Source organism: Capsicum annuum, chromosome 1 (assembly GCF_002878395.1).
Source record: "Capsicum annuum cultivar UCD-10X-F1 chromosome 1, UCD10Xv1.1, whole genome shotgun sequence".
NCBI lineage: Eukaryota > Viridiplantae > Streptophyta > Magnoliopsida > Solanales > Solanaceae > Capsicum > Capsicum annuum.
This window is the reverse complement of record NC_061111.1, coordinates 209,569,654-209,641,742: the sequence shown is the minus strand read 5'-3', so window position 1 is coordinate 209,641,742 and position 72,089 is coordinate 209,569,654.

The window sequence follows — 72,089 nt, the reverse complement described above, 5'->3', positions numbered from 1 at the left end:
TCTTTCATGATCTATCATACATTCATTGTCTCTATCTGCTTCTAACTAGTGCTTTCACATGAAAAGAAATGTTTCCTTGTCGAGCTAATATGCACAAAAATGATAACCAGCCACCTTAGCTCGTAGATCCTTATACTGAGAATGTGTCACATGCAGAGTTTTGGGTTGCCTTTCAGGTGCTAGCCCAAGCTGTGATAGCTAATGTTTAGGGCAACCAGCAGGATACAGTCCCACCTCAGCAGGATGGGGACATAGCTGCAGCCAGAATTTGAGATTTTATGAGAATGAATCTGCTAGAATCCTTTGGGTCAAAGACGGGTGAAGAACCACAGTTGTATCTAGTGAGGTACAGAAAATCACCCAAGTTATGCATTTTTTTGAAGAAGAGAGTGTGGAATTGACATCTTATAGGCCGAATGATGTTGTAAATGATTAGGTGGTGATGTGGAAGAAGAGTAGAGGGGAGAATGCAGCTCCTATGATTTGGTAGGTGTTTTAGGATGCATTCTTAGACAAGTTCTTTCCACGTGAGATGAGGGAAGCTAATATAGAATAGTTTATGAACCTGAGGCAACGCTCAATGACTATAAAGGAGTATTACCTCAAGTTCAACCAGTTGTCTAAGTATGCCCCTGAACATATGGCTAACCCTAGGTCAAGCATGAGTAAGTTTGTGACTGGTGTGTTCGGGTTAGTAGTTAAGGAGTATAGGACTGCTATGCTTATTGGAGATATGGATCTTCCTAGATTGATGATGCAAGATCAACAGATAAGGCGGAAAAGAGGAATGAAAGAGAGAGTAAATAAGAGGGATAGAATAGGACAGTTTGATCATGGTCAAAATAGGTCTGGAGGAGAAAATCATTCGTAGTTTTAGAGTCATTCATCTATGCTCTCACTTTCTTAAGACAGTGCTCCTATACTTAGAAATAGAAAAGAACAGTGAGGTAAGTTTTCTATGTCCAGATCTCATAATAGTGTGAGTGGTAGGCCTAACTATCCTCAGTGTGCTAGGTGTGGAAAGAATTATCTTAGTGAGTATCTAGTGAGACAGGGACGTTTTTATGGGTGTGGCCAGCCGGGCGATGGAATCAAGAAGTGCCCGCATGCTAGATAAGAAAATAACGATGTTCATCCTCAGACTCAAGCTAATAGTGCACCAGCTCCTCTAGGTGGCCCAGTTCCTCCTCAGGGCGCATCATCTAGTACCTGTGGCGGTCAGTGCCAAAATTGGTTCTATGCTTTACCATTCAGTCAGGAGCATAAGGATTCACCCGATGTTGTGACTGGTATGCTTCGTGTATTTCATTTTGATGTTTATGTGTTGTTAGACTTGGGTTGAGTTTTTCTTATGTGACCTCGTTAGTTGTTGTGAATTTTGAGATAAGTTCTAAAAAGATCGCTGAACACTTCTCTGTGTCTACTCCATTAGGTGAGTTAAACAAATTTATAAAAAGTGTCCTATCACTATCCTTTATAAAGTTATGTTAGCAGATATAATAGCGTTATGGTTGACTTTGATCTTATCCTTGGTATGGATTGACTCTATTCTTGTTATGTCCCTATAGACTGTCGCACCCGTGTGGTGAAATTTCAGTTCCCATATGAACCAGTCTTTGAGTGGTCAGGTAATTCAGTATCTCCCAAGAGTTATTTCATATCTTATCTTAAAGCCAGAAAGTTGATCTCCAAAGGATGTATTTATCATCTTATTCGAGTTAAAGAAACTAAGTCTGAGACTCCAACAATTCAGTTAGTCAATGTAGTCAATGATTTTCCTGATATTTTTCTGAAAGATCTCCCAGGGGTACCTCCCGATAGAGAGATAGAATTTGGTATTGACCTTCTCCCCGATACTCAACCTATTTCTATACCTTCTTATTGTTTGACTCCTACAGAGCTTAAGGAGTTGAAGGAGCAACTCAAAGATCTTTTAGATAAAGGTTTCATAAGGCCCAGTGTTTCTCTATGTGGCACTCCCGTCCTATTCGTGCGAAAGAAAGATGGTTCTTTGTGTAGGTGCACTGACTACCATCATTTGAATAAAGTTACGATCAAAAGTAAATATCCCCTTCCGAGAATTGATAACTTATTTGACCAACTCCAAGGTGCAAGTTATTTCTCCAAGATAGACCTTAGATTCGGCTATCATCAACTTAAAGTAACGGAGTGTGATATTCCAAAGAAAACCTTTAGAACCTGTTATGGTCATTTTGAGTTTCTAGTTATGTATTTCGGGCTAACCAATGCCCCAACAGTTTTCATGGACCTCATGAATCGAGTGTTCAAATAGTATCTAGACATATTTGTCATAGTATTCATAGGTGATATCCTGGTGTACTTCCGTAATAAGGATGACCATGTAGATCATCTTAAAGTTGCCTTGTAAAATCTTAGAGATCATCAATTATTCGCCAAATTCAGCAAGTGTGAGTTTTGGCTAAGGTCAGTAGCCTTTCTCAGTTATATTATTTCCGCCGATGGCATTAGAGTCGATCCCCAAAAGACAAAAGCCATAAGGAATTGGCCTAGACCTATCTCTCCATCAGACATTAGGAGTTTCTTAGGTCTAGCTGGTTATTACCGCCATTTTGTGGAAGGTTTCTCTTCTATCACGTGTCCTATGTCTAGATTGACCCAAAATAAAGTTAAGTTCCTGTGGTCAGATTCCTGCAAGAAGATTTAAATGAAAACTCAAAATGCTTGTGTAGTATTTTAGTTTTCATTTATATGATTTGCGTTTGTAAAGAATGAGTTTTTCTAATTGTAGAATCTTAAGTTTTGATCTGCGGTATAATTGGGTCCAGATGGAACAAAATTTACATTGAGGAGTTGGACAGAGTATAAGAATTGCATTTGAAGCTTTGGTTTTCTTGTCCCATATCTATTTTTATATTTTTTTCTTTCACTCTCCACTATCATATCACAGTTTACATGATTATTTCATGAATGTAAAGGTTTAATTTTGTTAGAGTTTTCATGAATTTAACAACTTAATATATTTACAAGGCATGATTTATGATAAATTTGTAAAAAAAATTATTTTATTAACAATTATTGATAAATTTAAAATTTATAATTATTAGGGGAGTTTTAGTAAACTTACCCATCACGATATAGTACCATACCATCAAAATAAATAATAAAACTATTATTAAATAGTAGTGAACAATACAGTCCATTCAAATATTATATTATATTGTACTATATTATACAGTACTGTACCATACCATACTGTACCGTACATTATGAAATCATGACAAACCTCCATCCAAACAAGTAGTACATGATTTTTGTCTCTATCGAAAACAACATTTCTATTTTATCTCTGAGATAGTAGGATAGATTGCATATGCTTATCCTCCTGGAACCCTACTTTGTAGTAATATACTAAATATGTTGTTGTTTAATTACTAGAAATACTTTAATAAAATAAATTCCTAATAAATATTTTCTTAAAGAGAGTGTCAAGTCAACAAGGACCAACCAAAACAAAAGAGAGGGAGTAAATGATTACTTCCTCGATTTCATTTTTTTGCCCCTTTATTAAAAGTGAGTGCCTGTAAGAACCCGTAAAATTTCTAGTCTAATTCAGTCCTATATAGCATGAAAAAGACGTCCTAGACTTAAAAAAATGAGGTTAAGTGTTTATACTTAGAATCATTTTTGGCCTCGATATTTCAATGGCTTTATTTTCGACCCTTACGACCTTAAAATGTTGAATCTTAGATTGATTCATGAACAGGAATGTCAATAGGTGTTCTCGGATGAGTTTCGGCTTTTCTAACGTTGTTACAAGCCTAATCGGATGTCCAAAATAGTGGATCAATACGATCTCGATGCGTCGCATCGTCTATTACATCGACAGTGTTATCGCTAGCTCAGGCATGCAAATTCCAGTGAGCCGATGGAATCTCAATGCATCGCGTCGGCGATCGCATTTACCCCATCGACGCGGCATGTCGGCCTGCGCGTCGTTGGGCACGTTTTCAGTAATTAAAATCTGCATCTAAAGAGGTAATTAGGTCAATTTTCCTACCTTTATTCAGCCCTAAAACACGAGATTAAGCCATCCTAAGGAAAAAAGTCATTCTTTATTCTCAATTTCTCTCAAGAACAAAACCCTAGGTCATTCAATTACAAGTCCTAGGCTCAAGAAATCACCAACAACTTTAAGAGAATTAACAATCAATGTATATTAGGTGTTCATCCTTGAGTTTCCTTCCACCCTTGAAGTTCAAGAATCCTTTTTAACCTTTCAAGTTAATAGCTTCATGATTTACATGCACAAATTGAATTGTATTCATGCTTGTGTTGTTGTATGGGTTTCAATTCAAGATTTAGTTTTAAATTTCTTGAATATAAAATAGCATATATATGATTGATGTAATTCCCATTTCAAAAACCCTTGAGTTGTGAATTGATTGTTGTAGTCATAACTTATTAGCATGTGTCGCGCTCCATTTTCCTTGTAGAAAGCGGGATTTGACGTGACTAACTCTTTTTGGGATTGTTTAAAGGGTAGATGTAAAGAGTCGCCACCTAACAAATTAAGGTGCATTAGGGCACCTATCTAGACTACTACTACCATATTTTGTTGTTTTGTCTTAGTTCACCATAGTTAGATTAAGGGTTCAAATTACCTCGAAAGGATGGTGTTAGGAACCTATCGAGGTCCACAAAGATGATTTTCGACTGAATTCGTATTGTACGTGGAAATTCTATGTGATCAAATAAAGGTCTCTTATTTTAACTTAAATTAGACTAAGTGATGAAGTTATAAATAAGCAAACACATGTTGTTTTATCGCTTCTAATTATTAACTAGGTAGTGATAAAAAGGATAACAAATAATGTAAAGTAAAGAAGCGAGGAGAAAGAAGGAAAAACAATTTATAAAAAAATCTTTATATTAAATTAAAAATCATAAACTATCCTAAAACATTATATTACTTGAGTTAACAAAGTGAACAATTTTTAAATTGATTAAAGTTGTTTGAGGAAAATGTTTGTCGCTTTTATAGGAAAGATGTCACAATATTACTAATTGCGCCTTTTTACCTTAGCAATAATTTTGATTGGAGGTCGGTCTTAAGTAAAAATAATAGATAATTTTTAAAGACAAGTGACAATTTAAATTTCAAAATATATATAAAAAAATATTTACATATGTATAGATACACGTAATCTTCATTTTTTAATACGTTGGCGAGTGATACTTTTCAAAATGCAACGGCTTAGTTTAAAACATAGGAATTAGATCTCTTAATTCCTTTTTACTTTCCCACTAACTTTAGGTTAGGAGATAGTATTTATGTAATTCATAATTTTAAAAAGGCATTGTCCAATTCAAGTTCAAATTAAAAAAAGAATTAAGCATTATTTTTGACAAAAAAAAAAATTAACAATTAATGTTGTGTTTTAAAAATGTTTTGCATAAACAAAGTACGAAAATTAGTTATTATGCTAAAAAAATGTTATTTGAATGATGAAAATTAACATATAATTGTTGAGGATGTGACTAAATATGCTAAAATATCATTTGTAATATGTCAAACTTTTGTAAATATGCCAAAGTAAATAAATATGTTGCAAGCTAAGTTGACATATTCAAACGTAATTCAAGGAGGCAAAGTTAATTAAACTCCTAAAAGCATGACTTCTAGGTGATTGAAATAAGTCTTAAATTAGATTTGCCTAAACTACCAATTAATTAACGAATCCTAGGTTTGTTTGGCTAGATGATTTATGTAACACATAAAACCCCACCTCAAGCAGTCCCCAATTTTCAGTGTGTAAATGTTTGTACAACAAATTATTATAGACCAACAATGAATGAATTTAAAGAAAGTCTAAGGGGCTAGATTGGATAGCCCTCAACGACCCTCAAATTCATGGCAACTCTGTCTTATCTAACTATTCGTCTTTAATATGTGAGCATAAGAAAACACAAAAATACATTTCGAGTTCGAAATATTACTCTGGCGACATAAAACCAACCCTTGGCGCTGTCGATATCCTAAGGATATTCGGGATCCTAGGCATGCTCACGTCAAAGGGGGCCATATGACGTGTAGAGATAATTTCAGATTCACAAACAACAAACATTCTAGTGGGGAAAACATTTAACAACGGTAGAAAACATGTTATATTTATTTATTTTTTGAATTGCACCAGGTATCCGAGACTCTTCGAGTCCCGACTAATCCTGGGGGTGCACAAGCCCTCAGAAAGGAGTTCCCCAAAAGTGCACCACGGGTAATTCAGGGTTTTCACCCATTTCGATGGCCCTAAAAAATTATTTGCATCCAGTGGAAATCGAACTTGAGACCTTGAAAGGGAGCACCCCAAAACTCAAGCCAATTACCACCAGGCTAACCCCTGAGGGTTGAGCAAACATGTTATATTAACAAAAGCAAATAACATGACCACCACAATAAATCACGAAATAATTGCACAAAAATAAATAGAAGGCTCATGTCATCAACATTTAAAGTAAGTAAATCAAAGTGAGGTCATAGTCATGTAAAATAACATAAAAGAAACTTAATGCATCATTCAAAAGAACTAACCAATTAATAGAACAATAATAAAAGAATATTGAATTTTCAAAAGCAGATATACAACCGTACGAGCAAACAAGAATCAACAATCTCAGAGCAAAAAAAATTTATAACTCAAGTATAGTGTAATACAGTGTAGAAGTGGGGGAAAGTTTTGCATATATGGAGTATGAGAGGATAATAAGAGATGTCCAAATAATGAAAAAAAAATGTTGTTTATATAGCAAAAGGGGCACAGAATTAAAAAAGAAGAGAATATTTGACAAGTCAATCAAGGGGATTTAAAGAAAAGGAATATTTACCAATCAATTAATAGAGATTTTTTCTTAAATCAATGATTGAATCAATCAACCCAAGGAATTAAAGGAAAAGCAGAAATTTGAAAAAATCAATTAGCAATATTATGTGCCTTAATTAAGTAGCTGAAATCAATTACAAGTATATTTACCATAAATAGGTAAGTAAAAGAATGTTTTAAAAATAAATAAAATACATCAGTTTTAATATTTACCATATGTGATAGGATCAGAAAGATGATCATGTATAACATTTCATAATCATGCTAATTTAATTATAAACAAAATCTGATCACAAAATCAGTCTCATAGTATCAATTAAATCAAATATTCTTTACTATAAACACTAAGTGTCAAATTCGTCACGATTAAGAAGAATCTATCCACCTATGCATCAAATATTTTGCCAATGAATAAATCAGAAAAAATGCAACCCACAGACAAGAATAACAATTTCAGAAGCTAGAACAATGATTCCACAAGTTGAATATGAATATCAATCAACCAACAATTCAAAAAAAAAAAAGTAAGGGCGTAGTTAAACATCACTAAAATCAGAACTTTATATGACGACCTAAGCATGTTAACAAATCCACATTATAAGAAATACGATCAAAACTCTCGAACCAGTTTCATCAATTTCAGATCACAGATTATATCTTAAAAAACAAAATAAAATTAAAACAATAAATCAAACCTCTGATTGAAGAATCTGTCATGTTTCATGGACTTGACTGGAGCAGCGACGATGAAAGACGGAGCTGGAGAGGGCGGCGAAGGGTGGCGCTGGAGAGGGATGACAACAGTGTGGTTTGAGGGTTGCTGGTGGTGCGGGTCTTGGTTAGAGATGGCTTCATTTAGGATCACAACGAGGGAGAGAGATGGGGAAAGAAACATCGGTTGTGGCTCGCCTCTGGCGATATCAGCGGTGGTGGCTGATTTTGTGCGGTGGTTGGTTCGCCGCTAGTAGTTCAGCATTGATGGTGGATGACACCGTTGTAGAAGGACGACGACAGTTTTGGTCTTAGAGAGTGTGGTAAGAGATAGAGAGAGAAAGAAGAGGGATGTGCAGCTGTTGTTCGAAGAGAATGAATTAGGGTTTTGGATTTTGTTTCAAAAGAAAGAAGAAGGCAAGGGGATCTCAGCCGTTTGATCAATTTTGATCAACGACTGAGATTAAAATTATCTTAAAAAGATTGGAAATGAAGTAATATCAATTTGGATTAAAATTTACATTAGTTGAATAAAATGACTAGAATTTGTATAAACTAGGGAAATTAATTTAAGTTAGGCTGCTATTTTAATAAGTGTAATAATGATAAGGAAAATAATAAGATGTTGATATTAAAATAAACTACACGCCTGAAATTAATATCACATAAAAGGTATTATACCAAAATTGCCAGTAAAATTTTTGAAAAATAAATTAAAAAAAAAATAATAATAATATAAATAATCATGTACTTGTAAATTGTGAGTGTGCACATTTATGACAATAATTCAGTAAAATATTAATAAAATTATGTAAAATATTGTATTCGAATTAAAAAATTGTAGAAAATGATATTAAAAAGTATAAAAATAACTTGTATATTTTTAAATCATAAGTGTGACTTGTTGAAAATTATTTGATAGCAAAATAATGCGTGAAAATATTAGTATTAAAAGTTAAATAATTTTGATAAAATAGAGCCTAGGAGAGCATCGGTTGGTCAAAATTGGGTGTCAATAGCTGCCCCTTCATTGCTTGAGAAGGAGAAAAGAATTGTCAAGCAACGAAAGTTGACGTATTAGTCAATTTTGTCCGGCCGAGGAGAGATCGTTGGAATTAAAGCAACAAGAGGTGTTTTTTCTTAAAAAAAAATAGTATGACCGAGACTTTGGTCTTAAGTCTCCTACATATCTTTGATTTTACGAGAATTAGGCCGTTTGTAGTTCTAGATTTAGGAATGGACAATATTCCTAAAGGATGTTAATAATAGAGGATAGGGTCGTTAACAATGATATCATGAGTTGGTGTGATTGAGGAAAATAGAACTTGTAATAACAATGAGTTGAGAGGTGTAAGAACAAAGGTAGGACTTAAATAATGATTGCTTGAATAGACAAGATTGGAGAGGTTTTGAATCGTCGAATACGATTTAGGACATGAAAAACGTAAGGTTTCAAGAACCCGATATTATTTATGGTTCTATAGGAACCCAATATTATGGAATAAGGTTTTACAGAAACCTAACATTGTTGAATAAGGTTCTATAGGATCCCAAGATTGTTGAATAAATTTCTACAGAAACCCAAGATTGTTCAATTAAGGTTCTACAGGAACCCAAGATTGTTCAATAAGGTTCCACAGGAACCCAATATTATGAAATAAGATTCTATAGAAACCCAACATTATTGAATAAGGTTCTAGGAACCAAAGATTGTTCAATTAACCTTCTACAGAAATCTAATATTGTGGATAAGGTTCTACAGAAACCCAATATTATTGATTAAGGTTTTATAGGAACCCAATATTGTTGAACAAGGTTCTACAGGAACTCAATATTGTGATTAAGGTTCTACAGGAACCCATGTTGTTGATTAAGGTTCTACAAAAACCCATGTTGTTGATTAAATATTATCGAAGTTAAAAGATAGAACAACTTAGCACATTTTCTTTATTAGGGATGTAATCCTGGCCTCTTTGATGACATCATAGCATCGTTGTTGCATTTAGTACCTGTTATCTGCACTTAAATAAAAATCATCAGTTGAAAGAAAGTGTTGATTTGTATCTTGCTCGATTTGACTCCTTGGTTATTGTTTCTGCTTCATGGACTGTTGGGACTTGTACTTCATCATGGTGAAATTTTTGAGAAATTCTCAAAAAATTTTGCCCTAGTTTAGAATGAGAGGGGCCTTTCGCACGTCAAGTGAATTGATATATTGTTTACATGTGAAATTTTTAAGGTTTTCTTGAAACCTCTAAAATTCTACCCTAGTTTTTGTCCTTAGAGTCTTATATTCCTGTACCACTCAAAGAAAATATTAGTCAATAAGAAATGGTTGTCCTACATTTGAATATCATAACCTCAATTGTAATCTGTCTTTACATGCCCAAGAGTTGGGCCTATCAGCCTAACATTTTCAGAAGTGTTTGAAAGAAAGGGAAAAAAAGATATTTTATTAGATTAAGACCAGACCCAGAGTGGGTTGCCTACGTATCCAAATGGAAGTCAAGTCAAACGTAGTTCGTAAGTACAAATAAATGTAGAGAAAACAAGAAAATTTCATTGTTCATAAGAAGGATCAATGAAATGATGACAAATAGGAAATGTTTGTACGTTAATTCTTTTAATGCACTTTGCGTTTCTTTCGTGAAACTCTTGAGAATACTTTTGTCGGATCATATTGAACAAAGATATCACCCATAGTGAGAAGATCATTGCTTATTGGGTATCATTTTACTTTTATCCTTTTTTTCTCAATTAGATTTTGAATCTTGTACGTCAGCAATGAACATTCCTCAATATCATGACCTTGAACATTTGAATGATACGCACAATTTTTAGACGGATCAAAATTAGGGGGTGGATGTGCAGAGATCCATCTTTTCTTTGATTCCATGATACCTTGGGACCTTAAACTTTCAAATATGTTCACCAAGGGCTCAGTCAAATAAAATCTCGAGACTTTACTTTCTTCATTTGATGGAAAACATTGTGTACTAGATTAGGTCTTTGTTAAAAGTTACTTGTGTTCGAGAATCCTCATTTTGAGAACCTTGCTGGATAAAGTAGGGTTGGATCTGAAAATCCTTATTTTGAGGATCTTGTGAGTCATAAAGTTCAATATGTATCCCACGAGAGTCAAAAATAGGATGAATCCCTTCGGTATTCTGATAGCCTTGCGTCTGAGATATAGAGGGTGATGAATCATCTTCTCCTACCTCAGATGGACCCTTTGATATTTGAAACGTGGCTAACTTTGCAGAAACATAATAATTTTCCCCGCTCGAATTTCATATTCTAATTTCTTTCCAATCGAAATTAGACTCCCGAAACTGTGACTGATTAGGAAGAATATTTTCTGAAAGTAGATTCCATCTAGTGATTTGAGGAAAATTTGGACCAACTCCTCATCAGCACAAAAGGACGTATCTTAGAATCTTCCAATCCCCATTGTGTTGCATATTCCTCAAAGGATTCATGGTCCATCTTTTTTACCTCAAGCAAATCCCACATTGTTGGACCGACATTGAAGTCAAACTTATATTGCCTTACAAAGTCTTGAGCCAATCTTCCCAATTATGCCATTTGTTGAAATCTTGTTGGGAGAACCAAGTGAGTATAATTCCTAATAGACTTTGAACAAATAATCTCATCAGAAGAGCCTCATTATGTCCTATGCCAACTAGTCTTCCACAGTAGTCCGTTAGATGTGTGATTGGATCTCTACACCCATCAAACATGTTAAACTTTGGAGCTATGTATCCTGGAGGTAACTTGACTTTTGGATGTAGACACCGTTTCTTATACCTTAAGTCATAAATGCTTTTCAAACATAGTTTCTCATCCAACATTTTCTCTAGGTCATGAATCCTTTGACGACGTACATTAGAATTAACCCTCTCATGGGTAGCAGGAAATTATTGAGAAGGTGTGTGAGTAAGGAGAGGATAAGGAGGCATAATGTTTTGTCTTGGGCGAGAAGAAGGAGGGCTAGAGTTTTTTTAAATATTGAGCATATTTGTCATTTTCCAGATTGTCGCTTGGGTTCGATGTTCAAATGCTTGACAACCTTAAAATAAAATAAACAAGCCCAAAAAAAAGTTACCACACAACACATATAAGTTCAAAATATAATAAAACAAAGGCATTCTAGGATGAAGAGTGAGACTTAATGAGTATTCTAAGTGTAAAGATTTAAGCTCCTAACGCATGAAAAAAGAAAGTAATATAACGTGATATGGAAATTGCAATTGTTATTGTAAAAGAGGTAAAAGAGATAGGAAATGAACAAGGTTGACTTTCGTTGAACATCAGATTTGCTGATTTATATCATATTGTTGATTCATCCAACTCCGTACAGAAAAATGATAAAGCAAAAAAAAGATTTATTATGGTGAGACCGAAATCATTAAATGAGTGCCTACGTATCCACGGGGGAATCAGGTCGATCGTAGTTCAAATTACATAAGAAAGGAAAAGATAAAAGAAACTGCAAATTGTAAAATATGAGGGAATTTCATGTTTTTGGGAAACTGGAGTAGAGAATCAACATGATATCTTCTTCACCAATGTCAGCAAGTTCTAGTCAAGATTCAAAAATCAAGCAGCATCAGAAGTTGACCCTGTCATATTTATCACTTTGGCATCAATCAACTTCTGGATCAAGTTCTTCAAAGAAAAGTATGCCTTGGTAGGATGTCCTCTCATCCCAGAGTGATAGGTGCAAATTTGGTAAGGGAAATACCTCCTAGACTTAGTGTCAGTAGGTACAGCAACAATGGGTGTGATGTAGCCCACATCCTTGAGTCGTTCATACAACTATTCTATGGGCTCACCTAGAGGAGTGTATTATTTTGGTGGATTTTTATGGAGCTCGTGTTGAGGTTTGGTGGATTGATTGGGTTTTTTTATTTGTTGGTGGATTTTGGTAAGACATTGGAAGGTAGTTTGATATTGGAGCAACAAATGGAGGTGGATACCAAATAGTTTATAGATGAGGTTTTGTGAAGGATTGAGGGTAATAGTCTTAGACATAATTGGATGTTGGAATAATTTCTGGAGCTTGGTATCAGTGAGGTTGGGTTATGCTTACTTCAGGCTTTGAAGGTTTTGATGTCTTATCAATGATCGTCTTTTCCTTATCCAAATTGTTCTCGACTGTGAGCTTTCTCTTAAGTTTATTATCAAACCTCCTGATAAAGTCACTTGCCAAATTGTTCCAAGAGGCCCACTTACTAGTGTCTTTCTCTACATACCACATCAATGCAGTACCAGTAAGTGAACAAATAAAGAGCCTCTTCTTGAGATCGTCACTTTTCCCTATAACCGCTAGTTTGTCAAGGTAGGCCTTCAAATTGTAATGAGGGTTTCCAGACCCATCATATAATGGAAGATTCAGGTCCTCAATTATTTCCTTGTCTTCTTCCCTTGATTTGGATGACTTATTCATTTTAGGCTGTGGAGATGACCTTGTATCATGGTTAGGAACCTGTCCTTCTGTCTCCTTCTCTTTACTCATATTTGTCAGCCCACTAAGTGCCTTTTGTAGTGCGATTGAATACCGACTTGAAGACATGTGCATATCATGATCAGACATAGGTGTAGTTGTTAATATAGGGGTCTCCGTGGTGTAGATAAGAGTGTTAAAGTCTGTTTCAGATAAGGATTCTGGAAAGTGTGGTGGCATATTAACTAAACCTTGAAGATTAGTCATTACTACCCTAATTCTCTCGATTCTTCTTTCTATCCTTATGACGCTCGAAATAACTCTATTTTGATGCGGACCCAAGCCCTCTTGCTCAGCTTCGCTATTGAAAATATTGATAAGCATTGCTTGACTGGCCATTTTTGATGTTCAACTTTAGTCAACCTCAGAAGAAAGGACTTATAATTAAAGACAAAGAGTACACACGAAAGTCTAGAATGAATATTCTACTCATTTGAAAATAATGAGTTACGCTCATTTAGAGTGAATAGAAGTTATGAGAGCTCTATGTAACTTAGAGATTGTGAAAGCTAGAGTACGACAAGAATATGATGACGTCTAAGAATTTTGGTAGGATAATAGTATGTAAACGCTAGAAGTATTAGTAAAATGATATCCTAAAATGATAGGTTGCACTAAGAGGTGGTGAATGAGACTGAAGCTCTTTATCAAAGCGAGAGTTGGACCCATGGGGAATTAACGTACAAACAAATGAGTTAGGGGGATAATTGAAGAGAAGTTTTGCATAGACCCTAAGAGTGTATTGTAGGGTCCTAACATGATAAGAGTTTTAAGGGTAATGAGCTCTAAAGTGAGGAAAACTAAATGTAAGAAGTGACCAATGCGAGAACGGAAACAACAAGATAGGCAAGATGTTAATACATACATAGAAATGCAACACATGGCAAATAATGATGAGTTCCTTTGAGGTAGTGAACCTCTTTGGAATTTGAATGAGACTAATATTCAATACGTCAAGGATGCCACAACATCCTACGTTGAATGGGATGCACATTCCTTAATAAAAGAAATATGTAGCCAAGACCTAAAGGATAAGAAAGGGTTTATGACATGGTTCCCTCGAGTGGACAACTTAAGAGTGAGAAAGATTGTGGCTATCAATGTACCGCTGATCAACCAACCCATAAGGCATTTCCCAAAGGGTGTTTTAAGAAAGAACATCCGTGCAACCACGTAATCGTTCGTAAAAGAAAAATAATGGAGGTTTCAAGTGGAGGAAAGTATGAGCGAAATGACAGTTATATAAAGTCGTAATATATAGCACATAGAAACATACAATAGAATGATTTAGCAATATAAAAATAAACATTAAAACACATAATCAATAAAACAAAAAGTAGACATGGAGGAAAATGAATAACACATAAAAGGGGAAAGGAGAAGGGACTAACATGTATAAATTAATCACCAAAAAGCAGATATACAAAAATATGAATAACACATAAAAAAGGAAAGGAGAAGGGACTAACATGTATAGATTAGTCATGAGATAGACAATAAAAAGGAAAAAAAATAAGTATAGAACAATAAGACAAAGAAAGTAGTAGAATCCCACATAAAATAAAAATTCATAATGGTTAGAACCTAAGGTCCCCAGCAGAGTCACCATTCTGTCGCGCCCCATTTTCCTTGCGAAAAGAGGGATTCGACGTGACTAACTCTTTTGGGATTGTTTAAAGGGTAGATATGAAGAGTTGCCACCTAACGATTAAGGTGCGTTAGGGCACCGGTCTAGGCTACTACGGACCTATTTTGTTGTTTTATCTTAGTTCACCAGAGTTTGGATAAGGGTTCAAATTATCTCGAAAGAAAGGTGTTAGGCACCTTTCGAGATCCATATAGGTAGTTCCCAGCCTAATTCGTATTTTACGTGGGAATTCTATGTGATCAAATAAAGGTCTCTTTAAATTAGACTAAGTGATAAAGTAATAAATAAGCAAAAACATGTTGTTTTATCGCCTCTAATTATTAACTAAGTGGTGATAAAAAGGATAACAAATAATGTAAAGTAAAGAAGTGACGAAAAAGAAGAAAAAACAATTTATAACAAAATATTTATATTAAATTAAGAATCAAAAACTATCCTAAAACATTATATTACTTGAGTTAACAAAGTGAACCACTTTTAAATTGAATAAAGTTGTTTGAGGAAAATGTTTGTCGCTTTTATAGGAAAGATGTCACGATATCACTAATCACACCCTTTTACCTTAGCAACAATTTTGATTGAAGGTCGGTTTTAAGTAAAAATAATAATATAATTTTTAAATACAAGTGAAAATTTGAGTTTCAAAATATAAACAAAAATATTTACATATGTATAGATACACGTAATCTTCATTTTTTAAAATGTTGGTGGGTGATACTTTCAAAATTGCAACGGCTTAGTTTAAAACATAGGAATTAGACCTCTTAATTCCTTTTAACTTTTCCACTAACTATAGGTTAGGAGATAGTATTTATGTAATTGATAATTTTAAAAAGACATTGTCCAATTCAAGTTAAAAAAAATAATTAAGCATTATTTTTGAAAAAAAAAAAAACTTAACAATTAAAGTTGTGTTTTAAAAATGTTTTGCATAAACAAAGTACGAAAATTAGTTATTGTGCTAAAAAAATGTTATTTGAATGCTGAAAATTAACATATAATTGTTGAGGATGTGACTAGGTATGCTAAAATATCATTTGTTATATGTCAAACTTTTGTAAATATGCCAAAGTAAATAAATATGTTGCAAGCTAAGTTGACATATTCAAACGTAATTCAAGGAGGCAAAAGTTAATTAAACTCCTAAAAGCTTGACTTCTAGGTGATTGAAATGAGTCCTAAATTAGATTTGCCTAAATAACCAATTCATTAACGAATCCTAGGTTTGCTTGCCTAGATGATTTATGTAACACATAAAACCCCACCTCAAGTAGTTCCCAATTTTCACTATGTGTAAATGTTTGTACAATAAATTATTACAGACCAACAATGAATGAATTTAAAGAAAGACAAGTGTCTAGATTGGATAGCCCTCAGCGACCCTCAAATTGATGGTAACTCTGTCTTGTCTAACCGTTCGTCTTTAATCTGTGAGCACAAGAAATCACAAAAACTCATTTCGAGTTTAAAATATATCTTTGGAAATACAAAACCAACCCTTGGAGCTGTCGAGATGCTAAGGATCTCTGGGATCCTAGGTAGGCTCACGCTAAAGGGGGTTATGTGACGTGTAGAGATAATTTCAGATTCACAAACAACAAAAATTCTAGTGGGAAAAACATTTAACAATGGGAGAAAACATGTTATATTAAAAAAAGAAAATAACATGACCACCCCAATAAGTCATGAAATAATTACACAAAAGTTAAAAGAAGGCTCATGTCATCAATATTTAAATTAAGTAAATCAAAGTGACGTCATAGTCATGTAAAATAACACAAAATAAACTTAATGAATCGTTCAAGAGAACTAACCGATTAACAACACAATAATAAAAGAATATTGAATTTTCAAAAGTAGATAAACAGCTGTACGAGCAAACAAGAATCAGCAATCTCGGAGCAAATAAAATTTATCACTCAAGTGTAGTGTAGAAGAGTGTAGAAGTGGGGTAAAGTTTTGTATATAGGGGTATGAGAGGATGACAAGAGATGTCCAAATAATGAAAAAGGATGTTGTTTATATAGCAAAAGGGTCACATAATTAAAAAAGAAGAGAATATTTGACAAGTCAATCAAGGGGATTTAAAGGAAAGGAATATTTACCAATCAATCAAGAGAGAATTTTTCTTAAATCAATGATTGAAACAATCAGCCCAAGGAATTAAAGGAAAAAAAGATATTTGAAAAAGTCAATGAGCAATATTATATGCCTTAATTAAGCAAACTAAATTAATTAGAAGCATATTTACCATAAATAGGTAAGTAAAATAATGTTTTAAAAATAAATAAAATACATCAGTTTTAATATTTATCATATGTGATAGGATCAAACAGATGATCATGTCTAATATTTCATAATCATGACAATTTAATTATGCACAAAATCTGATCACAAAATCAGTCTCATAGTATCAGTTAAATAAAAAATTCTTTACTACAAACATTAAGTGTCAAATACGTCATGATTAAGAAGAATCTATCCTCCTATGCATCAAATATTTTGCCAATGAATAAATCAGAAAAAATGCAATCCACAGGCAAGAATAACAATTTCACAACCTAGAACAATGATTCCACAAGTTTAATATGAATCTCAATCAACCAACAATTCAAAAAAAAATTAAACATCACTAAAATTGGAACTTTATATGACGACCTAAGCATGTTAACAAACCCACATTATAAGAAATTAGATCAAAACTCTCAAACGAGTTTCTTCAAATTCATATTACATATTATATCTTACAGAAAGAAATTAAATTAAAACAATAAATCAAACCTTTGAGGGATAGTAGAATCCATCATATTTCGTTGACTTGACCGGACCAGCGGCGGTGAAGGGCAATGCTGGAGAGGGCGACGCTGGAGAAAGGTGGCAACAACACAGTTTGAGAGATACTGGTGACGCAGGGCTTGGTCGAAGATGGCTTCATTTGGGCTCACAATGAGGGAGAGAAACTGGGAAGAGGTGCTGGTCGTGGCTTGCCTCTGGTGATATCAATGACGGTGGCTGATTTTGTGCGGTGGTTGGTTCGCACTGGTGGGTGGAGCATTGATGGTGGATGACGCCATTGGAGAAGAACGACGACAACTTTGGTCTTAGAGAAAGAGGAGAGAGATAAAGAGAGAAAAAAGAGGGATATGCGGCTGTTGTTTGAAAAGAATGAATTAAGGTTTTGTATTTTGTTTAAAAGGAAAGAAGAGGGTGAGGGGATCTCAGCCGTTTGATTAATTTTGATCAATGACTCAATTAAAATTATCTTAAAAAGGATTAAAAATGAAGTAATATCAATTTGGATTAAAATTAACATTAATTGAATAAAATGGCTAGAATTTGAATAAATTAAGGAAATTAATTTAAGGTAGACTGCTTTTTTAATAAGTGTAATAATGATAAGGAAAATAATAAGATGTTGATATTAAGATAAACTACGCATGTGAAATTAATATCACATAAAAGGTATTCTATAAAAATTACCAGTAATAAATTTTAAAAAATAAATTAAAATAATAATAATAATAATAATATAGATATTAATGTACCTGCAAATTGTGAGTGTGCATGGTCATGACAGTAATTCAGTAAAATATTAATAAAATTATGTAAAATATTGTATTTGAATTAATAAATTGTAGAAAATAATATTAAAAAGTATAAAAATAACTTGCATATTTTTAAATCATGAGTGTGACTTGTTGAAAATTATTTGATAGAAAAATAATGCATGAAAAATATTAGTATTAAAAGTTAAATAATTTTGTTAAAATAGCAGCCTAGGAGAGCATCGGGTGATTAAATTGGGTGTCAACAACATGTTGTTCATGCCCAAGTATAAGGTTATGTCTCCTAAGTGTGTGACAAAATGCCTGAGTGAATAAATTGTACATTGTGATCCCTTGGGGATCTTAGTAATGAATTCATGCTATTACTACGTGTTCAAATTACTCCCATGCTAATACTATGCCTTGCAAGTGTTTGATAAAATGTCTACATGAATTGAATAGTGAAATCATGACATGTTAGCATGTGTTTCCATTCATGTGCAAGTTCATGTCTTGCAAGCATTTGACAAAATATCTCAATGAATGAATTATGACTAAGTGACTATCTAGTATGCTTTCAAGGTTGTGCCATGTTTGACTATTAATGCTATCGAGTCTTGAGGGTATTCAATCCCCAAAATGTAGCTATTTACTTAGAATTATAGTAGCTACAGAATAGTCTCAATAACTTCATGAACAGTAGTACTTAGTCAGTTACAGAACTTAGTGAACTCAGTCCAGTTTAGTCAGATAACACGATCAGTAGTAGTGTAGTCAAGCCTAGTACTGTCTAGTGATTATTTTAGTGTCTATTCAGTTGAGAGTAGGACTCAACACTGAGCGAACCCAGGGATGCATTCCTTCCAGCAAAGGGTTTGACCCTTAGTAGCAGTCCCTGCATTACAGAACTATGTAGCCAGCATAGGGTAAGACGTCCTCCTGCCAAACTAGGGTTGACACAACTATATATATAATTCATGAGTCTTCTTTCTAGATTAGGGTTGAACCAGCATTGTTAGTATCCCTTAGCAAAGTACTAACACCCTTCCAACTGGCATCATAGGTTGGACCCTAACTCAGTTTATAATCAAGGTATGTTGGTTAGATAAATACTCCTATAGTTACGGTTTTAGTTTTAGACTCAGTATAGAACTTAGTTTAGTTCTATAGAATTAGGACTGTCAAAAATAGTCACCCAGTTATCAGTAACCTCAAATATTAGTCTCTCAATTATCAAAACTTTGTATTAAATTTCAGTATGATTTCAGATATAGTATATATATAAATGTATATGCATAGTATTGCATAATTGATATTTAAAGTGGGATTAGTTAGCCATATACTCTCATTAATGTTACATACATATCATTCAGTCAGTTATTATTCATGCATATGAACCCATGTATATCAGCCTACCTCACTTAGCATACTGGTACATTCAAAGTACTGACGCATACTCTTTCTCTTGCACTATGATGTATTATATCATAGGTTTGGACGCTTAGGTTCCTGACCGCGCTTAGTCAGATCCAGTTAGCAGCAGCAGATTCAATAGTGAGTCCTCATCTATCGACGATATTATATTTTTTTTAGTATTACAGTAGATTCAATATTTTATTAGTCAGAGTTAGTTAGGGGCTTGTCCCATCAACTCCACATTCAGATAGTTTAGTAGAGGCTTTTCAGACTAGACAAGTTCAAACAATATTCAGTTTTCAGATATTATTAGCAATTGCTATATTTATTAATTTTAAGATTATGAACCTTATGGTATTTCAGTTATGTTTCCGCATATGTTAGCAGTATTATTATTCAGTGCTAATAGAAGGTTCCAGTCATGGGTTAGCTTTTGGTCCATCGAGACTGTAAGTACTGTGTGACATCCAAGGTGCAGACTCAAGGCGTTACAAAGTTAGTATCAGAGCCTAAGGTTCAATAGAGTCCTAGGAAGTCTGAGATCTACGTCAAGTAGAGTCTTGTGCATGGGTGTGTAGCGCACCAAACTTATGGATAAGAGGCTATGAGATGTTTTTAGGAAAAGTTTCCTTTCTTTCAGTATTCATGTCATGCGGGTGAGCATGCACTTAATTTATTCTCTCTGTATAATCCAAGTTTTCCTTCCATTTGTAGAATATGCCTCCCGAAAAGACTAATGGAAGAAGAACTAAAAACCAGCCAGCCACTCCACCCATTTAAGTAGATCCCCTAGATGAGCAGGTTTTCCATGCAGAATTCAGAGCAGTTTTCACCCCTCTAGCTCATTTTGTGGCAGCCCGAAATGAATGCCCAACTGCTATTTAGGCCAACCCAGTGACCAATACTGCTGAATCTCAAATTCGGGACTTCATTCGAATGAAACCTCCTTTATTTTCAGGGTCTAAGTCTAAAGAGGACCCATAGGAATTATTTGACATGGTATAGAAGGTCATAAATACTATAAGGTTAACTGCTCGTGAGAGCACCAAGTTATCTATATATCAGTTGCAGGATGTGGCTCGCACATAGTTTTAAGTAATGAAAGGGAGATAGGGCTGCAGATATAGGGCCTATAGAACGGTAGGAGTTTGCTACTACCTTTCTAAATAGGTTTTTCCCATTGGATTTGAGGGAAGGTAAGGTACTAAAGTTTATTAATTTGAAGTATATCAACATGACAGTGAAGGAGTATTCCCTCAATCTTACTCAGTTGGCAAGGTATGCTCCTCATGTGGTAACTGATAGCAGATCTAAAATGAGTAAGTTTGTGTTTGGGGTATCCGATAGTATGGTCAAGGAGTGTAGGACTGCGATGCTAATTAAGGAGATGGACTTGGCTAGGTTGATGGTCCATGCTCAGCAGATATAGGAGCAAAAAATTAAGGAGAAGGAGAGGGAGAACAAAAAGGCTAGAACAGCTAGCTTCAACTTTACTCAGCCAAATTCAAAGGGTGGTAATCATTCTCAGTTTCGGCAAAAATCTTTAGTATTAGCTCCGTCCTCATCCAGTGTTTCGGTGCCTAAGTTCAGAAATGGTAATAAGGATAGGGCTCTAGGCTCTAAATCTCAGGGTAGTGTTAGCAGTGCTCAAATAAATCCTCTTTGTTAGAAGTGTGATAGAAACTATCTGGGTGTCTACAGGGCTTACAGTGATGTGTATTTTAGATGTGGCTATCCAAGACATAGGATCAGAGAGTGTCCTCAGGTGGGCTCATAAAGTCAGCATAATCGTCCCCCATCTCAGTGCCACTTCCAGTGCCACCAATGGGCAACGACCAAATAGGCTTTATGCACTTCAGTTCTGACAGGATCAGGAAAGTTCTCCTGATGTAGTCACTGGCATGTTACAATTTTATCATTTACATATTTATGCTTTGCTAGATCCAAGAGATTCTTTGTCCTTTATAACTCCTAATATATCTGTTGACTTTGGAGTCAGTCCTGAAATCCTAGCAAAGCCCTTCTCAGTCTCTACCCCAGTGGGTAAGTCTATTATATCCTGACAGGTATACAGGAGCTGCCCGGTTATGGTATCTTAGAAAGTCACTTTAGTAGACTTAGTAGATTTAGGGATGATAGATTTTGATGTCATTCTCGGCATGGATTAGATCATTCATGATATGATTTAGTTGACTGTAGAAATAGAGTTTTCTATTTTTAGTTCCTGAATGAACCTGTCCTAGAATGGAGGGGTAGTACTTCAACACTTAGGGGTCAGCTTATTTTCTACCTTAGAGTGAGAAAGATGATATCTAAAGGGTGTATCTATTATCTCATTTGAGTTAAAGACTCTAATTCCATGACCCCTAGCCTTGATTCAGTTTAACTAGAATGTGAATTTCCAGATGTGTTTCTCGAAGATCTTCTCAGAGTTCCTCTCGAGAGGAAAATTAACTTTGGAATAGAACTTCTTCCAGATACTCAACCCATCTCTATTCTGCCTTACAGAATGGCTCTAAAAAAACTCAAAGAACTAAAAGAGTAGTTGAAGTATCTCCTATATAAGGGATACATCAGGCTCAGTATCTCCCTGTGGGGCGCACCAAATCTATTCATGGGTAAGAAAGACTGTTCCCTCAAAATGTGTATTGACTACCATCAGTTAAAAAAAGTCACAGTCAAGAACAAGTATCCACTTCCCATAATCGATGACTTGTTTGACAAACTTCAGGGTGACAATTAATTTTCTAAGATAGACCTCAAATCAGGCTATCATCAACTCAGAGTCAGAGAACGTGACATTCCAAAAACAACTTTTAGAACTCGGTATGGTCACTTTAAATTTCTAGTCATGTCACTTGGTATTACCAATGCCCTAACAACTTTCATGGACTTGATGAACAAAGTGTTCAAGCAGTACTAGGACATATTCATTATAGTATCCATAGATGACATTCTTGTCTACTCCTGCAGTGAGCATGATCATGCAGACTATCTTAAAAGAGTATTACATACCCTCAGAGCCCATCAGTTGTTCACCAAATTCAGTAAATGTGAATTTTGTCTAAGGTCAGTAGCTTTACTTGGTCATATAGTTTTCGGTGATGGCATTAGATTTGATCTTCAAAAGACTAAAGTAGTGAGAAACTGGCCCAGACCCATCTCTCCATTAGATATTAGGAGTTTCCTAGGTTTGTTGGCTATTACCAACAGTTTGTTAAAGGATTATCTTCTATTGCATCCGTTACATACAAATTGACTCAGAATAAAGTCAAGTTCTAGTGGTCAGATTCTTGTGAGAAGAGTTTTCAGGAGTTGAAGACTCGACTCACTACAACCTCAGTTTTGACTTTGACAGATAGTTTTGACGAGTTTGTTGTGCATTGTGATGCTTCTAGAGTTGGGTTGGGTATGTTTTCATGCAAAGATATAAGGTCATAGCCTATGCCTCTAGATGACTTAATCCCCATGAAAAGAACTACCCCACCCATGATCTTGAGTTAAAAGTTGTAGTGTTTTCCTTAAAGATTTGGAGGCACTATTTGTATGGAGTGCATGTTGATGTGTTCACAGGCTATAAAAGTTTGCAATGTGTATTTTCTTAGATAGACTTAAACTTACGTTAGAGAAGGTGGTTAGAGTTATTGAAACACCATGACGTGAGTGTTCTGTATCCTTCGGGCAAGGCCAATGTAGTGGCTGACGCTCTCAGTAGATTGTCCATAGATAGTGTTGCTCACATTGAGGATGGTAAAAAAAAGTTAGTTTAGAAAGTTCATCAGTTTGCCAGGTTGGGTGTTCGTTTGGTTGATTCATCCAAGAGTAGTTCATAGATGCAGAATAGTTTGGAATCATCTTTTGTTTCTAAGGTAAAATAGAAGAAGGACAGAGATTGTAGTTTAGTTAAGCTGAAAGAGTCAGTCAGACATCCGAAAGCAGATGTTTTCTCCCAAGGAGGAAATGGTGTGTTGCACTACCAGAGTAGATTATATGTTCCATGTGTGGATGGCGTGAGGCAGCGGATTCTTGCAGAAGTGCATGGTGTGCGTTACTCAATTCATCCTGGGGCCACTAAGATATACTGTGACTTGAGGGAAGTCTATTGGTGAAGTGGGATGAAGAGAGACATTATAGATTTTATTGCTAAGTTCTCTACATGTCAGCAGGTTAAGATTGAGCATCATAAGCCTAGTTGGTCCATGCAGGAATTAAATATCCCCACTTAGAAGTGAGAGGAAGTAAATATAGACTTCGTGATGGGTTTTCCTCATAATCGTCGTTAGCATGATTCGATTTGGGTCATTGACCCCATCGATGCGGCATGTCGGTCTACACATCACTGGAAACATTTTTAGTAATTAAAATCCATATATAGAGGGGTAATTAGGTCAATTTCCTCGCCTTTATTCAACCCTAAAACATGAGATTAAGCCATCCTAAGGGCAAAAGTCATTCTTTATTCTTAATTTCTCTCAATAACAAAACCTAGGTCATTCAATTTCAAGTCCTAGGCTCAATAAATCACCAACAACTTTCAAAGAATTAACAATCAAGGTATGTTAGGTGTTCATCCTTGGGTTTCCTTCCACCCTTGGAGTTCAAGAACCCTTTTTAAACTTTCAAGTTAATATCTTCATGATTTACATGCACAAATTGGGTTGTATGCATGCTTTTGTTGTTGTATGGGTTTCAATTCAAGATTTAATTGCAGGTTTCTTGAATATAAAATAACATGTATAGGATTGATGTAATTCTCATGTAAAAAACCCTTGAGTTGTGAATTGATTGTTGTAGTCATGACTTATCAGCATGTTGTTCATGCCCAAGTATAAGGTTTTGCCTCCTAAGTGTTTGACAAAATGCCTAAGTGAATAAATTATGCATTGTGATCCCTTAGGGATCTTAGTAATGAATTCATGCTATTACTACATGTTCAAACTACTCCTATGCTAATGCCATGCCTTTCAAGTGTTTGATAAAATGTCTACTTAAATGGAATAGTAAAATCATCACATATTAGCATGTGTTCCCATTCATGTACAAGTTCATGTCTTACAAGCGTTTGACAAAATATCTCAATGAATGAATCATGACTAAGTGACTAGCTAGTATGCTTTCAAGGTTGTACCATGTTTTACTATTTATGCTATCGAGTCTTGAGGGTATTCAATACCCAAAAATCTAGAAGTTTACTTAGAATTACAGTAGCTATAGAATAGTCTCAGTAATGTCATGAACAGTAGCACTCAGTCAATTACAAAACTCAGTGAACTCAGTCTAGTTCAGTCAGATAACACTATCAGTAATAGTTCAGTCAAGCCTAGTACAGTCTAGTGATCAGTTCAGTGTCTATTCAATTGGGAGTAGGACTCAACACTAAGCGAACCCAGGGATGGGGGCATTTCTACCTGTAGAGGGTTTGACCCTTTATATCAATCCCTGTATTATAGAACTACATAGCCAACATAGGGTAACACGTCCTCCTGCCGGACTAGGGTTGATGTAACTATATATATAATTCATGAGTCTTCCTGCCAGATTAGGGTTGACCTAGTATTGTTAGTATCCCTTAGCAAGGTGCTAACACCCTTCCAACTGGGGTCACAGGTTAGACCCAAACTCAATTTATAATTGGGGTAGGTCAGTTAGATGAACACTCCCACGGTTACAGTTTAAGTTTCAGACTCAGTATAGAACTTAGTTTAGTTCTACAGAATTAAGACTATCAGAAACAGTCACCCAGTTATCATGTAACACCCTAAATTTTCCTAGCATACTCTACCTCCCTATACATGAGTATTTATATATAAAATTTTTGAAACACTCATTATTTTTTAGTTTAAAACCTGCCATTGCGTAGGAAATTGAATTAGCTATCCAACAATATAAAATTCGCAAAAATTCGATAACCGATTAAGAAGTTATGGTGATTTTAAGATTCAGTCGTTAAATACCATCAAATTGATCCTTAGCGCATCGCATAACCAACATAAATAATGATTGTCAATTTCCAGTGAAGCTCCATGAAACCACCGCATCGCGCCATCAGCCGAAATCCCAATTGTCCTTTTTTCCAGTGTCTTGACGCGATAATGGTGCATCACGTCATGGCTGAATTTTAGAATCTAAAGGGCACTACGATTCCTCCGCATCATACAATGCCCTCAGTTCCCAATTGTTCCTTTTTCAGTAGCTTAGCGCGATAGTGATGCATCGCGCAAGGCCAGAAAGTTGGGATTTTCATTTTCATCTTACATTTTTAAATACATTTAAGGGTATTTAGGTTTTTTTCCCTAAGCCCTAAACTCATTATAAAAACGAAATTTAACCCCTAATTGACCTAAATACTCACCCTTACTCATTTTTTCTCAAATAAAAAATTTTCTCTCTTAAGAAAAAGAAACCCTATCTCTCAAATTCAAGGCAATTTCTCAAGAACTCTCCATCAATCCCATCAAATTCATTAATTCAGGTATGTTAGATATTCATCCATGGATCGCTTTTATCCATGGAGCCCAAGCGACCTTTTTAAATTATAAATTTTTTGATATTTTCAAGATTTATGTTTTAAATTATGATCTCATCCATGAATCTCCATGTACTTTTTATTTTATAACATATTACCATGAAATTATTGTTATTATTCAATCTTCCATATTTTAATACTATCATATACTGAATTAAACTATGATTTAATGCAATTATGATGAATTCATGCTATTTTGATATGTTTTAGAATATTCCTATGATTTTTTTTCAACCATGAACTACAAGTGTTTGATAAAATGTCTATAAGAGTAAATGTTTATAAAATCTTTTATGTCGTGTCCCCCAAGTTTTGGTGTCATATTAATATCATTGTTTGAGTCCTGGGGGTATTGAATACCCGAAAACCATAGCTGTTTTATCAGTCTAGTCTCAGTACATTACAGAATAGTCTTCAAATTATACTATGAGCATTATTATAATTGTAAGATATCAGTCATTAAACTCAGACCAGTCTAGTATCTCAGTGTCATTCAGTTGGGAGTAGGATTTAGCACCGAGAGAGTGTAGGGATAGTGGCTTCCCCATCAGAAAGGCAGAGTCATTAGTATCAGTCCCTATACTCCAGAACTACGTAGCTAGCGTACAATATGAGTAGTCACCCATTAAATTAGGCTTGACTATCTCGCAGGGATCACCCGTCAGTTCAGGCTTGACACCCGTAGTCCTTTGGACATTATATTAGTTTAGTGGATCCACACAACCAGCGTTAGTACCCGTGGTATGGTATTAATACCCTTCTAACTGGGGCTACAGGTTGGACCCGGATTAGCTCAGATTGGGGAATGACAGTTAGATAATACCTCCCACAGTCTCAGATTTAGTCTCAGTTATAGTCCTATTTCAGTTATTCAGTCTTAGTGTTGTTTGATTAAGGCAAACAGATATCAGTATATTTTTCAGTACTTCAGATTAAAGATTTTACTCAGTCCACGTTATATTCCTGGTCATGCATCTTCAGTATCTACAGATTTTTATGTATTTTTAGTATTTTACAAACTTTCATGCATGTTAAGTATCGACAGACTTCATGTTCTCTATCCAGTATTCCATGCTTTACATATATACTCAGATAGTTCATTCTCCTATTCATGAAACCTTGCATATTAGCCTACCTTATTTAGCATATCAGTACATTCAAAGTACTGATCGCATACTTTTCTTTTGTACTATGATGTCTCATATCACAGGTGCTGACGCTCAGTTCCCGGATCATACTTAGATTCTCAGATCATCAACAGTATAGTAGTGGTGGTGATTCCACATCATTTGAGGATAGATTATATCATTTCATGTCTTTATTTCAGTAGTCAATAGAGTTAGTTGGGGGCTTATCCCATCAACTCTCAATCAGTCAGTCTTAGAGGCTTTTCAGACATTACAGTCAGTCAGTTATTTAGTTTATTAGTATTTTCTCATATTCAGATAGTTGTCTACCTAAATTTATAATTTAGTTTTGAATTAAGATATTAAAACCTTATGGCATTTTAGTTATTCTTTCGTATTCATGATTATATTATCCAGTGCTCACAGTAGGTATTAGCTCATGGGTTAGATTATGGTCCCTCGGGACTGTAAGCACCGTGTAACGACTAGGGGTAGTCTTGATTAGTTACAAACTTGGTATCATAGACTAAGGTTTTAAAATATCCTAGGAAGTCTGAAAGCCACATCTAGTTGATTCTTGTGCATGGGTGTGTAGCGTGCCATACTTATGGACGAGAGGCTACAAGGCATTTTGGAAAAAGTTTCCTCTATTTCGGTATTCATGTATTGCGATTGAGCATAAGCTCAAGTTAAAATCATAGTCTAATACGTTTCTTTCTTCTATTTACAAAACATGCCTCCCAAGAAGAATGAAAGAAGAACAGAAACTCAGCCAACCCCTCATCCCATCAAGGCAGATCCTCTGGACAAGTATGTCTCTCTCGTAGAATTCAGGGTTGTGTTCTCTACTCTAGTAAACTCTCTAGTAGGATAGACTGAATGGCCAACTGTCGTTCCAGCCAATCCAGTGGCCAATACTACTGCAACTAGAATTCAGGACTTTACCCAAATGAATCCTCCTTGTTTCACGGGATCCAAGTCTGAAGAGGATACACAGGAATTCTTAGATATGGTTCAGAAGGTAACAGATGCTATGGGGGTGACATATAGTCAGAGTGTTGAGTTGGTTGCATATCAATTGCAGGATATAACCCATACTTGGTTTAAGAAGTGGAAAGTTGATAGAGGTATTGATGCAAGGCCTATAGAATGGGAAGATTTTGCCACGGCTTTCCTAGATAGATTCTTTCTGTTAGAGTCGAAGGAGGCCAAAGTATTAGAATTTATTAATTTGAGGCAAGGCAATATGAGTGTGAGAGAGTATTCTCTCAAGTTCACTCAGTTAGCTAGATATGCTCCTTATGTGGTGGTGGACAGCAGGTCTAAGATGAGTAAGTTTGTGTCTGGCATATCTAATAGTGTGGTCAAGGAGTGTAGGACCACAATGCTGATTATTAAGATGGAATTGTCTAGGTTGATGGTCCATGCTCAATAGATAGATGGCCAAAAGATTAAGGAGAGGGAGAGAGGAAAAAAAAGAGCTAGAACGAGTAATTTTAACTTCAGTCAGCCAAAGTCAGAAGGTGGTAACCATTCTCAATTTCATCAGAGGTCTTCAACCCCAGTATATTCTTCAGCCAGTGCCCCAGTACCCAAATTCAAAAATAACAATAGGGATAAAGCACCAGGCTCTAAGTCCCAGGTCAGTATTAGCAATGCTTATACCAATCCTCTATGTCAAAAATGTGGCAAACACTATTAGGGTGAGTGTAGAGCAGGTAGTGATGTATGCTTTGGGTGCGTCAAGCCAGGCCATCAGATTTGGGAGTATCAAGTAGTTGCTCAGAAAGTTAGGGATGCGTGCCAACAGGGCTAGTCCCATCAGTAGTCAGTTCCATCCAGTCACCCTAATCAGCAGGGTGTCACTACTAGTGCTACCAGTGGTCAGCGTCCGAATAGATTATATGCTCTTCAGTCCTGCTAAGATCAGGAAAATTCTCCTGACATAGTTACTGGTACGTTGCAGGTATTTCACTTATATCTTTACTAGACCCTGGAGCTTTTCTTTCTTTTGTAACTCCATATATAGCTGTCAATTTTAGAGTCAAAGAATGTGATATTCCAAAAACAGCTTTCCAAACTCGGTATAGTCACTTTGATTTTCTAGTCATGTCCTTTTGTCTTACAAATGTCCCAGCAGCCCTCATGGACTTGATGAACTAAGTGTTCAAGTAGTACTTGGACATATTCGTCACAATCTTCATTGATAACATTCTTGTCTATTCTCGTAGCAAAAATGATCATGCAGACCATCCTAAATAGTACTTCAGACTCTTAGAGCTCACCAGTTATTTGCTAAATTTAGTAAGTGCGAATTCTGGCTAAGATCAGTAGCATTCCTTGGTTATATTATTTCCGGTGATGGTATTAGAGTTGATCCTTAAAAGACTAAAGTGGTGAGAAACTAGCCTAGACCCATATCTCCATCAAATATCAGGAGTTTCTTCGGTTTAGCTGGCTATTATCGTCAGTTTGTTGAAGGGTTTTCTTCTATTGCATCCTCCATGTCCAGATTTATGTAGAAGAAAGTTAAGTTTCAGTGGTCAAATTTATGTGAGAAGAGTTTTCAAGAGTTGAAGACTCGACTCACCTCAGCCCCAATCTTAACTCTACCATATGATTCAGATGGTTTTATTGTGTACCGTGATACGTCCAGAATAGGTTTGGTTTGTGTTCTCATGCAGAGAGGTAAGGTCATAGCCTACACCTCCAGACAACTTAAGCCTTATGAGAAAAATTATCCAAGTCATGATCTCAAGCTAGCAGCTGTAGTGTTTGCCTTAAAGATTTGGATGTATTTCTTGTATAGGGTGCATGTAGATGTGTTCACAGATCATAAAATCCTTCAGTATGTGTTCTCTTAGAAAGATTTGAATTTATATCAGAGAAGGTGGTTAGAGTTACTAAAAGAGTATGGTATGAGTGTTTTGTATCATCCGGGCAAGGCCAATATAGTGGTTGATGCTGTCAGTAGATTGTCTATGGGTAGTGTAGCTCATGTTGAGGATGGTAAGAAGAAGTTAGCTTAGGAAGTTCATCAGATTGCCTGACTAAGTGTCCGTTTACTCGATTAAGCAGAAAGTAGTGTATGGGTGTAGAGTAGCTCAGAGTCATCTCTAGTTTCCGAGGTGAAAGAAAAGTAGGATAGAGATCCCAGTATAGTTAAGTTGAAAGAATTAGTCAGAGATCAGAAGATGGAGGTTTTCTCCCAAGGGGGAGATGGTGTTTTGCGTAGTCAGGGTAGATTGTGTGTGCCTGGTGTAGATGATTTAAGACAATAAATTTTTGCAAAAGTGCATGGTGCGTGCTACTCTATTCATCCAGTATCCACTAAGATGTACCGTGACTTGCGGGAGGTCTATTGGTGGAATGGAATGAAGAGAGATATTGCAGAATTTATAGCTAAGTGCTCTACATGTCAGCAAGTTAAGGTTGAACACCAAAAACCTAGTGGGTCCATACAGGAGTTCAATATTCCCATGTGTAAATGGGAAGAAGTGAATATGGATTTTGTGATAGGTTTGCCTCGTACTCGCCGTCAGCATAATTCTATTTGGGTTATCGTAGATAGGATGACCAAATCAGCTCATTTCTTGCCAGTCCATACCTCTTATTCAGCTGAGGAGTATGCCAATCTCTATCTTAGGGAGTTGGTTAGGTTGCACGGTGTTCCCTTATCTATCATCTCAGATAGAGGTACCCAGTTTACCTCTCACTTATAGAAAATGTTCCAAAAGGTCTTGGTACCCAAGTCCACCTCAGTACAACCTTACACCCTCATACAGACAGTCAGGCAGAAAGGACCATTCAGACTCTTGAGGATATACTGAGAGCGTGCGTTATTGATTTCAAGGGTAGTTGGGATAACTATTTGCCTTTGATTGAATTCACATACAATAACATCTATTATTCCAGTACTCGTATGGCTCCATTTGAGGCTCTCTATGGTAGAAGATATAGATCTCCAATTGGTTAGTTTGAAGTAGGTGAGGCTGCAGTAGTAGGGCTTGACTTGGTATTTGATGCATTAGAAAAGGTTCAGTTGATCAGAGGAAGGCTTAGGGCTGCCCAGAGACGACAGAAATCATATATAGATGTGAGAAGAAAGAATCTCGATTTTAAGGTCAGTGATTTTATGTACCTAAAAATCTATCCCATGAAGGGAGTGAAGAGATTCGGTAAGAAGGGGAAACTCAATCCTCGATATATCGATCCCTTCAAAATCCTCAATCATTTTAGAAAGGTAGCTTACGATCTAGAGTTACCTTCAGATTTAGCCTCAGTATACCCAGTGTTCCATGGCTCATTGTTGAAAAAGTGTATTGGTGATCCAGCTTTAGTTGTTCCTTTAGAAATTATAGATATTCAGAACAATCTTTCCTATGAGGAAGTTCCAGTCGAAATTCTCGATCATCAAGTTCGTAGACTAAGGAACAAAGAAGTTTCATTGGTCAAAGTTCTTTGGTGAAATCAGTCCATTGAGGGGGCCACTTGGGAAGCAGAAGCAGATATACGGACAGAGTACCCTCATTTTTTTTTCTGCGAATCCAGATTCAGTATAAGGTACCAATCTTCTTAAGATTCTTCTCTATCATGCTCAATTTCAGCTACACATCATGTTCATGTCAGTCGTGCATTCATGAATTAGTTCAGTTATGAATTTTATGCATCAGACATGCATATTCAGTATGTAAGCTCAGTCCATCAGTTTCCTCATCTTAACCAGTTTCATTCGAGGAGGAATGATCCCAAAGGGGAGATATTGTAAAACCTCGTATTTTTCTAGTGTACTCTAAGTCTCTATACATGAGTATTTGTATATAAAATTTCTGAAACCCTCATTATTTTTCTGTTTATAGCCTGCTATTGTGTAGGAAATTAAATTAGCTTTCCAACGATATAAAATTTGCCTAAATCCGATAATCGGGTAAGAAGTTATGACGATTTTAAGTTCCAGTCGTTAAATACCATCAAATTGACACTTACCTCATTGCGGAGCCAACATAACTGGTGATTGTCAATTTCCAGTAAAGCTCCGTAAAACACCACGTCGCGCCGTCAGCCAAAATCCCAATTGTCATTTTTCCAATGTCCTGACACGATAATAGCACGTTGCGTCAAGGGTGAATTTCATCATCAAAAGGGCACTGCTATTCCTCCACGTCACGTCATGCCCTCAGTTCCCAGTTGTCCCTTTTCTAGTGGCTTGGCACGATAGTGGCGTATCGCGCCAAGGTCAAAAATCGGGATTTTAGTTTTTAGCTTATATTTTTAAATACGTTTAAGAGTATTTGGGTCTTTTTCCAAAGCCCTAAACTCATCCTAAATAAAAAATTTAACCCCTAATTGACCTAAATACACACCCTTACTCACTTTCTCTCAAATTAAAAATACCCTCTTTCAAGAACAAGAAACCCTAGCACTCAAATTCAAGGTAATTTCTCAAGAACTCTCCATCAATCCCTTCAAATTTATTAACCCAGGTATGTTAGATGTTCATCCATGGAACCCTTTCATCCATGGAGTCCAAGCAACCTTTTTAAATTATAAAAATTTTGATATTTTCAAGGTTTATGTTTTAAATTATGATCTCATCCATAAATCTCTATGTACTATTGATTTTATACCATGTTACCATGAAATTATTGTTATTATTCAATCTTTCATGTTTTAATACTATGATTTACTGAATTAAACTATGATTTAATTCTATTATGATGTATTCATGCTATTTCTATATATTTTAGAACATTCCTATGATTGTTTTTCAACCATGAACTACAAGTGTTTGATAAAATGCCTATAAGAGTAATTGTTTTATGAAAGCCTTCATGTCATGTCCCCCAAGTTTTGGTGTCATATTAATATCGTTGTTTTGAGTCCTGGAGGTATTGAATACCCAAAAACCATAGCTGTTTTATCTGTCTAGTATCAGTACATTACAGAATAGTCTTCAGATTATACTATGAGCACTATTAGAATAGTCAGATATCAATCATTAAACTCAGAACAGTGTAGTATCTCAGTGTTATTTAGTTAGGAGTATGATTTAGCACCGAGCGAGTGTAGGGATGGCGGCTTTCCCATTAGATAGGAAGAGTCATTAGTAGCAGTCCCTATACTCCAGAACTATGTAGCTAGCTTAGGATATGAGTAGTCACCCATCAGATTAGGCTTGACTATCTCGCAAGGGTCACCCGCCAGTTCAGGATTGACACCCTTAGTCCTTTGGATATTATATCAGTTTAGTGGATTCACACAACTAGCGTTAGTACCCACGGCACGGTATTAACACTTTTCCAACTGGGGTTACAGGTTGGACCCCGATTAGCTCATATTGGGGAATGTCAGTTAGACGATACCTCCCACAGTCTCAGATACAGTCTCAGTTACAGTCCCAGTTCAGTTATTCAGTCTTAGTGTTGTTTGATCATGGCATACAGATATTAATATATTTTTCAGTATTTCAGATTATAGATTTTACTTAGTCCATGTTATATGCCTGGTCATGCATCTTCAGTGTCTACTGATTTTTTTTTATTTTTAGTATTTTACAGACTTTCATGCATGTTCAGTATCTACAGACTTCATATTTTCTATCCAGTATTCCATGCTTTACATGTATACTAAGATAGTTCATTACTCCTATTCATGAAACCTTGTCTGTTAGCCTACCTCATTTAGCATACCAGTACATTCAAAGTACTGATCACATACTTTTCTTTTGCGCTATGATATCTCATATCATAGGTGCTGACACTCAGTTCACGGACCGCACTTAGATTCTCAAATCATCAGTAGTATAGTAGTGGTGGTGAGTCCTCATTATTCAAGGACAAATTATATCATTTCATGTCTTTATTTCAGTAGTCAGTAGAGTTAGTTGGGGGCTTGTCCCATCAAATCTCAGTCAGTTAGTCTTAGAGGCTTTCCAGATATTACAGTCAATTAGTTATTCAGTTTATCAGTATTTTCTCAGATTCGGACAGGTGTCTTCCTAAATTTATAATTAAGTTTTAAATTCAAATATTAAAACCTTATGGCATCTGTATTCATGATTATATTATCTAGTGCTCACAGCAGATACCAGCTCATGTGTTAGCTTGTGGTCCCTCGGGACTATAAGCATCATATAACGACTAGAGGGTAGTCTTAGGTTGTTACATATCAGCACTACAGTTATTAGTAACTTTAGATATCAGTCTCTTAGTTATCAGAACTCAGTATTGCATAATAGGTAATTACAGTGGGATCAGTTATCCATGTACTCTCATTCATGTTATATACATATCATTTAGTCAGTAATTGTTCATGCATATGAACCCATGTATATCAGCCTGCCTCACTTATCCTACCAGTATATTTAAAGTACTGATACATACTCTTTCTCTTACGCTATGATGTCTCATATCATAGGTTCGGACACTCAGGTTCCTGATCGCGCTTAGTCAGATCCAGTTAGCAGAAACAACTTCAATAGTGAGTCCTCATCCATTGAGGATATCATATTTTTCAGTATTACAGTGGATTCAGTATTTCATTAGTCGAAGTTAGTTAGGGGCTTGTCCCATTAACTCCACATTCAGACAGTTCAGTAGAGGCTTTTCAGACTAGAATAGTTCAAACAGTATTCAGTTTTTAGATGTTATTAGCAGTTGCTATATTTATCAGTTTTTAGATTATGAACCTTATGACATTTCAGTTATGTTTCCGCACATGTTAGCAGTATTATTATTCAGTGCTTACAACAGGTACCAGTCATGGGTTAACTTGTAGTCCTTCGGGACTGTAAGCACCGTGTGACGTCCAGGGTGCAGACTCGAGGCGTTACAATGTCTCAATTTCTTGTTCAATTTATGAAATTAAGAAATAATTAATACTCCCTTTATTCTTTTCTAACTGCCCCTTGTTTTTCGTAAGTTAATTTGACTAAATTTCAAATCTAAATTAGATTAGATTAATTTAATTTTTTAAATCAAAATTTGAATATTCAAAAACTACGTGAAAAGTACTATAACTTGCAATTTTCCTTTGTTTCAATTTGATTAAGAAATACATCTTAAAATATTGATAAAAATTTGTATGTTTGACTCTAAAAATGAATTAAAAAAATAATTAAAAAGGAATGAAGGGAGTATATTCTTTTAAGAGCAAAATAATAAATATATCTTCAACTTTGTGATTCAGAGCAAAATATATTTCTCGTTAATAATGTGATGTATATACTTTTGTGTTTAACAAAAGGTGCATAACATATATGCTTGAATTTAGATTGGATTGGATTAATTATGAGGAGACCATTTAAAAATAGAGAAGCTTTTAGAAAAATTAAAGATCTTTAATTAGTAATTATTCAGAATATATAAGTCTAAATAAAACAAAAGAAAACCCACAAAGATTAGCCTACCTAATCACCTTAATATCCAGTATTGAAGCAAAATTAATAATCCATTTAAAATCTAGAAGAATGAGACACATACCACCTAATTATGATAAAATAAGATTTAGATATCCACCAAAATATTATAAATATGGTTTAAATGAATAAAGTACAAAAATACAAAGAACTAAAACAAATTATTTCTGAAAAACGTAAAGAATTAAAAATAAGAATAGAAAGACTACATTATAATATATTTGCCGGAGTTAGTGAAAACTCAATAAATACACAAAAAGATGAAATATCAAAATTAGAATAACATATAGATAGTTTAGAATATATATATCAACATGAACTATTTACAATAAAATGAACAAAGAAGAATTTATAATAGATGAAAAAATATATGAAAATCACGAAGGATTAAAAATAAAAATAGTATTTTCTAATTTAGGAAGAAGATATAAGAAAATTGGTGAACATTTATATTTAATGTTAGAAAAAGAAGAATTAAAATTAGAAGATAAATTGACAGGTATGGTAAGAATAGAAAGAGAAAATGAAGAAATAGATAGGAAAAAGGAAATAGAAAAAATAAAACAACAAACTACATAAGAAATACGAAAAATAGAAGAAACTAAAAATAGTAGGATTGCTGAATTAGAAAAAGAACTACAAATGTTAAAAGATTTGTATGAAGAAAGACAAAAGGGAAAGGAAGAAAAAGATAAAGAACAAAAATTATTAAACGAGATAAATCAATTTAAAGAAAAATTAGAAATAAACAATAAAGAAATTAAAAACAGGGAATTAGAAATAAATAATATAGATATTGAAGAGATAGATAATTATGATTCAGAAGATAGTGAAACATATACAGAAATATTAACAAATACAAAAAATTTAGAAATCAATGAAAAACAAGAAGTAATTAATGAAGAAAACTTAGAAAATATCAACACAGAAATAAATACTCTTGATAAAAAAGAAGATGAAAATATAATACCTAGAACATCAGAAATAAGAAAACCTACATATTATAAGAATAAGTTTAAAAGATATAATCTAAAGAACGAATATGACAAATGGACACTAAAACAAATAGTTAATAAAAATTATAACTTTTTAGACTTAGACTGTGTAATAGATACAGAAAAATCAATACAATTATGGATAGGATATATGACAAAACAATTATTAGATAATAATATAAACATAACAGATGCACTAGAATATATAGAAAGAACACTAATAGGAACAATGAAATTATGGTTTTCAAATTTAACTGAAAATAGTAAGAAGGTATTAAGAACTAACAAACCTACAGAAGGTACATCATCAACAACAACTAAACTAACACCTATAGAATTATTAAAAAAATATGAAACAGCTATAAAAGAAGAATTTGGTAGTATGACAACAATAGCAGAAGAACAAGATGAAGAAAAAGATACAAATAGGAATTTAATGTTAAAACTAGCAATATGTAATATGTGTTATATAGATGAATATACTTGCGCATTTAAAGAATATTATTATAAAGGAGCATATAATATAGAAGAAAGTAAAAAAATAAGAAAATTATATTTTAATAAATTACCCGAACCATTTAGTTCAAAGATAATAAAGAGTTGGGAAGAAGAAAAAATAGTAGATACTCTAGGAGCAAGAATAAAATTTTTACAACAATGATGTAGAAACTTATGTGAAAAATATAGAGAAGAATTAAAAATGGAAAAAACATTGATAAGAAATTTAGCATGTTGCAAAAATAAAATAGCACCCCAATTCGGATGTGAAGAAAGATGTTATAAGAAAAAAAAAAGACATAAGAAATATAAGAAATATAAAAAATCAAAATATAAATACAAGAAACCAAGAAAAAGATATTATGTAAAAAATTATAAATACAAAAGACCATATAGAAAAAAGAAATCTATAAAAGAATGTACTTGTTATAATTGTGGAAAATTAGGACATTTAGCTAGAGATTGTAAATTACCTAAAAATCCAAAAAAATAAACAAATATCAGAAATAAAAATAGAAAATACAGAATATATGCAGATAATTATATAGATTATGAATTAGAAAGTGAGGATAGTATATATGAAATTTCAGAAAATGAAACAGATAATGAAATAGATAGTGAAATAGATGAATCAAATGACTGAAGAAGATATAAAAATAATAACAAAGGAAGAATATTTAAATGATGAAGGAACAGACCAAAAAATAATATTTGACAGTAACATATTTGATGAAATAAAAGCAAAAGAATTAGACTTAAGTGTAGAAAAAATATTTAAAATACCAACAATAAGAAATCTATTTACTAAGAAAAAAGAAGAATATTATGTAGTAAGCCAAAAGGAACATGTAATAGACTGTAGATATGCAAAAGGTAAAGCTAGTATACCACTAGTAACAAAAAGAATAATTAATAAAGAGATAAATGATATAAAAAGTAGAGACCCAATAAAATATGTACACCTTGGAGGTACAGAGATATTAATAAAAGCATGTTTTAGAGAAGGAATAGATACACCAATAGAATTATATTTAGCAGATGATAGAATTATAAAACCTACAGAAAAAAGCATAATAACTGCCATAAAAGGAAATTTAATATACCAAAAATTTAAATTTATAATAAGTGCAAATTATTCAGTAGCGGTAACAGATAAAAATATAGATAAATCATTAGTATTATATTGGAAAATATCAGGAATAGAATTAACCCCAGGAAGTAAAATATTTACAGCAAGATACAAAAATTTATATGTAGTAACAACAAAATATAAAATAATAGGAAAAAATAAGATTAACAAAATACGAATAGAAAGTCCATTTGAACAAATTATAAAAACAATAGATTATAATGATTATAGCTATAGAGACATAGATATAGAAGAAAATTTAGAAATAATAAATGATAGAATAAGTACAACGAAAAGAATAGCTAATGAAAAACCAGAATCATCAAGCTCATAAAAAAGAACTAGTTATGAAATAAATTCAACAAATAATTTAAACCAATATTACATAACAGGAAAGGTAAATGAAAAAAAATATTTAATACTCTTAAATACAGGACAAGAAGAAAATTATATAGCAAAATATCTAGTAAAAAATGAAGAAATAAAAACTGATAATGATATATGTCCAGATCTACCAAGAAGTTTAATAAATAGTAAAAATATAGCAGAAAAAATAATAACAGGAATTAGAAAAATAAAAATAGAGTAAAGAAAGAAATGCAAAAAACAGACATAATATTAGGAATAAAATGGCTAGAACAAGTAAAACCATATAATATAGAACATACACAATTAACCTTAACATATAACAGAGAGAAATTATTCTTAAAAAGAGCCTTAACATAAAATGAAAATATATGTATTAATGAAGATGGTAGTAGAAGGATATTACAGTAGATATTATAATCCTATGATAGATACAGGAGCAGAAGCTAATTTATGTAGATATAATTGCTTACCAGAAAGCAAATGAGATAAATTAAAAACACCAATAATAGTTAAAGGATTTAATAATGAAGGAAGCTTAATTACTTATAAAGCTAGGAATGTAAAAATACAAGTATGGGACAAGATATTAACAATAGAAGAAATTTATAATTATGAACTAACATCAAAAGATATACTTTTAGGAATGTCGTTTTTAGATAAATTATACCCACATATAATAACTAGAATAGATTGGTGGTTTACAACAGAAAGTAAGAGCAAAAAGAGTTAATAATAAAATAAGAAAGAAAACTGATTGGATAAAAGGAAGTGAAAAAATTACACAAAAGTTAGAAAATATAAAAATTAATGAAGATACAATAGAACTAGTCGTATTTTCGATAAATAAAACAGAAATAACTATATTTTCAATACATAAGATAGAAATAATTAAGAAAAAATTAGAACAATTATATAGTGAAGATTCATTAAAAGGATGGAAAAAACATAAAACTACTATAAAAATTGAATTAATAGATAAAAATAGCATAATAACCTAGAAACAATTAACATATAGTTTTGACGATTTAAAAGAATTAAAAATACATATAGATGAATTATTAGAAAAAGAATATATAAAAAAAAATAATAGTAAACATAATAGTCCAGCATTTATAGTAAATAAACATAGTGAACCAAAAAGAGGAAAAAGTAGAATGGTTATTGACTATAGAAATTTAAATGCAAAAATTATGACATATAATTATCCAATACCAAATAAGATATTAAAAATAAGACAAATACAGGGATATAATTATTTTAGTAAATTCGATTTTAAATCAGGATTTTACCACTTAAAGTTAGAAGAAGAATCTAAAGAATTAACCGCATTTACGGTACCACAAGGATTTTATGAATGGAACGTATTACCATTTGGATATAAAAATGCACCAGGTAGATATCAACATTTTATGGATGGTTATTTTAAACAATTATCTAATTGTATAGTATACATAGATGATATATTATTATATACAAAAACTAAAGAAGAGCATTTAAAATTATTAGGACAATTACAGACATAATAGAAAAATCGGGAATAAGTCTAAGTGAAAAGAAAGCTGAAATCATGAAAAATCAGATAGAATTTTTAGGAATACAAATAGATAAAAGTGGAGTAAAAATGCAACAACATATAGTACAAAAAAATAATAAATTCGAAAGAAGAATTAGATACAAAAAAGAAATTACAATCATTTTTTGGATTAGTAAACCAAGTAAGAAAATATATATCAAAATTAGCAAAAAATCTAAAGCCTTTACAGAAAAAATTAAAAAAGGATATAGAATATAATTACAATGAAGAAGATAAAAAACAAGTCCAGAAAATAAAAATACTTTGTAAAGAGTTACCAAAATTACAATTTCCAGACGAAAATAAAAAATTTATATATATAGTAGAAGCAGATTCCAGTGAATATAGTTATGGAAGAGTACTTAAATATATATATGAAGAAGAAAAATTAGAATATCACTGTAGATACTACTCAGGTACATTTAATGGAACAGAAATAAAATGGGAAATAAATATAAAAGAATTATGTTCATTATATAAATGTTTATTAGCATTTGAGCCATATATTGTATATAACAAGTTTATTGTACGAACGGATAATACACAAGTACGCTGGTGGTTAACAAAGAAAATACAAAATTCAGTTACAACAAAAGAGATTCGGAGACTAGTCTTGAATATATTAAATTTCACATTTATAATTGAAGTAATTAGTACTAACAAAAATGTTATTGCAGATTACATATCAAGACAAAGCTGCACAGACTGATATAATAGAAGAAGATACTCTAGAAAAAATATTCAACACCCTAACTACGCTTTCAATGAAAGTGGACAGTATGGGTAATGAAATAGAAAAGCTAAAGACTAATGAAGTTAAACTGAAGTCTATAGCTACAAATCAGCTAACTCAGCAGTGTGCAGAGCTATGTCAATCGAAAGACATTAAAGTTCCAGAGCTAGAAGGAGACGATGGGACACTCCATAAAACCCATAATGTTTATCAATCTACTTCTGCAGGTACAGGCAAAGGAGTTAGGAAAAACATAAATATGAACCTAAAAAATCTATTTAATAAACCATATATACCAAATACATCAAAAGATCCCATGTTTATACCCCCACAAATTACCACATACCGAGATAGTTTAAACCAAGACAAAAAGACTTACAACTACACAGCTCAAAAATATATAGAAAATATCTACAATGTACAAACCTTTTTAAATACTAACCCCAGAGCTATAAACATCCAAGAACCAGATACAAACTATATAATCCAAAGATTGACCGGATATAATAAGCTAATTGCTTTACCTAAAACCAAACCAAGTCTAGTTAAAACTTGCTATGAATATGGACTACTCAGTATTGTATATACCTCTGACAAAAATGAGATATCCACTATACTGGAAATATATGAAGCATTTATCATTTTTAAAAGAATAACCAAAGGTACCCTATTTTTTATAAAAATTTACACGGCACCAATAGAGATATTATATGATGAAGTTAAAAAACCTATACAAGTTGTAAAGATAGGAATGACATGAGATATAATTATACCACAAGATATTATTCCATAACCAGAAATACCTAGAATTGAAATACCAAAATTTTATGCGAATAAGAGGATTATCGGACTATCTACAATTTTGCAAGAGTTAGAAAACACATACCGCAACCAAAATCCTATATGGAGTTATTATTCAAGAAATCATGTACTAATATATTCAAATTCAAAGGAATTACGAAAAATAGATATGGAAACTATTAGGCAATGGATTCTGACGTTACTCAAACTAGAGACAGAACTTATCTCCAGAGCTATTAGAGAAAAATTTATTTCAGAAGAATTATTAACTAGATATTGCAAGACAATTGGACATAAATATCCAGATCATAAATGTTCAAAATGTAATGGAGGAGGTAATGATATCCCAGAAGTTCAGCTAGAATAAGAGAAAAATCAACCAAGTAGATAAGAACGCCAGCTGGAAGATACAAGATAAGAAGCAATAACGGAGATATGAAAAAGCAGCAGATACGAAAACGAGAAGATATCAACGGAGTAATAATAGAAGACAAGCTATTAAATTGTGAAAGCGACATGTAAAATTTCACAATTTACTTTACGTAAAATATTGAAAACTTTTGTATAGGCTAAACTTTTAGGTTTTAGGCTTTTTGACTATTATTAGTCTAGGAATTAATAATTTTTGTCTTATTAGGAGACTTTTTGTAAAGTAGACTAATTTTAGAAACGTGAATACTCTTGTAAAGATTCAGTCTATAAATAAGATGAACCGAAGGCATTGCAAAGCAAACATTCATGTGTTGAAGCAAAAACTCTCTCTTGTCCACAACAAATATTTTGCTTAGTTATTAAAAAATAGATTTATTTCAATGGAAAGAGCTATGGAGGAACAAACCTTAGAAATATCAAACCTACCCGAATAGGTATATTGATTTATGATTATGAATAGCTAAATTCATAATTCCCAACAATTATGGTATGATAAAATAAATTCATGTTAATTACTTTATAGTAGAATTATTCGAAGAATAATATGTTAAGAAGTTTATTAGCAAAGTGGAAAAGGAGAAAAATCCCTAAGAACTATGCCATCCTAAAGGTGAAACCAATGAGGCAAGAAGTCGTGGTGGGGAGTAACTAGAGTAGAGGCGCTGTTTAAGGGAAAAATATCCAGATTACCATGCTAATAGTGACCGAAGAATATGTTATTTAAGAATAATCTAGTATATAGTAATCTAAGATGACCATATTTTGTTATGTACATGATTGAAGGGAATATTTTGAAAATAACAATTTTATGAAAATGAATAATTATTTATCTGATGTAATGGTAGATAAATTTAAAATACTTATTTTGTATGCACTTAAGGATATAAAAGCAGTAGATATAAGAAAAATCATATTATAAAAAACATTTGGTAAATATGATATGACTAGAATAAATTACATACCATACCTACCTAACTACTCTTACAAATACTTACCATGATAAATTACATATATCTAGAATTTTTGGAAAAAGATATAAGAAACATACAGTTAATAGAAAAACAGATGAAAGTAAATATAGACAAATACATGGAAACTAAAGATATAAAATATATAGAATTTCTTAATGAAATTATGCAAGAACTACTAAAACTAAAACAAACAACTACAAAATATTATAATAAAATATTTAGTCAATTTTAAATGATAGATAATCTTAAAGTCTTAATTTTATATATACTTAGAGATATAAAAATTATAGATATTAAGAAAATAATATTAGAAAAAGTATTAGACTGTGAAATTGAAACTATAAATTGGATAGCACAGTTAAACCTGGATAATTACCCAGATAGATATTATTTAGATTAAGAGATGTTAGAATATATTAGAAAAACTAGAGAAAATCAAGATAATCTAAATGAAGAAATTAATTATAAAAACCGAATTAGAAAAATAATGGAGAATCTAAAAGAAAAATTAATATGGATAAAAGAAACCTTAGAAAATTTAGGAAAAAGTACATGTGATAGTTTATATAATTTAAAAAACTCTCTACGAGAAGAACAACACAAGATAATAAATAACATTGAAAATCTAGAATTAGATATACATTACAGTACAATTAGAATAAATTATTATACAGAAATCTGTAACTCTGCAATTACTACAGGATAAAATGATAGACTACAAATATTTAAAATATTGGAGAGAAAATATGGATGAAATAATATCACAAAGAAAAATAGATCCATTATCCATATAATAGATCTATTCAAACAAGTTATCTTCACAAGTAATCCGCACCCCCTACAAATGGTATCAGAGCCCAGTTATTTAACCAATACAGCAGTAGCATATATGTTTGAATTTAGATTGGATTGGATTAATTATGAGGAGACCATTAATTATCCTTTTCATTGATGGACTAAATTAATAGAATTCTAAAACTAACTTTTTAGTTCCAAAAATGTCACATAACGTTAAAAAGTTACTACACCCATTTTTTAACCCCTCTGAATCTGACCCAACAGTAAAAAAAGTAACTCTCTCCTTTATTCAAATCCGATCCAACCTCATTTTATGAATTAGCAAGGAAAGAATTGAGTTTTTTGTCATCATAGTGCTTGGGTCTAGAGGGGCAAAAAAAAAAATGAGCGACGTGATTATTTAATATCACATGACATTGTAAAAAAAATTATTTTTAGTCCATTTCAAAAAAAATGTTTCTTCCATTTTTTCAATAACTCTCTAATTTTAATTTTAATTTTCCACCTAACATTCTATTACAAGCTTAAAGGACATCATGGTAATCAGACATATCTTTAATTTAAAATTATAAAAATTAATTATTTTCTTATACTTTCTTCAACTCCGTATCAAGTTAAAATATACCAAAAAAATTAAAATACAATAAATAATGATAAATAACCAAGTGATAATAGCCTGTTTGGCTATCCTTCTAAAACTAATTTATTTGACAAGTAATTTTATTTAAAGGACTTTTGGAAAAGTATTAGATGATAACTTACTTGCATTTGACTAAAGAATAGTAATTAGTATTTGATTCAATTTTGGAAAACGGATCAAATATGCCTCTAATTTTTTTGAAAATGTTCAGATATACCCTTCGTTAAAAGTTTAGTTCATTAATGCTTTTTTTTTTTTAAAAAAGAAATTGGGGGTAGGGGAAGGGAAATGGGAAAGGGGATTACAATGTGGGGAGTCAAACCCTCACCAACAAGGTGGAAGTTCAGGTAACTAGCTAACTAAGCTACTAAGATTTTCCTCTCACTAATGCCTTTACCGTCCAAGTCTTGGGTCATATATACCCCTGTTGTCAAGTTTGGGGTCATATATACTCCGGTTGTCAAGTTTTGGGCCATATATATCTCTATAGCCGTTAAATTGCTTTGCTAAAATTTTTTAACCCCTTTTTTCCTTTTTTTTAAGAAATCATATTTTCCACATCACTTTTTAATTGTCACATCCCATATAATTAAAGACATCCCTTCTTCTACACATTAATCATCCATCAAATGCTCTCATCTACCTCACAATCTCTTTGAATTTTCTCTAATTTTGTCAAAATTTCTTTGTTGTATTTTTCGGTTCTTGCATAACCTCAAGAATGATCAAGTAAAAAATGAAAAAAGTCAAGAACACTATATAAAAACTCAATGCATAATTGCGATAAAAACAAGAATTAAAGTACTTAACAATTGCAAATTATTTTAGTATCATCACCCGACTCCATCTTTCGCACCACCATCAATTCCAACATCAAGAATAAGAAGAATAAGGAAAAACCCAAGTGAAAAATTTAGATGTAGAAGTGTAAAAGAGGTAGTCCATATAGAGACAACAAAAATAAGTTATCAATTAAGAGGATATCTTTTATACGTATGTATGTATGTATGTATGTATGTGTGAGAGGAGCAGTTACACAAGAATCTAAAAATACAACAAAAGAATTTCGGAAAATTAGAGAGAATCCAAAGAGATTGTGAGGTAGATGAGAGCATTTGACGTACGTTTAATGTGTAGAAGAAGGGGTGAATTTAATTATATGTGATGTGACAATAAAAAAATGATGTGAAAAATATAATTTCTTAAGAAAAACAAGAAAAAGGGATTGTGAAATTCCAACAAAGCAATTAATAACGACATGGGTATATATGGCCCCAAACTTGGCAACATGGTTATATATGACCCAAAATTTAACAATAAGAGTATATATGGACCAAAATTTGGACGGCAAAGGCATTGGTGAGCTAAACTTTTAACGAAAGGTATATCTGAAAATTTTTGCAAAGTTTAGGGACATATTTGACCCTTTTCCCTTAAATTTTTTAAAAATATTTTTAAAGTTTAATTTAAAAAAAAATACCTTTTAAAACAATATTTTTGAGAAAAAAAACAAATTTTAACTTATGCTTATTTTCGAGACACATTTTTTTTAAATAAGAACTTTTTGAACTTTTTCAAAAAACACTTTTAGCCTCTTAAAAGTTTGACCAACCAAACTATAATCTATCTATCTATCTATCTATCTATCTATATATATATATATATATATAAAGGAGAAACACAGAGGAGGTGATGTGGCACCCCTCTATGATCTCCATTGACATTTATTTTTTTCTTTTTTTTTTTGACATTTTTTCCTTCATTCTTTTCTTTTATCAATTTTTTTAATAAATAAAAAGATCTATTGTATTCATTGTATCTAATTATATTTCATGAGTTACAAAAAACCTTCATCCATTTGCATTCTCTATTAAATATTCTCTTTAAGTAACATGTCTTTTCAACTTTCTTTATCTAATTTTTATGACTTGAACAACCTCTATATATGTACAGTGATTTATTTGGAGGACAATATTGAATTTTGTAGCCATGATTGGATGCAAAAGAAGAAAATTGAGGTTGTAAGTTTTTAGTATATGTGTTTTTGGGCATTAGACATCTTTCTTTTTCTATTTTTTGAGCTTAAATTGATTTAAAATTATTTGAGTTGTACTTGATATTTTAGATTTATAATCATTTGCTAATCTTAATAATTTTTTTTGTGTCTTTTCATATATTTGTGATGGTATGATCATTTTTTTCTTTTCATGTATTAACAAGTACAGTGATTTGTTCGGAGGACAATATTGAAGACGCAAAAGAAGAAAATTGAGGTTGTAAGTTTTTAGTACGTGTGTTTTTGGGTATTAGGCATCTTTTTTTTTTTTTTTTTCAGTTTCTTGAGCTTAAATTGGTTTAAAATTATTTGAGTTGTACTTGATATTTTAGATTTACAATCATTTGCTAATCTTAACAATTTTTTTTTTGTGCCTTTTCATATATTTGTGATGGTATGGTCATTTCTTTCTTTTCATGTATTAACAACTATACATACTTTAATGTATAACATATGAACAACTTCTAAGAAGTTGTCATTCTTATTATTGAGTACTAATACTGTTAACTTTGTGCCATGAAAAATGTTGATGTGTAGTACTCCTGTCAGGCCTAAAGCAATATATCATGTGGCTCCAATGATAAAATAAATTAATGACAATAGATAGATTGAGCAAGTAGGGAGTGCAAGTAGAAAAAGGATGTTTCTTATTCAAAACACGGGATGAAGATAGAAACTAGTTGTTTACTCATTGTAATTTTGCCAGAATGCTATGAAATACGCTACTATATGATTGCAAATCTTAACTACATGAGCTTAGCCTACTCTTATAGGAACAATTCCTAACATTAAAGATGATCAACAACACTAAAGGAAGGTCAAAGTAAGCCAAAATTTTTAGAATATTTTATGCTCTATATACATATGACATCCCCTTTCCCTAAGCCTCCAGCAATATAGATTTTCTTAGTATTTGTTTGATAATAGCATGGGAGTTATTAGAAATCGAGAGGTCTGAAGGTGTTTTGCTTTATGCGTTACATTATATTTGTATTGAAATTTATCATGAGTAGCAATATACAAAATAATGGAAGGACCAATTTAATTATTGAACCTCAATTTGGTGTAAAGAATTATAGAATTTTACTTTCTCGGATAGTGAATATTTTTCACCTTCAATTTTAAGGTTGCACGTTTAAATCGACCATGAAAGCAAAAAGGTGAGAGATTTTAGAAAAAAAAAAAGAAATTTATTTTACTTTTACTTTTGCTATCTAAGTTAACCACTCAAATACCACTCCATCTTAGTGTTACTTTATTCATAGCTTTTAGACTAACACTAATTTTTCTTTCTTATTATTTTTTATATGGTAGTTTAGACTATTTAAAAATTGTACATTAAGATCAAATGTCAAAGCTAACTTTTATGAAAAGTAAGGCGACATATTTTTTGGCTAAGAAATGCTAGCCTTAATTTATATTTTGTGTAAAAAATAGTCAAAAGTCACTCTTTTAACTCTCTTTATTATGTTAAACGTGTTATGTTTATAATTTTTTTTTTTATCTCTCTTAATTATTGTTGAATTTTTAAAAGTTCATTTAATTATAATTTTAGTAGATATATACAGATTAGAGTCATGTCTAACACTTTCATCATAAGGATGAAACCCTGAAAAATAAAAAAATAATTTTGAGACTTTTCTTTTTTTAAAAAACTACTCATTTTAATGAACCTCAACATTTTCGGTATCTATTTTATGATTACAAAAATGTGTAAAATCGTATCAACTGAAGAGAGAGAGAATCGATGACACAACATCGATGGACGGATATTTTTACATGTTCACATTGAGTATTTTTAATAGAAAAATAATTTTCTAAATAATTTGAAGAAATTGAGGTTAAAATAAATTTATTTCATTCATCTTTACCTCTTAAATATTAAAATTATACGTTACAACAACTCCAAAAGTCACGTTCTTAATTTGATACATGTTGTCTCTTTTTTTTTTAATTCTTTTTGATGCAAAATTCTTTTTTCTTACTCTAGCTAGCTAGAACTTTAAGTACTATCAATTATTTTAAATTAATACACTTAATAATATTGATGCCATTAAAATTTCTTAATGCACATTACTCATCTTTTGCAACTAATCAATATTCATTACCTTATTTAGTACCTATAATTATTATACAAATTTAATTACATCAAATAATAACATATTATTAATGTAGATCCAATATGCGATCAAAGAAAGATGCTTGAGACAGAGGAGTTATAATTCAAAATTCAATAGAGTGTGGTGTGACACCTCTCCATGACCATCATTTCTATTTTCTTTTTCTTTCTTTTTAGTATTTTCCTTTTTTATTCCATTCATGTTCTACCTTTTAAAAAAAGATCTAAAAGTTGCCACTAATTCTAACAAAAATGCCATCCTCTTTTTATTTTCAAGAACAATTTTTTTTCCTATTTAAATTAAATAAATCATTTCACTTAAAACTTTTGAAAAGTGTTTTCTAAAACAGTTTGGATGTACTTAAATATATTATAAAGAGTTACTTTAATAATGTAATTGTTTTGACAATCTTTCATATATCAAAGGAGAAGAAAATTTTTGTTTTAAGAAGTTTTGATTTGTTTCATTGGCTCCATAAAATGTACAAACTGATTTTTTTTGAAAGTGGATGAAAATAATAAAATAAATAGCTGCTGACTGATCTATAGTTCTCGCGAAAAGCATTTTTTTTTCATATCTAACACACTCTTGAATCATGATATCTCCTTTAAGTCCATAAAAAAATATGTGTTCATCTTTTTTCTGATGTCATTCTGTTCTCATGAATTTTCCTCTTATAAATTTTAAATTAATATTAATGATGATCTATATAATATTTTTTTTCCTGAAAAGCCATGATGGTATTAGTGAATTAGCAACGAAATTAGGTGATTAGTGTCATATATTCATTTTCTCACTAATTTTAATATTTTTATCACAACAAAAGAGACGGGTTGATAAAACTTAGATATTGCACAAAAGATAGTGAAACAATAAAGCACTAGAAGTATAGTATCTCTTTCTTCCCCTGTCAACAACCGGGCATAGGCTCTTAACTAAGTTTTGATTCTTCCCCAAAAGATTAAAATTTGAATGAAAAAACCGAATAGGAATTTTGAGAGGTTATGATTCAATTTATATATTCCTTCTACATTTATGTAAATTTACTTATATATATATATATATATATTTCAAATGGAGGACTACTTTTTGTTTTCCAGTATTCTTGAGCTTTCATTTGTTTTTGTTTAAATTTAATCTTTTATTATTAAAAATATAATTTCACTCAATTTCTTATTGTCGCGCGAAGCGCGGTTGAGTTTCCTAGTTCATAACAAGGTAGGTAACAAAAAGAACTCAAAACGTTAATATTTTATAAGCTAACTTTTCAAAGTAATGTAACCTGAAAAACAAAGAAAAAAGGGGTATGGTGTGTGTGCCAGGGTGGGGTGGGGCAGAGGGGAAAAAAGATAAATAAATTTATTGACTTTAGGTAGTGTAAATTATGTAAATTAACTTGATTATAATAAATGTATTTAATGTTTTTCAAGATACAGTACATATCTATTAAGATATATTGAGTATCTATCAAGAGATAGAATGTTATTTTTTTGAGAAAAATTAAAAGAAATTTTTTCTATAAATAAAGAAATTCTCTTCATTGTAATTCATCACTCAATAAAACAAGTAAGAACATCTGTTTTCTCTTCATTTTTTTTCTTATTTTTGGTATATTATTTTACAACACATTATCAATACGATATTCCTAATCAACTGAGTTTGTATGTTCTTCAAAAGTTTCTGTTAGAAAAGGTAGAAGAAATGATTAAATTGGAAGACTCGTTTCCGAGAGTAATTTTAAATTGTTTTGTGGTATAATTTATATTACACAAATGAACTGACCCTGCATATGTATAACTTTTGGTAGTACATTGCCTACCTTTGATTATGGTGCTGCCTTGTATATTATGGGTGTTACAAACGTATTTACATTATAGTGAATATCTATCAAGAATATAGATAAGATCTATCTAGATCTATTTGATATCTATCATGATATTCTATCTTTTAGAGAGAAACTAAGAGTTATTTCCCTTATAAATAGATAGAAGGATTTTCTTCATTGTAATAGACACCAAGAGAATTGTTGAGAGAAATACGAATTACTCTCTATCTCTCTACTCTTGTTCTTCTCTATTTTATTTTTCATAACACGTTATCAACACAAATTTCTAAATTTATTTTTACACAGTAAAGATGGTGCTTGTTTGTGGGTTGAATTAATCTATTCAGACGATGACCACTGGTAGCACTGAAAGTGGCACCCTGCTGAGACAGGAAACAGAATAGAACTAACGACTAATGGGACTTTCCCTGTTGGCGCAGATCACTACATTTCTGAAAAACTACCCAACACTCCCAAATCCAATGGCCTGGCTTTCCATACTCGAAGAACACATCACTACCTGCTCTACACTCACCCTGATGGTGTCTTCCATATTTCTATAGAGAATTTGTACGAACACATCTAACACTAGCCTGGGACTTAAAGCTGGGTGCTCTATCCTTATTATTATTTCTGAATTTGGGTACTGGGGCACTGGCTGAAGAGGGTACTAGGGCTGTAGACCTCTGATGAAACTGAGGACGGCTACGATCCCTTGACTTTGGCTAACTAAAGTTAAAACTAACCGTCCTAGCTCTCTTATTTCCTCTTTCTCTCTCCTTAATCTTTTGCTCCTCTATCTATTAAGCATGAACCATCAGCCTAGACAAGTACATCTCACTAATAAGCATTGCAGTCTTACACTTCTTGACCACACTATCAGATACGCTAAACATAAACTAACTTATCTTAAACCTTTTATCATCTACCATATGAGGAGCATACCTAGCTAACTAAGTAAACTTGAGGGAATACTCCCTCATGCTCATGTTTCCCTACCTCATGTTTATGAACTCTAACACTTTGGCCTCTCTCAACTCCAATGGGAAGAATCTGTCTAAGAAAGCTATGGCAAATTCTTTCAACTCTACAGGCCCTGCATTAACACCCCTATCTACCTTCTACTGCTTAAACCAGGTATGGGCTACATCCTACAACTAATATGTAGCCAACTGAGCACTCTAAATAGATGTCACCCCCATAGCACCCATTACCTTTTAAACCATATCTAAGAATTCCTGTGAATCTTCTTTAGACTTGGATCCCATGAAAGAAGGAGGATTCATCTAGGTGAAATCCCAAACTCTAGTGGCAGTAGTATTTTCCACTGTTTTAGCTAGAACAACAGCAGGCCATCAATTTTGTGCCGCTACAGAATTGGCTATAGTAGTGAATGTAACCCTAAATTATGTATGAGAGACATGCTCGTCCAGAGGATCTTCCTGGACAGGCTGAGGGGCTAGATGATTTCCAGTTCTTCTTCCATTCTTCTTGGGAGGCATATTTTGTAAATGAAAGGAAGAAATGGATTAGATAAGGAGTTTAACTTGAGCTCATGCTCACTCGCACGACATGAATACTAAAAGAAGGTAAACTTTTTCCTAAATGCCTTGTAGCCCCTTGTCCATAAGTGTGGCACGCTACACACCCATGCACAAGACTCTACTCGACGCAACTTTTAGACTTTCTAGGACACATTAAAACCTTAGGCTCTGATACCAAGTTTGTAATAACTCGGGACTACACCCTAGTCATCATATAGTGCTTGCAGTCCTGAGGGACCATAATCCAACTCATGAGCTGGTACCTATTGTGAGAACTGAATAATAAAATCATAATTATAGAAAATATCTAATATTGTCATAAGGTTTTATCACTGAATCAATACTAAAATATGAATCTATAGAAAAATTGACTGAATCTAATTAAATACTGATAAAATAACATATCAACTGAAAATCTGAATACTGGATAACTGACTCTAATGTCTAAAAAGCCTCTAAAACTGACTGACTGAATATGAGTTGATGGGACAGACCCCCAACTAACTTTGCTAAATGCTGAAATAGAGATATGAAGTAAAATTAATCAATCCTCAAATGATGAAGAATCACCACTTCTACTGTACTACTGATAGCCTGAGCAGTAAGGTTTAAGCATGGTCTGAGAACTGAGCATCAAGATCTATGATATGATACATCATAGAGCAAAATAAAGGTATGCGATCAGTACCTTGAATGTACTAGTAGTCTAAATAAAGTAGGCTGATATGCATGGTTTCATGAATAGAACTAATAATTAACTGAAATGCATGTAAAAGATGGAGTACTGAGTAGAGAACATAGAATCTGTAGATACAAAAAATATGCAAAATCTGTAAATACTGAGTATGCAAGAATGTCTATAAATACTAAAGATACATAAAAATCTGTAGACACTAGAGATGCATGACCAAACATATAACATGGACTGAGTAAAATTTGTAAATTGAAATACTAAAAAATACTGATATCTTTATGATTTGGTTAAGCAACACTAAGACTACATAACTAAACTGAGACTATAACTGAGACTATATCTAAGATTATGGGAGGTAGCATCTAACCGATATTACCCAATTTGAGCAAATCAGGGTCCAACTTATAACCCCAGTTGGAAGAGTATTAATACCTTACCACGAGTACTAACGATGGATATATTGATTCACTAAACTGATATAATGTTCAAAGGACTAAGAGTGTCAAGCCTTAATGGACAGGTGACCCCTGTGAGATAGTCAAGCCTAATCTGATAGGTAACTTCTCATACCCTACGCTGGCTATATAGTTTTGGAGTATAGGGACTGATACTAACGACTCTGCCTATATGAGGAGGAATTCTCCATCCCTACACTTTTTTGGTGCTAAATCCTACTCCCAAATGAAAGACACTGAAATACTAGACTATTCTGATAATGCTCATAGTATGTTCAGAAGACTATTCTGTCATGTACTTTGTACAGAGATTAGACTAAATAAACAACTATGGTTTTCAGGTATTCAATACCCCCAGGACTCAAAACAATGATAGTAAAATGACACTAAATCTTGAAGGACAAAACATGAAGTCTTTTATTTAAATCAATCACTTTTGTAGGCACTTTATCAAACACTTGTAGTTCAGGGTTTAAAACAATCATAGGAATGCCATGGAACATATAAAAATAGCATGAATTCAACATAATAGTAATATTAACACATGAAGAATTGAATAGTAATGATAATTTCATGGTAACATAGTATAAAATCAATAGTGCATGGAGATTCAAGGATGAAATCATAATTTAAAACATAATAACTTGAAAAGATTATAACTTGGTGATTAAAATGGGTTACTTGGGCTCCATGGATGAAAGGAATCCATGGATGAACATCTAACATACCTCGGATAGTGAATTTTTTAAAGTTCTAGGTGAGTTCTTAAGGATTGGTCTTGAATTTAAGAGCTAGTGTTTCTTGTTCTTGAAAAAGGTGATCTTTAATTTAAGAGGAATTCAATAATAAATGATTCTTTTGGTTAATTAGGGATAAAAATTTTGTTTTAGGATGAGTTTAGGGCTTAGGAAAAAGACCCAAATACCCTTTAACAAATTTAAAAACGGAAGATGAAAAATGAAGATCTCAATTTTTAGCCTTAGCGTGACGCATCATTATCGCACCAAGACACTAAAAATGGACAACTTGGAAATGGGTCTGTGGCACAAAGTGGGGAAAATCATTGTCCTTTACTGATTGGGACCTGTAAGTTCACCGCGATATGGTGGAATCTCGGAGAGACACTGAAAACTACCAAATGCCAATTTGGCCTTTGGCATAATGCGCCAAGGTCATGCACCTCCATTAGAAATTGCCAATCATCACTTAGACTAGCTCTGCGATGCACTAAGGGTTAAAATGATGGGTTCTAATGACTGAAAATTAAAATAGCCATAACTTCTTACTCGATTATCAGATTTAGGCAAATTTTATATCGTTGGAAAGATAATTTGATTTCCTACACAGTGGCATGCTCTAAACTAAAATATAATGAGTGTTTAAAAAATTTTATATATGAATACTTATGTATTAGGACTTAGATTATGCTAGGGAAATATAGGGTGTTACAACTACAACGCTTAAGGGTCAATTAATTTCATACCTTAGCGTGAGAAAGATGATATCCAAGGGGCGTATTCACCATTTTGTGCGAGTCAAAGACTTTAAATTATAAACTTAAACTCTTAAATCAGTTCCAGTAATAAATGAATTCTTAGATGTATTTCCTGAAGATCTTCTCGGAGTTCCTTCCGAAAGGCAAATCAACTTCAGAATAGACCTTCTTCCAGATACTCAGCCCATATCTATTTCCCCATATAGAATAGCTCCAGCAGAACTCTAGGAGTTAAAAGAATATTTAAAGGATCTCTTAGATAAGGGATTAATCAGACCCAGTATGTCCTCGTGAGGTGCACTTATTTTATTCATAAATAAGAAAGATGGTTCTCTCAGAATGTGCATAGACTACCATCAGTTAAACAAAGTCATAGTCAAGAACAGGTATCGACTTTCAAGAATTGATAACTTATTTGATCAACTTCAGGGTGTCAGCTATTTTGTAAAGATAGACCTTAGATCAGTCTATAATCATCTCAGAGTAAGAGAATTTGACATTCCGAAAATAGCTTTCCAAACTTGATATGGTCACTTTGAATTTTTAGTTATGTCCTTTCATCTCACGAATGCCCCAGCAGCCTTCATGGGCTTGATGAACTGAGTGTTAAAGCAGTACTTAGACATATTCATCATAGTCTTCGTTGATGACATTCTTGTTTACTACATTAGCAAAATTGATCATGTAAACCATCTCAGAATAGTGTTACAAACTCTTAGAGCTCGCCAGTTATTCTCTAAATTCAATAAGTGTGAATTTTGTCTTAGATCAGTAGCTTTTCTTGGCCATATTATTTTTGGTAATGGCATTAGATTTGATCCTTAAAATACTGAAGCAGTGAGAAACTGGCCTAGACCTATCTCTCCATTAGATATCAGGAGTTTCTTGGGTTTAGCTATCTATTACCATCGATTTGTTAAAGGATTTTCTTGTATCCTATTTCCAGATTAACTCAGAAGAAAGTTAAGTTTCAGTGGTTAGATTTTTGTGAGAAGAGTTTTCAAGAGTTGAAGACTCGAGTCATCTCAGCCCCAGTTCTTACTTTACTAGATGGTTCAGATAGGTTTGTTATGTACTATGATGCATCTAGAGTAGGTTTGAGTTGTGTCCTCATGCAGAGAGGTAAGGTTATAGCCTTTGCCTTCAGACAACTTAAGTCGTATAAGAAGAATTACCCTACTCATGATCTGCAGCTAGCAGCTGTAGTGTTTGCCTTAAAGATTTGGAGGTATTACTTGTATGGGGTGCACATAGATGTGTTCACTGGCCATAAGAGCCTCTAGTATATGTTCTCTCAGAAATATTTGACTATGCATCAGAGAAGGTGGTTAGAGTTGTTAAAAGATTATGACATGAGTGTTCTGTATCATCTGGGTAGGGCCAATGTAATGGTTGATGCTCTCAGTAGAATGTCTGTGGGTATTTTTGCTCATGTTGAGGATGGTAAGAAGAAGTTAGCTCCAAAAGTTCATCAGCTTTCCCGACTAGGTATTTTCTTAGTCAACTCAGCAGAGGGTAGAGTGTGGGTGCAGAGTAGTGCTGAATCATCTCTTATTTCCAAGTTAAGTTGAAAGAATCAGTCAGACATTAGAAAGTGGAAATTTTCTCCTAAGGGAGAGATGGTGTTTTGCGTTGTCTGGGTAGATTGTGTGTGTCTGATGTAGAAAATTTAAGGAAATGAATTCTTTCAAAAGTACATGGTGCGCTTTACTCTATTCATCCATGGGCAACTAAAATGTATCGTGATTTGTGAGGTATCTATTGGTGCAGTGGTATGAAGATGGATATTGCAGAGGTTGTAGCTAGATGCTCTATATGTCAGCAAGTTAAGATTGAGCACTAGAAGCCTAGTGGGTCCATACAGGAGTTTAGTATTTCCAAATAAAAATGGGAAGAAGTGAACATGGATTTTGTGACAGGTTTGCGTCGTACCCATCATCAGCATGATTCTATTTGGGTTAGCATAGACAGTATGACCAAATTAGCTCATTTCTTGCCATTCCATACCTCTTATTCAGCCGAGGACTATGCCAAACTCTATCTCAGAGAGTTGGTTAGGTTTCACGGTGTTCCCTTATCCATCATCTCATATAGAGGTATCCAGTTTACCTCTCTCTTCTGGAAAGCATTCCAAAAAGGTCTTGGTACCCAAGTCCCCCTCAGTACAGCTTTTTCCCTCAGATAGATGGTCAAGTAGAACGGACCCTTCAGACTATAGAAGATATGATGAGAGCATACGTAGTTGATTTTAAAGGTAGTTGGGATGACCACTTGCCTTTGATTGAATTCGCATATAATAATAGTTATCATTTCAGTATTCGGATGGCTCCGTTTAAATATTTCTATGGTAGGAGATGTAGATCTTAAATTAGTTGTTTTGAAGTGGGTGAGGCTGTATAGTAGGGTCTGACTTGGTGTTTCATGTGTTAGAGAAGGTTTAGTTGATCAGAGAAAGGCTTAGGGCTTCCCAGAGCCAACAGAAATCATATGTAGATGTAAGGAGAAAGGATCTCGAGTTTGAGGTTGGTGATTTTGTGTACTTGAAAATCTCTCCCAAAAAGGGAGTGAAGAGATTCGGCAAGAAAGGAAAACTCAATCCCTGATATTTCGGTCCCTTTAGAATTCTCAGTTATTTCGGAAAGGTAGGTTACGAGCTTGAGTTGCCTTTAAATTTAGCCTCAGTACACCCAGTGTTTCATGTCTCATTGTTGAAGAAGTGTATTGGTGATCCAGCTGTAGTTGTTCCCTTAGAAAGTGTAGATATTCAGAACAGTCTTTCTTTTGAGAAAGTTCCAATCAAAATTCTTGATTATCAAGCTCATAGACTAAGGAACAAAGAAGTTCCATTGGTCAAAGTTCTTTGGCGGAATCAGTCTATTCAGGAAGCCACTTGGGAGGCAGAGGCATATATGCGGACCAAGTACCCTCATTTTTTCTCTGCAAATCTAGATTCAGTATAGGGTACTAATCTTCTTAAAGATTTCTCTATATCATGCTCAGTTTCAGTTTCACATCATGTTCATGTTAGTCGTGAATTCATGAGTCAATTCAGTTATGCATTATATCTATAAGATATGCATATTCAATTTGTAAGCTTAGTCCATTAGTTTTCCCTCAGCTTAACTAGTCTCATTGGAGGACGAATGATCCCAAAGGGGAGATATTATAATACCCCACATTTCCTTAGCGTAATCTAAGTCTCAATGCATGAGTATTCATATATAAAATTTACGAAACGCTCATTATTTTTCAGTTTAGAGCCTACCATTGAGTAGGAAATTGAATTACTTTCCAACAATATAAAATTCGCCCAAATTCGATAATCGGGTAAGAAGTTATGGTGATTTTAATTTTTAATAGTTAAACACCATCATTTTGACCCTTAGCACATTGCGGAGACAGTCTAAATGACAATTGTCAAATAGTGGGCCTCTGCGATGTTGGCGCATCGCGCCATAGGCTCAGTTCAAAATTATCAATTTCCAGTGATCCCACTTGATACTACCGCATTACAGTGAGATTCTAGGTCGAAAACAAAGTGGCAACACAATTTCACCACATCGTACCACTATGTATTTTCCCAGTTCTCCAATTCCAGTGACACGGCGTGATAGCACAACATCGCGCCAGTGGTGTTTTTCCAAATAATTTGATGAAAATTAAAAATGTCGCCTAGGGTTAAAACATTCCTTTCCCATTATTTTAATCCACCTAGGTGTGATATTTAAGCCCTAGAAACATTTTAAGCTCATTATTCACTCAATTTTACCCCAAAATTCAAGAGTTTCCTCTCTAAAATACAAACCCTAGCTCTCAAATTTAAGGCCAACCCTCAAGAATTCACCAAGAACTATAAGAAATTCATCAGTTAAGGTATGTTAGATGTTCATCCATGGATTACTTTCATCTATGAGTCCAAGTATCCTATTTAAATTACAAAATTGTGATCTTTTCAAGTTAATTGATTTGAAATTGTGGTTTCACCCATGAATCTCCATGTACTATTGATTTTATACCATGATTCAATGAAGTTATTGTTGTTATTTAATCCTCCATGTTTTTATTATTATTTATTAAATTAAACCATGATTTAATACTATTATGTCAAATTCATGCTATTTCTATAAATTCTATGACATTTCTATGATTGTTTTAAACCCTAAACTACAATTGTTTGATAAAATGCCCACAAGAGTGATTGATTTAATAAAAGCCTTCATGATTTGTCCCCCAAGATTTAGTGTCATTTTACAATTGTTGTTTTGAGTCCTGGGGGTATTGATTACTCGAAAATCATAAGCTGTTTATGTAGTCTAGCATTAGTACATTACAGAATAGTATTCAGAACATACTATGAGCATTATCAGAATAGTCAAATATCAGTCAGTTAAACTCAGAACAGTCTAGTATTTTAGTGTATTTCAATTAGGAGTAGGATTTAGCACGAAGAGGGTGTAGGGATGGCGGCTTTCCCGTCAGATAGGCAGAGTCGTTAGTAACAGTCCTTATACTCCAGAACTACATAGCCAGCATAGGATATAAAAAGCCACCCATCAGATTAGGCTTGACTATCTCGCAGGGGTCACCCGTCAGTTCAGGCTTGATGTCCTTAGCCCTTTGAATATTATATTATTTTAGTGGATCCACACAGCCAACGTTAGTACATATGGTCCGGTATTAATACCCTTCTAACTGGGACTACAGGTTGGACCCTAATTAGCTTAAATCGGTGAATATTGTTTAGATGATACCTCTCTCAGTTATAGTCCCAGTTTAGTTATTCAGCCTTAGTGTTGTTTGACCAAAGCATACAGATATTAGTTAGTTCAGTATTTCAGTTTACAGATTTCACTTAGTTTATGTTATATGCTTGGTCATGCATCCTCAGTATCTACAGACTTTCACGTATCTTCAGTATTTATAGATTTTCATTCATACTCAATATTTATAGATTTCCATATATTCCCAGTATCTATAGATTTCATGCTCTCTATTCAGCACTCCATGCTTTATATGCATATTCAGTTAATTATTAATTCTGTTTATGAAACCATGCATATCAGCCTACTTTATTTAGCATACCAGTATATTCAATGTATTGATCGCATACCTTTTCTTTTACACTATGATGTATTATATCATAGGTTCTAACGCTCAGTTCCCGGCTTACGATTAGAATTATTAGATCCTCAGCAGTAGCAGTGGTAAGTCCTCATACTTCGGGGATAGGCTTACTTTATTTCATGTCTCAGTTTGGTAGTTAGTTGGACTTAGTTGGGGCCTGTCCCATCAACTCAAAGCTATTCAGTTTTAAAGGCTTATCAGACATTAGATCCAGTTATTCAGTATTCAAACATTACAGTTAGTTATCTAGTTTATCAGTATTTTATCTGATTCATTCAGTTATTTCTATAGACGCATATTTTAGTTTTGAATTCAATTATTAATACCTTATGGCATGTCAGTATTCTTCTGCATTTATGATCATATCATCTCATGGGTTAGCTTGTGGTCCCTCAGATCTGTAAGCACCGTGTGACGCCCAGGGTGTGCTCTCGGGGCATTACAACTATGCATAGCGGTAGCTTTAGTGCACCGGGCTGCTCTTTTTTTATCAAGAAATTATTTTAAAAATGGTGAATTCTTACCTTAAATCCATAATAAAATTAAGAAATAGGTGCTAATCTAACTTTTCAAGCTCCCACACTATTTTAGGGTTTAACTCTCAAAATGCAAGATGAAAATGAGCAAAATGGACCAAAAATAGGGGGAAATCTACTATATATATAGTAGAAAATCTGCTATAGTAGCCCTTTTTATTTTTTTAAAGTCCAATTTGAAATTTGATGGGGTGACCGTGATTCTTTCAAAGTTCGATATACACAAATGAACTATGCAAACACACTAAATTCAACATTCCAAACTCATTGGCGAAGTTAGATTTTTTAATAAACATTATTTTCACAAAATTGATCTTTGAAATCCGAAATCACAATTTTTTCAAATTGGGGGTCGAAATGAGATTTAAAAGCCGTAAAATCATACCAAACATGCTAACATCCTCGAATCAAAATTACAGATCTACTAGCAAAGTCGGAGTTTCCATCTGAGATTGTTTCGACCAACTATGGGTCCCACACCCATATTTCTAATTTTTCAACTTTTCGATCAATAGGTCAAAATGAGCCCGGGTGCACTAAAATCTGAACCAAAGGTCTACCTAGCCTAAAATCTATATTCCAGAGCCATCAAAAACCTAGTATTGCATAAATGATACAAAAATACACCAAAAATCATGTCAATCACTTCCACACCCTAAAAATACTACAATGCAGCTATGGGAAGGGGTAAAACAGTCAAATCATATAAAATCACAAATTTCACATATTTCATCAAATTTTTAGATCGTTACATATCCGATCCATGTAGGGCTTGAAATACCCATCACAACTGGGCCATGGTTCGGGTTGTGACATCATGGGTCAAACTTGGGTCATAAAATTAGGTTAAATAAAAATTGAATTGGGGATTTTCCATTTGGGGTCAAATTAAAATCAATTTAGGCTAAAATTAAAACAAATTTGGTATATGAACGGCTATAAGTTAAATAAATTAGGAAAATTGAATTGAATTAGACTACTATTTTATAAATACTATATAATTAGAAGACAACAATAATTTTTAACAAGATCGTGTATATATATATATATAGAGAGAGATGATAATAGTAATAACAACAGCAACAATAACAACAGAAACAACATCAAAAACAATAATAATAGCAGTAGACAATGTGTTTGTAAATTATGAGTATGCAAATTTTTATAAGTAATTTAATAAATGTTTACAAAATTATGTAAAAATACTAAACTTAAATTAACAAATTATATATACTATATAAAAAATATATAATTAAATGATAAAAAAAATTGTATACTTCAAAATAATAAATATGACATGCAAATATTTATCTAATACCAAAATAATTAGTAAAAATTTTAATAATCAAAACTAATAATTTTTTTTTAAAATAGCAGCCTGGGCGAAATATTGAGAGGTCAAAACTAGGTGTCAACAAACCTCTGACCTAAACCACCGGGTTCAAATTATCCTTAATCATTGGAATGTTTGTGGTCTTGGTCGACCGGATAAATCTATCAACTACTGTAATGGACGACACATTTGAGTTACAACATAGCAAAGTTACCAAGCTCGGGAGAGAAGAGTAGTGTGATACTGCAATTCTCGGTCTCGAATCTTATCGACAATGATCCATAAAATGTTTAGCTGTAACTCAACTTTACATTTTTCCACTATTCCTACTTATAAGTAATTAATATGTTATTGTATTCAATCAGAGCAATGTGATGCCTGATAATAGACCACCAAGCCTTTGTAGTGAACCTCAGTGTATTTTTGTGGATGGTTGCATCATCTAATTCTTCTCCTTTCTTAACTTACATAATGTGGCCTACCAACCACTTATAGTACAGTAGCTTATCCTCATTATTTAGCGCCTTTACCTTCTTCAAAACATTCATCCAATAATCATATTCTAGATTCTAAGATGGTGGTTCAAATTCATCACAAAACAAGGCTCTAGAAATAGCCTTTACTAAAATATCTCTTTACCTTGTACTATCACCGAGTCCAATCTGGGTTGCTTCTTCATATCTTTCTCCTTATCAAATAAGACATATTCTCGATCACCACTGCATAGTTAGTGTAAGACTCTCTCGCCAACTCAATTGTAAAATTGCACACCTGTTTCCTCATCTGTCCCAACTTATATTTTTCAAATACCCAATTCAATTTTTAAACCCTCTATAGTGCCTTAAGCAGGGTTTGAGGCTCTTTTTGGATGCTTTGCTTTTCTTTCCCTTTATTGTTTAGAGATACCACATCAATATAGTATTTCGATACTTTAGGATACCCCATCACCTTGGGTATATACCCATTTGAATCAAAACATCATCAAAACTATATCAGAAGGTTTCTGGTTAGAACTATTAGAATCATCCACAGAGACATCCTTCTTAGAAAAACTCATTTCATCCCTAGCCTTAGTAGCCTTTTACTCTCCCTTATTTAGGTTTGAAGTTCGGCCTCCTTTTTCAGATTGGAAAGGATCAATAGGGGTAGCCGCAAGCACTAATTCTATGGATGGTATGGCATTAACCTTAGTAGTTATTTATCTAGTGGTTTGAGGCTGGTGTTGATCATCAAAACTGACCAAGGAGAATTTGACATCCAAACTACTATATTCTTGAAACTCAGTCTCCAAGGTTGAGGGTTGGTCTTTGAATACCTGCTTCAATGATGTTTATTTATGGGCAGCCTCATCTTGATTCTCCTTATTCACTTTAGGTGACATAGTAAGTGTAGGAAAAATAGTTAGCCTCAAAGTAAAACAAAAATAAATAAGCAGTATTTTATGTAGACGATTGATTGCACAATCATAGTATGAAGGTATGATTGTCCTTTCGATTCCCTCTTAAAAATTTCCTAAGGGTCCACATCAAACATGACTACTACTCGCGATCATAACCAGATATGAAGATCGTGGGATGTAACCATCAGATGAACTTCTACAACCTTACAAACTACCACCCACAACGATCTAACCTATGATCATAAATAGGAATGACAATCATGGGTTGTGTCGTAGAGTTTGCACTAACATTAATAGTTTAACAGTCAAAAATTTTACCCAAGTTGACCCTTTGAACATTTCGGGTGATATTCCCAAACTAAAACTCCTTAAAGAAGAGTAAGAGATCGTCAAATATATAACCTAATAAAGTTTGGGGTCGAATACCACCAGGAATATAGTGACAATTAAGCTGCATGTAATTCAAGTGACTTTTAGTTGATGATTTTCATAAAAGGGTGGTAGGGTTGTAAAAATGTTAGGTATCAATATTCGGTTTGTTATAAGTAACAACTTGTAACACCCCATATTTTTCCTAGCTTAAATTTGCTCCTAAAATGTCAAAAACTAGTTTAAAAAATGAATACCATTTTATTCATTTGGAATTTTCAAGATTTTGACTTTTCATTGTGTGGAAAATTTAATAAGCTTTCCATTGATATAAAATTCTCTTAAATCCATCACCCGAACGAAGAGTTATGGCCATTTTAGTAAGACAATATGCCACCTGAGCCATCAGCGCATCACGGAGCTAGAAAAAATGACAATCGTCAAAATCCAGTGATCCTCCACGATCATGTTGCATCGCACAAAGGCTAAAGGTGGCAATGGTCCTTTTCCAGTGTTCCAACGTGATTCCACTACGTCTTGGTGCCCTTTCAGTTTGCATCCAAGGTGTCAACGCGATACCACCGCATCGCGCCACTAACCAGTTTCCCAGTCATCCACTTTCCAGTGAGCTGGCACAATTTCACCACATCGCGCCAGCATGTAAAATTGGGATTTTGTTCAGGTTTCGTTATTTAATTTCAGGGACCATCTGGTAATTTCCCAAAGCCCCCAAATAACCTAAATGCAGGATTTATACCCTTAATAGCCAAAATTTCTCATTATGTTCACTATACTCAAGAACAAAAGCTCTCTCTCTCAAATTAGCAAACCCTAGTCTCAATAAAGTCAATCATAAGAATCCCTTCAAGAACTTCAAGAACTCATCGAATTAAGGTATGTTAGATGTTTATTCATGGGTACCTTTCACCCATGAAGCCCAAGAATCTCCTTTCAAATATAAAGATTGTGTATTTATGATTTTTCATGATTTAGTTAGATTGAAGTCCATGTTCATGTTGTTGTTGAGTTTTAATTTATATTTTAGCCTACAAGTTCCAAGATTTGATCCTAGTGTGTGATGACTTATAAAATATTCATGATAAACCCTTAAATTTGCAAGTGGATTGATGTAGCCATGATAATTTAGAGGTATTAATTATTGTATGACCAAGCCTGCTCCCCATATGTTTGATAAAATGCCTATGTGAATGAGAAAGAGTCATTATAACATTTATGAATAAGTTAATAAATGCCACGTGTTTGATGAAAGACCTCATTGAATGAATCATGAGACATTAGTATGCATCCCTATACATTTACAAGTTTATGACTTTCAAGTGCTTGATGAAATGCCTCATTGATTGTATTGTGAATGATAGACTATTGTCATGTTATTCAAAAGTTGTCATACTTCATATTTCAATGCTATCGAGTCCTGGAGGTATTTAATACCCGATAATTTAGATGATTACCTAAAGCCAGTGTCAGTTTCAAGATAATCTTAGTCATGCCATGATTAGTAGAATTTTGTTAGTTACAGAACTTAGGAAAACTCAAAAATCTCAATATCAGTCCAACCCAGTTTCAGTTATCAGTTCAGAAACTCAGTGGCATTCTGTCAGATAATAGAATTTAGTAGTATTCTGTCAGTCAATGAAACCCAGTAAACTCAGTTAGATTCGCCAGGTAACATGATCAGTAACAGATTCAGCCCAGTCTAGTACAGTTTAAGAATTAGTTCAGTGTCTATTCAGTTGGGAGTAGGATTTAGCACCGAGTGAGAGCAGGGATAACGGCTCCCTCATTAGTTAGGTAGAGTCATTAGTAGCAGTCCCTATACTCCAAAATTGCATAGCCAGTGCAGGATGAGGAGTCACCCGTCAGATTAAGGCTTGTCTACCTCCCAGGGGTCACTCATCATCTTAGGCTTGACTTCCTGTTCAAGGTCACCCATTAGATAGGCTTGACAACAGTAGTGTCTTTACCCATGGAATGGTACTGACACCCTTCTAGATAGGGTTACAGGTTGGACCGCACTAGTTCATATTCGAGGCATGTCAGTTAGATGATTAGCTCCTATAGTTTCAGTCTCAATCTTCAGAATAGAACTCAGTTTAGAATTACCAAAATTAGGACTGTCAAATACAGTCACTCATCTCAGAAAAAAACTCAGATAGCTCTACAGATTTAGGACTGTTAGATATAGTCAGTCAGTATCAGTATCAGCAAATTTAGAGATCACCCGCTAGATAGGCTTGATCTCAAGGGTCACCCATTAGATAGGATCGACCCACAATAGTCATAAGTAATCCAGTACTAGTAGACTCAGTTATCAAAAATATAGATTATCAGTGATCTCAGATTATTAGTATAATCAGTTATCAGTTATCAAATTCAATTCTAGTGTACTCAGTCACAGAATGTGTAGTATGTTCAATAGTTAAAGATTCTCCATGTATGCTAATCCAGCTCTTGTATATCATCCAGTTAGTTATTATTTATGCATATGAACCCTTTCATTTAGCCTTATCTCATCTAGCATACCAGTATATTCCCACGTACTGACCCATACTTTTCTCTTGCACTATGTATCTTATACCATAGGTTCAAACGCAGGGCTCTCGAGCACCTTTAGCAGTTCAGATTCAGCCAACAACAGTAGACTTAGAAGTGAGTCCTCATCATTCGAGGATTTTCTTTTTTTATTATTGCACTAGATTCAGTACTTCGGTAGACGGAGTTAGTTGGGGGATTGTCTCATCAACTCCATAATTCAGACAAATTAGAGGCTTTTCAGACTAGAGTATTTTCAGACAATTATTTTAGTTTTGGTATTTTACCTTATACAGTTGTATCTCAGTTTTGAGATTTATGGCAAGTTTCCGCCAAATTTCCACATTATACAGCATTATTATTCAGTTATTGCAGCAGGTACTAGTCATGAGTTAGCTTGTGGTCCTTTGGGAGTTCGTAAGCACCGTGTACTGACTAGGGGGTAGTTTTGGGTCGTTACACAACTGTCCAAATTTGTAGATTATAAATCAATAGAGAAGTCAAACTAGGCTTATGTTCACCATGGCATCATAAGACTTTTGGGTTAGTGATAGTACTAGATACTTTTAATAAATAAAATGTAAGACAATTGACTTCTGATGTGCATGTAAATGTTCCTAAACCTTATTAGATGACTATCACCTTAATTTTTTTTGAACTTAAAGTGATGAAGATAGGAAAATCAAGTTCAGCCTCAAGTTGGTTAATCTCGCAAATAAATTTCCTATTAGACGGAGGTTAGAAAATTTGAATCCTAGTTGTCAACCCCTTTTCTCGATTTTAACCTCTTATCTCAAGTAAGTTAGACCTAGGGTTTGTTATAATATTTTCAACCATTAGAAAATAGTTAAGATGAAAGCATAGAAATACATACACCATTATCAATTAAATCTAAATCAAAATAAACCTTGGAGATATTATTTACCCATGGATCCCACAATACTAATTGTGGGGTTTTAGCCACTCATCATTATAGAAGAAAAGATGATAATTAAAAATATAAATAAGGTTGTTACCCTTCCAATAGATGAATTCAAATCAACGTCTTCCAAAATCATACAAATCGCTAAAAAACAAAGAGTTTGAATAACCCATTGTATTTTGATGAATGTAACATGAGATGTCTCAAAATCCCTAGTAGCATCTATTAATAATATGGGGAAACTTGGATTTTAAAATAAATTTATAACTACCCCACTCAAAGTTGACAACGAGGCTAACGTGTAATGACTTAATTTTTGATAATTTTTTGAAATATTTATTTATATTTGATTTTATCATTTTACCCCTTTCTATGGTTGCTTTGTAGTATTTTTGGTTTGTGGTAATAATTGGCACAATTTCTAATGTATTTTGGTATGATTTATGTGAAATTATGATTTTTGGTGGTTATAAAGGTTCTATAGTTGACTTCGGTCAATGTTTATTGGTCTATGCATCATATAGTAAAATAAATTATGCCAGCAGATATGGAACGTCCATTTAAGTTGGTAACATGATTGGTATGATTTTATGGCTTTTATATTTTATTTTTATCCTCGGTTCAAAAAGTTGTGAAATTGGGTTTCGAGGTCAATTTTGTGAAATCGACTTTTTCCTAAAATTTGATGATTCTATTGGATCCAAAACGTGTTTTACAATCAAAATTCACTATTGGACCATGTTTGTAGGGTTTCGAATGAGTTTAGAGGGTCAAAAATAAGTTTTAAATGTTGTTGGTGTGGTGTGGTCACTTAAGCAACCGTTGACCATTTGACTGGGTCTCTTAAGCGAACTTTTGGCTGCTTAAGCGATATTTTGACCCTTTGACTTGGTCACTTAAGTGACCATCGTTGTGTATAATACCCAAATTCATATTTTTTATATTTTGGGAGATAGGAACTCCGATTTTGATGATTTTCAGTGTATTTTTCATTATAATCATTGTTTATCAATTTACAACACACTTTTCTCCATTTTTCAAGAAATTTTATTTTTTTTATAATTTCTATCCAAGTTGAGAATTAAAACTCCATTTTCACCATTTTTGGGGCTTAAGAGCTCGAATTTGTATGATTTCAAACAAGTTTTTGAGATTTCTTCCATGGGTAACTTTATAATTATATAATTATCATTTTCCTCTCAATTTCAGCTACAAAAAAAATCAGATTCTTGATTTCAAAATGGGTTTCGGGGGGATTTTGTTGGTAAAGCTTGAATGAATTTTCTTTTATTTGAACCTCATTTTAAAATCATTTTCTTATGAGTATTCAACTATAGACTCTTATAATTATGAGGAACATGTTTCTAAAATAAAATTATAATTTTATCCCTTTTTGAAAAAAAAAAACTCATTTCAAGAGTTCATTTTTACCCTGACTCGGTAGTAGGCAATATGGGTATCATTGGATTTTTTTTTAATGGGTAAATTCTATATTTGCATGTTTTAGTTTATTCTGGGTCCGTTCGTGAGAGGAAATCTCCTTGTTGAAGGTTGTTTGGTCTGGTTTTTTCATTTGAGGTAGGTTACGACCTAACTTTCTTCAAACTAGGCTGGGTAGTTAATATTGGTATAAAATCATGTTATGAGTATTGGAACCAACCACAAAAATGACTTTGTTACTGTGTTGTGCCCGTATGGGTGCCTTTATTATTTTTATTTTGTGGTTTTGAGATATTATCTGTTATGTATGACTGTGTGGGATCTTATATGATAATATTGCCCTTGTATTTGAATAATTGATTTTTACTCTTTATGAAAATTATCTAAATTGGTAATTATGTGGTATAAAATTGTATGTTTTGGTATATCTTACTCTATTGGTATGTGGATTATGTCGGATCATGAATGACTGATTTATTGAGTGGATTTTGGCTCACATACTTGGTACATTGGTTAAAATTGGAAATTATTATTTGGTTGGTTGTGACAATTACATCCTTATATCATATTCATTCATAAAATATTAGTACCACTGTGGAAATACCAGAAACACTAGCTCGTAACATCATTATAGACCCTCTTTGAGGGATACGCTAGAGAGGAGTCATGGATATTAGTATCAGATTTGGATTCTTTATAGGTTAACAGACCCCTCCCCCCATGGTCCTACATGGGAGCATAGCTTGGTAGGTGTATACGGAGTTTGAGCAATAACCTCGTGCATCATATCACATCATCATCATCATCATCATCATATTTATTGTATTTCATATGTATATATTGTGCTCATTCTATGTTGTATTATTATCTTTGATGTGATATCTGTCGATGTATATGTATTTCCATACTTTTATATGTGATATTCGTATACTTATATTTTCTTATCATCTTTGCGTGTGGTATATATGATTGTTGTAAAACTATTAGAGAAGATGGTGTGGGCTACCATTTGGGACATTTTCTGATTATAGGTGACGTGCTCATAGTGTGTAATTTGTATGCTTATTTTCTACATTTCTCAGTTAGCCTATCATGCCTACTTAGTATAAGCAAACCGTACTTAGCCTTATTGCACCTTTTTTGTACAGATCCGGGTACGAGTGTGACATACAATAGATGATTCTTGCAGTGCTTATAGTTTATTCGAGGTAGCGGTTGACCTATGTATCCAGAGTTGATCTACTACCTTTTCTTATCTAGACGTTGTCTTATTTTTTATTCATAGATAGAGTTTGATCCATTTGGTCTAGTATTGTATCTTTTGACATTTGAGATATTTTTAGTAGTCCTTACACTGTGACACCAGGATTTAGGATATTCTTATGGTATATTTTGGTTATGTCCCGTTATTACTATATATGTGTGTTTCAACTTTGTTCTAGGAGTCTTGCTATGGGTTTGACATTATTTTTCTCACTTCATATCAGTTTCATTGATAAGTTTACTTGTCAAGGCATGTCGTGACAAGTGCCATTATGACCCTTGATTTTTGGATCGTGACATATGGTTCGTCAGTAAGTTGATAACTCGTCAACCCAAGTCTTCAACTTCTTCCTGTAAAACTTAGATTCTTCTTAAGGTTGATGACACAAATTGATAGCTCATTAATAAGTTAATAGCTTGTTAACCCAAGTCTTCAACTTCTTCTTGTAAAACTTATATTCTACCTAAGGTTGACCACATAGGTTGATAGCTCGTCAACTAAATTCTTCTTGACTCCAATTCTTCTTATGGTTAAAGAGCTTAGTGGTGGCTTGTCATTTAGTTGATATCTTATCAAGTATCCTTTTAGCTCACTTTTTCTTATTTTCGCACATATCAACTTATCCTACAGAAAGAAGTAAAATACAATTAAAATCAACAAAAGTTGCTTAAGAACATACAATCATTCTTAGTCAAAAGCCTCAAATGTACCATTAAAATACCGGCTCATCAAAGGGATACTCAAACGTTTCCTTACTACACCTATTCAACACATTTTCAAAATGCCAAGATTTCAAATAAATTTAATTATACAACTCCCTCAAAACTCAATTTAGAATCGACTTTGCACACAATTAGGGTATGCATTAACTTAGTTGTCTTCCATTTTACGCACAATAGACACTTTAACTTATGAATAGAGAACGTACTTTAGAGTAAGTACCGTAGTCGTGTATTAGGAGAAGGTAGAGCAACCGAGGGAGTGTATGCATTTGGGCATGGGAAATATTTCCAAAATCTTGTTATAGTTTAGTGTTTTTAGTCTATAATTGTGCAATTTTGATATGATTTTGAATTTGAATGGTGATGCAATCATAGCGGTTCAAGGGTATAAGGGATAGGGTAATTAAAATGAGTCAAGTCGGGTTGGATTGGGTTGTTTTAAAAATTTAGAAACTAACAAATGACTCGTATTGATCTTTTGATCATGGTATTGCCTCGTACCAAGAGAATTTAGAAAAATTACATAGGAACCAATAAAGCTTAAGAACGATCATTATACTAACAATGATTGTTCCTTAAAATCCAAGGTTTCATCACCTAGAAGTTGATTCCTTAGGAGTTCAGCAAGACGATAGATCCCACGATCGTGCTATTTTTGTGCAATCATGGATGCTCAATCATAGGACCAACTCCTGGAATCAATTCTCTAGACTTTATGAAGACGACAGAACCCATGATGGTTTTGTTTTTTCCATTTCCTTGGTTTGTTTTTTGCATTGTCCCTACATATGTAACAAATCTTACCCTATAAATAAAATAAGTACAAAATCATTTGGTTGCCTCCCAAGCAACGCTTGATTTAAAGTCACAGCATAGCATGGTTAGTTTGGCTACTCAAACTTCACTAAATTAACCCATGGGTTTCCTTCCATAAAGCATCTGATTTAATGTTGTGGCATGACTAGGGTGTCCTTGGTTACTCAGACTTTACCAAGAACTATATCACATATCATCTTGACCTTATCTACATCATCGAGGTAATGTTTCACGCTTTATCCATTCACCTTAAACTTTAGGCCTTCATCATTTTCATGCTTAATGGCCCTATAAGGATACATCATTATTATTCTATAAGGTACACTCTATATAGACCTTAGCTTGCCAGGAAACAACTTCAGCTTTGAATCAAATAGTAGTACAATGTCGCCAAATTTTCATCGGCACGAAGATAGAATTCATCTATCTCATTTAATTGTTCCAGTCTCAACTTTATCACATCACTCTATAGCAAATTTAAATACTTCAATTCCTACCATGCCTTATGCTCAAGTTCAACTAGCAAGTGGCACACTTTTTCATACACAAGCTGATATAGCGAAGCACCATTAGAGGTCTTGAATGTTGTCTGGTAGGCCCATAATGTATCATCCAACTTTGTATCCTAGTCTATTTTATTAGCATTCTTAGTCTTTGCCAACATGGACTTGATCTCCTAATTATAGACCTCAACTTTCCCACTTACTTGTGTATAATGAGGGGTTTCC